The sequence below is a fragment of the Cucurbita maxima genome, unplaced genomic scaffold (assembly GCF_002738345.1).
Source record: "Cucurbita maxima cultivar Rimu unplaced genomic scaffold, Cmax_1.0 Cma_Scf00064, whole genome shotgun sequence".
Taxonomy (NCBI): Eukaryota; Viridiplantae; Streptophyta; class Magnoliopsida; order Cucurbitales; family Cucurbitaceae; genus Cucurbita; species Cucurbita maxima.
Window position 1 is genome coordinate 281,058 of NW_019272080.1, and position 60,948 is coordinate 342,005.

The window sequence follows — 60,948 nt, forward strand, 5'->3', positions numbered from 1 at the left end:
TAAAGGTTAATTCGAATATTTTAAATTAAATATTATTCTTCCTTTATATTTATTATATATTGGATAGTAATTTGAATATTTTAAATTAAATATATATTTTTTAATTATTTTAATATATTTAATATGTTAAATATTAATTTAAACGCTTCAAATTAAATCTTATGAGTTAGCAAGGACACACCTGATACAAAAATTTATTAATAAAAATTAATTAATCAATTTTCATGGTTAGGATACTATGTTATAGACTTAGAGTTACATTCTTATGTACTCTATGACAACGTGTGTCCATTATTATAATCATTACAAGCTAGTCATGAGTGGTTCATAATTACACCTGGATCTAAAGTTGATTCTATTCCATGCAATTACACTTTTTGCCTTAGTATCATGGATTTTGTAATGAATAATTTGTTTATAATTTAATTATAAACTAAGCCCCTCTTGGGACATTGAGAGGGTAGGATCCTAGTCTTCAAGTCTTGAAATCGGCACTTAAGGACATTATTCATCTAATTACCTTATATGGAAAACGTGAATTCCATTTCATGAAATTATGTTCCGAGCTACCTATTTGATCAAATCCTCAAAATGATAAACATATCGAATTGGATACAAAAGTCATTCTCATCCATACAAATCAGAGAACAACACATAACATGTAGGAATTCATAATTCAATGAAGATTAAGATCGAGTCACATATAATCATCATGCAAAATATTAATTTTCTCAATTAATTAATTTACAAAGAGAAATTAATTATTAGGAGTAAGTTTTTATGTACAAAATAAGTTTAAAATTATTTTATGCGCCTAGAGTAGTTCTAATTTATGATTTTGGACTATTTAAGCACAATTAAATTTTTGAGAGCTCCTTTAAGTAGCTCTAGCATCAAGCATCAAGCATCAAGGATTCATAGTAGCTTTGGCCTAGGCCAAATAAGTGGCTCCACTGTTGTTTGGTTATAATTGTGTGCTGATTGATGACACATGCCCATGGCTTCGCATGTCTAATGCTTGTATATGTAAATTGTTATGAAATGAGATGTTACGTGAATGTTATGCTATATGTGTTAAATTGATATGTTTATGATATGATATATTGTGATGCGATATGTTATGGTGTGATATGTTGAAGGCATGCTCGGGTTATATCTTAAACATTGGATGCGGAAGACTTCATTTAAATTTCATAAAACATATCATTTATCTTAAAACACCGTCATAGATACATGTTTCGAAAATATCTTTAAAACGACACAACAAAAGACCCGAAATAAAATAAATAAGCGTTTAAGTTAAAAACATCCTATTTAAGTCTAAGAAGATAAATACTATTATCCTATGCATGTGTCATGGTCTCGAGTTGCGATGCCATCGTCAGATTGTCTTGCCTTAACCTGAAAAATGTAGTAGCACATTACTTGAGTATTTAAAGAAATACTCAGTAAGTGACCCCACTATTAGGGGTTAAATGCAAGAACATGTAAATACAACAATGAGACCTATCCAATTAATCTATTTCCCTTCGGTACTGTCCTAATGGGTAACTTGGACGTGAATCATATACTCTACACACAGCCCATACATGCGAGTATGGGCTCACCAGTCAGCTCGCACACTGCTAGGCCACTTTCCTTGTCAGGCGACCATACTCTGGGAGCACTATGCAAGACATAACGATTGTTGTCCTACCATTTGATGTACGCGTCCGTACTCTCGGGATGGAATATGGGTATCCTCTAAATGCATGAGCACATATAATGCATGAGGTTCCCAACATTTCTACTTTTATCATTAATGAATATAACCCCGCTATCATCTATCATACTTAACATGTCATTTCTCATTTTTCAGACTACGTATCATACATAATCCTAGCGGGGTTATATTTCATTTCATTTATCATAATATCATGTCATTCATAACATGCTGTATACATACAATTTAGAAAACATAACATAACGCTCCATGCTTTTAACTTGTAGTTTCATAACGTGCAATTCATACAACAATTACCTCAATGATCACACAAAACAATCTAAAAATAACATATCACATCACAATATATCGTATCATAAACATGTCATATCATAAACACTTCGTGATCATATCGTTCCCTAACTTATCATAACCTTAACGTTCTTATACCTATCACAGACATATCGTTACGTGAACGTACCTTAGTCATATCATCACATAAATGTATCATAACGCTATCGTTCTATCAATCTATCACAAACTTATCCCTTGCTACCCATATCCTAACCATATTCTTTCATCAATCTCCCCTATCCATAGCACTCTGGTATGTAAACTAACCTTAATGTTTCATGAACGTATCTTACTCCTATCGTTACATTTCATTGGGTGCATCCTTCTCGTATCCTATCTCAAACATATCCTTGAGCACATCGTACCATAATTATTATCATCCAATCCACATATTATAACATAACATAAACATAATATAAGCATACCGATTCACAGATAATTCACACATATTAAAATATATGACACGTGCAGAACCACAAGCACGCGTCAACATCAAATATAACCATGCCTATAGTAAGGTCACTTACCTGGTTAGCTTAAGTCGTTATCACGAATATATTTTTAATGAAAGTTTGATTCCGTCCTTCGAAATCCAAGTCAACCTATGTGAGCCAATCACATCAGTTTCAAGTTTGAACTCTAAAACATTATCTCTAATCTACCTTAGTCCATAGTTAAAATAGTTACTCCGAGATGAAACCAAGTCAATTAAATTTATATTTAAAAATAAACTATTAAATATTTTCTATATGAACATTTTATTTAAAAAAAAAACAAAATTTTTGAATAAATTACTTGAACCACTCAGAATCAATTTAACTTAAATATTCTAGGATTAGATTAGGCTATATTATTTGACAAGACTTCATTCGATTGAAAAAGTTTACAATCCCATTTCTTTACTGATTTGATTTACATTTAATTAGATGAATTATTTTTCATTTATTGTAAAAATGTACAAGTATGCGTTCTATATATCTAGACGTATACATACATATACACATATTGTTTAAGACTATACGTATACATACATATAAACATATATACTATAGATTCTTTAATTTATCAAGATCGTTCCGTACGTCACCCACATATTGTTCAAGACTACAAGTTCTTAAATTTTTCATACAATGAATAATACCAAATTGTAAATAAAATAATCAAAATTATTATTAAAAACATGCATAGTTCTATCATAACATGTATATTTAAATTCTAAGCAAACCATGACGATACCCACCAGTAATGTTTAAAGAGAACTCAACATGACTACTTGTTTAAGCATACTTATAACCTCATCTAACATGATTTCATAGCTCCAATTTGCATCAAAACTCTCAAGGAGTTCTAGTCGTTGACTATATGACAACTTTTTTGCATGACACCTAATTTTCCTTTGAGACTTGCTCACATTTTGCAAGGTCATGTATCCAAAAGAAATGTCGAGACCTCATTCATTGCTTAAGAATCATTGGTGCCTTACTCAACACACTACTTATCGAAACTACACTACAACACCAAAATATTAGCACTCTGGCACATCTCTAAGCTTATTAATTTCTTGAATGGTGTTGCTGATTTGGTACCACGTAGGTTTCCATATGAAAAAATAAATAAAATAAAATAAAATAATAATAATAATAATAATAATAATAATAATTAATTAATTACTATTATTACATTATTGCTTAAAAATAGGAATTAAAAATAGGAAATGAATTTATATTTCACCGGAATTTACATAGAATATTAGTTTAATGATCGGTTTAGAATAATATAACATATAACATGTAAGAAAACATAAAGAGCGAGACCGTTTTATTTGTCATCTTATTTTTGTTTGTTTTGTAAAAATTATTTTATGAGTATTAGGGTGTTAAAATAGTTATTCGAATAACGAGATCCAATCAAGTCAACTAAATTCGTATTTAAAAACAAATTATAAAATGATTTCCATATTAACATTTTATTTTTATTAATTTTTTTTAATAAATTATTCGAATAATTCGAATCAACCTAACATAAATATTTTATGATTAGCTTAAGCCGAATTCATTATTTGATTGAAAAATTTTACCATCCAAATAATTAAATTAGGAACCTATTCAACCAAAAATATTTTATTTGTTTAATTTTGTGATATTTCTATATTGATTTAATTAAAATTTAATGGGTGGAATATGGGCTCGAGAAAATAACTCAAAATTAATTTCCATCTTTTGATATTTTTGTTAAAATTTTTCTTTTATATATTTTTCTTTTTTAAGAAATTTTCTTAAATTATGTTTAAATGGAAGTGGAGTATGACTTAGAATTTTATTTTTCAAAAATAGTAAAAAAAGTATATAGTTTGTTATCAAATAAACTTAAGTTATTATTTAATATATAAATCTTCCAAATTTTACCATTATTTGGAAAATATTTTTTTAATAAATGAATATAGAGGGAATATATGGTAATATTTTTCACATTTAAAATAAAAAAAAGATTAAAATTATAAAAAAAAAATGAAAATTATAAAAATGTATAACCTACATGCACATATATACATGTAATGCATGTAGATATGTATCTATTATATATGTGCGTGTGTGTTGTGTGATACATACATATAAATGCACAGGGTGTATCTATTATATATGCGCGTGTGCTGTATGATACATACATATATATGCATAGGGTGAGGCAAGAGCATATAGTGATCCATGCATGTCATGGTGATGCGTTTGAGTGGCACTAATGGCCTGTGGACATTATGATTTTGATGATATATGTGTGCATACATACTAAATAATAGATGACAACAACGAGAGGGATAAGGAGATCTACCGTGCACTTAAAAAGAGAAAGGAGTTACACATAGAGGGATAAGGAGAAGATAAACAGTTTTTTTCAGAACGCAATGTCGGCGACCTCAATCTCGTTTTCTTACAACAACGGAGAACGCACTCACGCCACAAAAAGGATAAGTAATGAACCTCCATATGTTAGTGGTAAGTTCATCGTATATTGGGGCTGCTATATCATTTAAAGTGTCGCCGACAAGGATGGGGTTAAGGAAAGTCGTAACGTAGAGATTCACGCATTTGTAGGTGCATAAAAACGTTACAAGACCGTCGGCGAAGAGGAAGCTACCAGAGGAGCAATACAACTCATATCCACAAGGGACGAAAATGAGAAAACGACCATCGAAGATGCCTGGGAGGAGAGAGAAAGTTAAAGAAAATTGTCAGAAGTCAGGCGAAGAAGAAAGGCTTCGTTGGGTCTGGAAGGTCATACGATGTTGTGGAGCGTTCGTCCGATGTTCGATCAACACTAAATTTGGCGAGCATTCATATTTCATATGGAGAAATTTAAATCCAAAACCTCATCCCCAAATTCTTTTTGGAACCCCAACTTTTAAGGTTAAGGTCGGGACCTTACCCAGCCCTTTAACGAGCCTATTTTTGCCACTCGTCTACTTACTGCCCTCATCTTGTTTATGCCTCAACTTTTCTTCAATGTCCAGTCTGTGTGGTGTGTTAGATGATTCACCATCCTCCTTGGCCGCAACATGACACTCGTCTAGGCCCTTGTGTGACCGAATGGGTGCCACTTGAGGGTTGCAACTTTTCTTGTCGCAACGTGAGGGTCACAATGTACTCACTTTATAGTTAGGTTGTGATATTCTTCTCCACTTAAGCTAGTCATCGTCCTTGATGACTTACTTGGGGCACAACCATTGTTAGGTTTTGACACCCAACATCCAAAAGCTCTTGTTTGCACTCATTTATCGAAATGAAGTTCTCATTCTCACCTCTCAAAATTTTCAATAGACCCAAAATTGGATTTTAGAATTTGGGTTGATTAAAAACTAAAAAATATGAAAAACATAAAAATCAAATTGAAAAGAACACCGAGGAAACATATATCATATCTTGAGCCTAAAACTATGATACCAAATGATAAGGAATCAACCCAAGGAAAGTTCTGATATCAAATAATAAGAAATCAATCCAAGTGAAAGCTTTGGTACCAAAGGATAAGGAATCAACCCAAGGGAAAGCTCTGATACTAAATGATAAGGAGTCACTACAAGAGAAGTAAGATTCAGATTATCATGTTGATCGAATATCTCAAGGCAAGAATCATTTGAGAAGCAAGATTCATCATATCTAGCTTGAATGATTCTAAACATGCGATCTAAACTAAGTAGAATTGCACAAAAAAGGTCGAAACAATTAGCCCTAATGATAAAGAATCACTCTAAGGGAAAGTAAAATTCAGATTAGCTTGTTAATCAAATATCTCAATGCAATAACATTTGTTTGAGATTTGAATCACTCCACAAGCTAGATTGATCCTGTTAAGCTTGAATGTGAAGGGAATGAACTCTTCATCCATGTAGCGGAAGCATTGGAAATCGTTTTTAATTTATTATGAATTAAAACAAAAGCAATAAATAGAAGAGTAAAAACTCTACCTTTGTAGAAACCCTAGCTTGCAAATCCTTGAAGTTTTCCAACCATGCAAAAACTCTTTAACATTCCACGGGATCTTCCTTGCTATGACTGGAACACAATGTCAAGGCTTGTGGGAGCCTCTTGAAAGAAAATCCCTAAAGGATTGGAGAATAATAGTTTCGAGAATTCTTTGGGGATGTAATTTCATTCTCTAGAGAAAGTGGGAGAGATTGATGTGTTTTGGCTCAACCCGAGGATCCTATTTACATGTACTCATGGAGAATGTTTGCCAAATAATATATTTGTATATTTAATATATTAGAATATAATACTTTATACAAATCATATTTAGATATTATAAAATATGATAATATATATTTAATTAATTTGAATCCCATTCAAATTTCAAATATATTTTTATTTAAGGTATCAAAATACACTAATTAATTTAATATTTAATGGTATGAAATATAATAAATATATTTTTCCTTTTTAATATATCTAATATATTAAATATTTTATTTAATATATCTAATATATTAAATATTAATTTGACATTTCAAATTAAATTTATTTTCTCTTTTATATTTAATATATCTAATATATTAAATATCAATTTAAACCCTTCAAATTTTCTTTCAAATGAATGGAACATTTTAGCACTACTATTAGTTAGCAAGAGATTTTATGGACCTATCGATTATAAGCTCAGATGATATAAAATTAATTAATTAAACTCTTTAATTAATCAATTTTCATTCGTAGATTATGTATATGTGAGCTTCATAACAACTTGCCTAAGTCTCTATAAGGATCCTAACATGTGTCTTGAGATAATTAGACAAACCATGGATCCTTACTAGGGGCCATAATTTAGTCACTTCCCTTAAGCATATTCTAATGTCCTTGGAAACTTACATAGCACGTCTCTTATAAGATTCATAAAACTTGTTTTGTTCCCCGTGAAAACAATATAGGTATTTTGGTCATTCATTTATCCATTTCTTGGTTTAAACTCTTAAAATATTTCAAACTCCCGGAACTCTTGGGTAGATCTTCATGTCTCTATATATATATGCTTTACTTAAATCCTTAGGTCATTTGGAGGGAGTTTGAACTTTGAAATTGTCATTGTCCCAGGAGTATTTTGGTCATTTTATCCTTGTTTTTGGTTTAGCCCCTATACATGCTCCAATTACTTTGAAAATTTTCATAGCCTCTTATATAATTGAAAATAGGCATATATAAAATCTTAGATCATTTGGAGTTATTTGGTCCATAAACCAAAGCTTAGGCAGGTAGGTCATTTTTGTCCTTGTGTACTTATTCTTGGTGTAACCCCTAAAAAAATACTAATTTTAAATCTTGCATAACACCTTATATCCTTGAAAATAGACTATATATAAAATATTAGGTCATTTAGAATTCATTTGGTCCATAAACCAATGCTAAGGCAAGTAGGGGCATTTGAGTCATTTTACACTTTATTCTTGGTTCAACCCCTAAACGAACTCCAATGGATACCAAACTTCTGGAATATCCTTAAAATTACACCTTATTCCATTCTATAAAAATCTCATATCATTTAGGTCATCAACCAATGATACGTTACTCTAGAGGCATTCTAGTCATTTAGCATCCTAAACTTGGTTCGAGCCTCAAACATAATCTAATAATTCAAAAACATAATCGGATCCTTATAAATAACGAAATAAGGCATCTGAAACAATTTTATGACGTTTGGAGGTCATTCAGAACATGAATCGAAGGTAGGTTACCTTAGGGGCATTACGATTATTTTAAACCATTACTTGGTTTAGCTACTTAATCTTTTCTAACGACAAAAAAGTTTCATATATAATCTTAATATGCCATCATATGCTTAGTATTAAAATTTCATGGGCACCAAAATTTATTTAGTGATTTTTTTAATGTTAATTGAATATCGAGCAAATCGCTTAGTTCGAATCTTAACTCATGGTTCCATTAATTCATACTTAACTTAAGTTTCCTAATGAAATCCAAATGATTTCTAAAGTATTTCTTAAGAAAAGTCTAAGATGACTACTTACCTCGACGTTGACGTTCGGGTCCTTTGTTCTTGAGCTTTTGCTATTCGATTGCTCCAAATTTTCTTTAATAGATCCATCTTGAAGTCTAGTTTCTAGAATCATAAAGAAAATTGTGAGAATCGGTGATAAGGCAACCATAATTCTCAGCGCCAACGATCGAAGCTTTTGTTGAAGCATGAAATCTTGAATCAAAGAGATTAACCCCTCCTTATACAAAATTTGGATCAACGAAGAGTTAAAACTAGAATTAGATTACCTCCTTATACAACTTATTTAAACTATTTTATTTTTCATTGATGTCGTGTTAACCTCGGATATTACACGTCTAAGATTCAAATTAGGATTCTGAATCCGAAATTTGAAATATGGATTTAGCACTTGATGGCCTCAACATTCTTCTGCAACATGGTCACATTAGTTGTTTCACTTCTAAAAAGTGACTCAAATTCTTTGAATATATGCTTTCTAAAAATATTACTCTAAGGTCATCCCAGATAAGATAAAAATATTCCAAGAAAAGCAAACTTAATTTTAAAATTTCTATGTTGAACCATAAAAAGGAAAGTGCACAATTTTAGTAAAGATGGTAACTTTTAAGTTTTTTAGTCACTATATCTTTAGAAGTACTCTCATTCGGACCCGTCTCACTTTATTCATGTACCTCTCTTTTACTCGGGTGTCACATGATCTTTTTGAGTGTCACCCCCAATTGTTTTTATGCTGCCATAGGTATGTTTGTCTTAATCCCCTTTGAGGATTTCATTTTCTCTCATCCTTTGCCTTTTAGGTTTACCCAGCCTTGAGTAAATGAAAATACAAATTTTAAAATTATAATAATCAAAATTGGAGGATCACCAGCAGCACAAAACCAATGACTGACGGACACAAAGTGGGTAAATTGAAAGGACTAAATTAGCAACATTTTGAACTCAAGTTTTGAGCTAAGGACTGCAAGGCAGACCAGTTAGGGGTAAAATCCGAAGGAAAAAGGGATGACATCAAAAGAATAAAGGAAAAAGGCAAACCCATTTTGGGTTATTAACTTTTAAACAAGATTGGTGAGGATCCAGCAAAATTCAAAGCTCAAAACCTTAGGGTTTTTTATACTGAATTGTGGCAGGGATTCTCTCTCAAGCAAATTTCTAGAAATAAATACTCGATTGTAGGATCCATGATATAAGACTCAAAGTAAGGTTAACACAATTCTCATTTATATGTCCTAACAAGAAATACAAGGATTTAGGCATTTCACATTATGATTGAAGACAATAGGATATGCCAAGAGAGGTCCAAAAAGCCACTAACTACGAGACCCCAAAAATAGAGGAGGTTCTTATGTAACTTCTCCTCCATTATTAAACTAAATTACCAAGTTTTATGATCACATAGAGATTCGAACCCCACAAGAAAGCCATATACTTAACAAGCAAATGCGTTGACAACCATGCAAAGCAGCTCTAAGCATCTCCCACAAGGAAACCATGTACTTAACAAACAAATGTCTTAACAACTCTTCCAATAGATTTTAAAAAATAAAAATAATAATAATACAAAAATCTAATTAATCCTGCATTTAAATAATTTTTCTCTAAAATTTTATTTCACCTAAGAGATTCCCGGGTAGGAAATCTAGCATGGCATGCCTTAACCACTTCGCTCACATGTCCTTAGAAGTAGAGGTCTAACCTATACACAAATTTGAAATTCATAATTTTATTTCACGTCGCCAGAGAGATTTGAACTCTTGAGAGGAAATCCCATGTACTTAGCAAGCACACGCTTTAACCACTTGGCCAAAGCAACACACATCCTTTATAGTAGAGGTCTAAGCTATACAAAAATTTGAAAGTCAAACTTTCTCTAATAGATTTTCAAAAACAATAAAAGAACAAAAACATACTTACTATGACTCAAACACAAGTAATATGTTTGTAATTGTTCTATAGGAAAGAAAATCTTAAAGTTCTTCACATTCCACAAATTCTTATTTGCTATGACTCGAACACAAGGCTTAACGCTATTGGGATCTTCTTGAAAGAAAATCATAAAGAGATTGGAGAAAGAGAATTTGATACCTTTGGAAAAGGATCCAAAATAAAATGTAAGCATAAACAGCAAAAATATCATATTTCTAGTTTTTAAGTAACTTTCCAAATTTTTATTTACTTATTGAGGAGAATTTTAAGGAGGTTATAAGAAGGAAAAAAAAAATGACCCAACATTTTTAGAATTTTTTTTATATTTTTGAAAAAATAAAAAATAATAAAATAATAAAAATGAGAAATTACAAAAATGCCACTGAAGTTTCTCTTCATTGCGAAAATGAAATTGAAAAAATTGTGCAAGCACATTTCGTTTCAGCACGATTGTGACATAATCAATCACGACGCAAACTTCATCTATAAATAAGAAATTCCCATGTTTTAAGACAAAAATATGGTGTGAGAATTCCTAGAACTTGAGTTTGAAGCTTTTAGATTATTAGATGTTCAGTAACTCCTACATGTTTTATATGAGATGTTCAGTAAGTTTGGTGAAGGAATCCCGACTTGATAATGTTTAAAACTTTCCAACCAAATAAAAGCTTTCTGGCTTTATTCCGCCAAAGAATATGTTTTTCGACAAATTTTGGAGGTTACAATTCGAGCTACCGACCACCAAATAATATGAAATTGGTCTCTATTCTTCGAAAGCTCATCTAAAGCGTATTGCGAAGAAATTGAGTCCATTCAAAGTCCATATAGAGCCTTACAAGGGAAAAATTAGAGGTAATATAATGAGAAAAATCATTATATTCCAGCAACTCAAGGAAAAAGATGAAGCCCCATAGTCAAAGGTAGTCATATGTTGACCTTTCTACACTTTTTTGATCAATTTGGATCCTTTCCCGACCGATTCTCATGAATTTCTTTATTGTTCCTAAAACCAGACTCAAAGATGGATTTAATAAAAAAAATGGGAGCAAGTTGGATATCGAAAGCTTGAGAATTGAAGACCCAAACCTCAACATCAGGAAAGTAACCATCTTTGACTTTTCGTAAGAAATACTTATCGAAATCATTTTGATTTGAGTAGGAATATTAAGGCAATTATGAACTAAGGGAACATGAAAAACACTAATAACCATAAGTTAAGACCCCAAACCGAGCGATTTACTCAGGATTCAAATAACATTAATGTAACCCACAAAATGAACTCTGCTACCCATAAAATTTTAATGCCAAGTATATTATAGAATTTAAGATTGTATATGAAACTTTGTTGTCATTAGACAAAGTTAAGTAGTTAAATAGTAGTGTAAAATGACCATAATGCCTATAAGGGAACTTACCTTCGGTTGATGACCCAAATGACCTCCAAATGTCATGCAACATTTAGAGATGCCTTATTCCATTATTTCTAAGGACCATATTAAGTTTTAGAATCACTAGATCATGTTTGGAGTTTGAACCAAGTTTAGGATGCTAAATGACTAAAATGCCCCTAGAGTAACGTACCATTTGTTCATGACCTAAATAATATGATATTTTAATAGGACTAAAGTGAAATTTTAAGAATGTTAAAAAAAATTGGTAGTCATTGGAGTTTGTCTAGGGCTAAACCAAGAATAAGAGTAAAATGATCCTAAGACCCTACTTGCCTAAGCATTAGTTTATGGATCAAATAAACTTGGAATGATCTAAGATTTTATAACATAACCTATTTTCAACGATATAAGGTGATATGCAAGATTTAAAATTAATTGGAGTTTGTTTAGGGAGAACCAAGAATAAGTACAAAACAACCCAAATGCCCTACCTACCTAAGCATTGGTGACCAAACGGACTCCAAAAAAACCTAAGATTTTATATATGTTATATTTCAATTATATAAGAGGTTAAGAAAGTCATCAAGGTCACGAGAGTCTGTATAGAGGCTAAACCAAGAATTATAGATAAAATGACCAAAATACTCTTATACAACTGCAAACTATTTCAAGTTACAAATGGCCTACAAATGACTTTAGGTTTTCAATAAGACCTATATATAAAGACATGAATAGTTATTCCAGAGTTCAAGGAGTTTGAAATAAGTTAAGAGCTTAAAACAAGAAAGGGATAAATAAATGACCAAAATACCCCTACAAGGATTCTAAGATGTTTTCAAGGCCCTAGGAAACACTGCACTCTTATAAGTGACGTATGCAAGTTTCCAAGTACATTAGAACATGTTTTCAAGGCCCACCGTAAGAATCCATGGTTTTGCCTAATTACCTCAAGAAACATGATCCTTATAAAGATTTAGGCAAGGGAAGAGAATGAACTCTTTAAGCGTTAGAAACCGTTTTAGTTTTATTAAAAATTAAAAAAATAATAATAACTATGAGAGTAAAAACTACTTTTCCACCTTGCAAAACTTGAAGTATTCCAATGTAGAAGTTCTTTCATACGAGCCCTATATGTCAAGCAACTTTTAGCAAAATCTAGCATAAGGATATGAGCAAGATGTAATGCCCTAAAGTTATCCTGACATTAAAGAATGTTAGGTAATAGAATCATATCTAAGGTGACTCATGACCTCCCACCAGTGCTTCCGAAGGCATGTCTTGCATCATATTTTTCTTCACAGGATGTTAGGTTCAAGCCTCATGTTTTCTCTCCTCTAGAGATGCCTTACACTATTTTAGGGAATCCCTAGCCAAGATTCTTGTAGGATGTTACGTCCATGTTTTGCACTGATCATGTGACCTTCTTGAATTTTCATGGTGAGTGATTAGGGGCACATTCAAAATAGCCACTAGTTTGACTTCTTGGCCTTGCTCATTATCCAAGAAACTAAGATAAGTCCTTGGCTAGCACAAAAAGAGTATGAACCCTGAACCCTAAAATTGAAGATATACTGATTCTGGAAGGCAAATTTATTTTTCCCTCTGATTTCTTCCCCATGGATTACGAAGCAAACAAAGATGTACCTATCATTTTTGAAAATGGTCAAAAATCTTAGTAGACGTACATAAAGTGTACAATTACATTATGAATGATTAACATGAATGCTTGCATGAAATATCCAAAAGTTAAGGAGGAATGTTTTGCCTTAAGCAAAGATAATAGAGAGCATTATCAAGTAGAGGACTAGACAAGTGACTCTAAAGAAGAGAATTCAATAGATGACACTCATAAGAACAACATTGACAAGGATGCAAGAAAAAAATGAAAATGTTACTTTTCGTTACTTTTCATAGATCAAATGTTGGATCGACTAGCACGGAAGGCACATGCACATTATTAATTTTTGAATGGATATTCCGGATATAATCAAATCACTATTTGTGTTTGGTGCATAAAAAAAACATTGTTCACATGCCCATATAGAATTTTTGCTTTTAGAAGGATGTCACTCAAGCTGTGTAATGCTTTAGCAGCCTTTCAAAAAATAAATGATGGCGATCTTGACCAAAATATAGAAATATTCATGTGTGACTTCTCGAGTTATAGGGAATCGTTTGAGCTTTTAGAATGACGTCATTTGGATGTCTAAAGCTTCAACAACTTCCTAAGATGGACTATCTTTACGGGCATGATACACAAAATTGTGGAAGTATTTATGGATGACTTCTCAATTTATGGACAATCATTATGTGTTTCATAAGTGGGTAGAGAAACATTTGATGCACAACTGGAAGAAATGTCATTTCATGGTAACAAAAGGTATGTTTTAGGATAGTAGATAAAGCCAAGACTGAAATAGTTGAAAAGTTAAAACCTCCTAATTCAACTTCCACTTCTTAGATGCTACTTCTCAACTTCCATTTCTCCCTCATACCTAAGCAAGTTTTCTCCTTGCCAAACCAATGGCACCTAAGTCATAATCAAAGAGGTCTCCTAGAAAGGCTGCTCATGCTAAAGAAGAAGAGACCCAACCCCATTCAAGTGTAAATGCCTCGAAACACCCTAGATCAAACCTCTTCGGAAGAATCACCTATGTAACATCCTAAATTTTCACATACTCAGAGTTGCTACTAGCATCTCATGCTCATCTCTAATACGGAAATATAACTCTTACATGAACAACATTTATAACTTAAACTTCAAAAAATGCTTAGAAGAACAAAATTATTTAAAACAATGAAATGCAAAACAACCCATTGTAAATTAACATTAGGAATTTAAATATGAGTCTACCCTATGCACGTCCCATAGTCTCTGCTCGCGATGTCGTCGTCCTCCGTACAAGTGCGCTTTGTTTTTACCTGAAAAATAATGTGGCACACGACCAGAGTATTTCAAACAATACTCACTAATTGGCCCACCGTAGGGGCCATGCAAATGCAAACACATGCAATCATGATTTAGAGACCTATCTCTAAATATCATAAGGGTGGCCTCGAGTCTTGGATAAATTGGATGTGTAGTACTTCCCTACACACGACTCACACGTGCGAGTGTGAATCCCTAGGGCGCTCGCACACCCCCTGGACCCTCTGGTCAAGCTAATCTGTAGCGATGTCCAGAGGTCAGCGGAACCCCATAGCATCATGCGCCCCATGAACACCCTCATCTATGCGCATCCGCGCTCATCATATGGTGCGCGTCTGCACTCATCATCTCTAGGGGAAGTAGCCTATGCTTATGAACATACAATATGCATGAGGTCCCTCTAAATCCAATTATACGTCTCTTCTAACACAACCCTCTAATCTCATCTCTTTGTTACACTGTGTAACACGTGCTCATGGATATTTACATTAATATCATTTTCTTATTCTTAGGGTTGTGTCCTATGTCGATCTATTACATTACATGATGCAATATGACATACAACATCATAAGGCATGTTCAACATGGAAAACACCATCACGTTAATAACATCGTCATGCATACATCATACTCATCATAGAAGCCATTAAGTGCATCACATATAACATGTACGTCATGCATCGAAAACATAAATAACGTACATTTAACATACATCATCATAATTCAAACAATCTTTAGCCTATCCTATAGTAAGGCCACTTACCTGATTTTCTTATACTGGTGTCACCGATTTATCCTTAATGAAAGTTCGATTTTGCCCTTTGTATCCAAGCCAATCTATATGAATCCATGACATTAATTTCACGTTCAATTCTCTAACTCTTACAATTGTTCGTGTGCTAGACTTCATGTGAGCTTTAAAAACTTTGCATGGATAACGATAGAATATACATCTAAATATATAGACATTATATATATTCTATTTATATTAAGATTTCATTTTCTATTTTTATTTGGACGGACTACTTTTTTTTGACTTCTCGTATTCTTTCTATTTTATTTTATTTTATTTTTTTTCAATTCTTACTTGTATTTTTTTTTCTTTTGATTTATATTTTGGCTCTGTATTTCCTCTTTTAAGTTTTTTTCCCTCTATTTCTTTCTTTCCTTTTTATTTCTTTTCTTTTTTATTTTGTTAACCGTATTAGGAACTCTCTCTCTATCTTTCATTTGTATTTTTTATTACAGGCTACTTATTCTAATTAATTCTCTTTCCAAATCTTTTTTTGTTAAGGATATTTAGAAATAAATTATAATTTACGCTATATATATCATATTTTATATTTTATTAGATTTTTTTTTTCTTTTAATTCGGATGGTTAAGGATATTTAGTAATAAATTATAGTTTACCTTATATATCATATTTGATATTTTATTAGAAGACAAATATCATCTAGTTATTTCTATTTATAACTCTTTCCATATCCTTTAATTTATTTGATTAGAAATAAAATAACTTTCACACTATTTAGGTGTGGTGGATTAATCAAACATTCTCATGGTATCAGAGCCCAATTTAGCACCCCAATCCCTTGTTGTCAATGACTTCTGAATTCCCTACTCATATTCTTCTCCACCACCACCACTGCTGGCTTTAACGCTGCAGAGGTAGTCTCCATGACTGCCACATGCAAAGTCGATTGATTACTCTTCGGCTCCACCCTTTTGACCTCCAAATCACCTTTGCCATACTTTGTACATACAACCTCACATTTTCCAACACAATCGATTTTCCCTAAACCAACATAGTCTCTTTCATTTTCTTTCCAATCTTCCCTTCATCCTTCACAGAAACCCTAACCTAAACCTATCAACTTTCTGCAAAGATTTATCTTTGGAATTTAGGCGCTGCATTGGCCTCTTCGCCAACTAAGTCGCCGCCACCCTTCTAGCCAAAATTGACTTCTTTGCCTACTGTGGCGACTCTTCCGACTTCAACATTGTCTTTGTCCCTTGCTCTAGGCTTTCCCTTCTACTTCTTGGGTTGACATATTATCACTAGAGCCAAGGCAGCATCGTCGTAAGCGACGATCCCTCTTCATGGGTTAGACATATTCTCGCCGAAACCAAGGCAACATCGCCGCTGAGCGACGATTGCTCTTCAGTTTTCGATGGCCAAGAAAGTGTTTCTCTATGCCTCCTCCGAACCAGGTTGTTGACATCTTCACTAAAAGTGTTTCTCAACCTCTATTTGAATTTTTCATATCGAAGCTTCATGTTCCTTCAAATCCGACGCTCAGCTTGCGGTGGGGTGTTAAGGATATTTAGTAATAAATTATAGTTCACCATATATATCATATTTAATATTTTAGTATAACCTTCTTACCTTAGGTATCTTTTACATCTAATGTTATTTTCGTTTTTACCTCTTTCTATATCCTTATAATTTATTTGATTATAAATAAAATAACTTTCACATCATTGAGGTGCAGTGAATTAATCAAATCTTTTCAAATTATCTGTTAATATTTAATTCGGTTAACATTCTCACATTTATTTCTTCCTTTAATTCTATTAATTTAATAAATTTTCTTTTCAAATCTTTCTTCTCCTTTAATTCTGTTAATATTTAAATGAATAGATATCACAGATAAATTTTCTTTTCAAATCTTTCCTCTCTATTATCTATATTTGCCTTCCTTTTTGTTTTCATTTGGATTTCCAAATTTTCCTCTCTTTCTTATCTATCAGTACATTTAAAGGAGAGGTGGTCTGGTATTTTATTTATTTTTTTCTTCATTATTTTATTATTTTTGTTATATATATATATATATAAACCAGACTGGGCATTATATTATCTACCCCTTAAAAGAATTTCGTCCTTGAAAGTCTGCAACTCGTACGCTACTGGATTTAGGACTTAACTTGCCCTTACGTCCAAACCTCAGGACACCTTTCATAGCTTCCACCTTGAGGAATACTGGGTCCCCTATCTCAAACTCGAAGCTTCTACGCCTTACATTGGAGTAGTTTTTCTGTCTACTTTAGGGGTATGCATCCTCCCTCAAATTTTTCTGGACAGTCCCATTTTAGTCATTTTGTACTTATTCTTAGTATAACCTCTAAAAAAAATACTAATTTAAAATCTTGCATAACACCTTATATCTTGAAAATAGGCTATATATAAAATATTAGGTCATTTGAAGTTTATTGGGTCTATAAACCAATTCTTAGGCATGTAGGGGCATTTAGTCATTTTACACTTTATTCTTGGTTCAACCCCTAACCGAACTCCAATGACTACCAAACTTCTTGAATATCCTTAAAATTACACCTTATTCCATTCTATAAAAATCTCATATCATTTAGGTCATCAACCAATGATACGTTACTCTAGAGGCATTCTAGTCATTTAGCATCCTAAACTTGGTTCGAGCCTCAAACATAATCTAATAATTCAAAAACATAATCGAATCCTTATAAATAACGAAATAAGGCATCTGAAACAATTTTATGACGTTTGGAGGTCATTCAGAACATGAATCGAAGGTAGGTTACCTTAGGGGCATTACGATTATTTTAAACCATTACTTGGTTTAGCTACTTAATTTTTTTCTAATGACAAAAAAGTTTCATATATAATCTTAATATGCCATCATATGCTTAGCATTAAAATTTCATGGACACCAGAGTTTATTTAGTTGATTATTTTAATGTTACTTGAATCTCGAGCAAATCACTCGGTTTGGGATCTTAACTCACAATTTTTAGTGTTTTTCTTTGATTCTCCATTAATTCATACTTAGATTAAGGTTCATAATGAAATCCAAATGATTTCTAAAGTATTTCTTAAGAAAAGTCTAAGATGACTACTTATCTCGACGTTGACATTCGGGTCCTTAGTTCTTGAGCTTTTGGTATTCGATTGCTCCAAATTTTCTTTAGTAAATCCATCTTGAAGTCTAATTTCTAGAACCATAAAGAAAATTGGGAAACCCGGTGATAAGGCAACCATAATTCTCAGCCAACGACCCAAGCTTTTGTTGAAGCAGGAACCCTTGAATCAAAGAGATTAACACCTCCTTATACAAAATTTGGATCAACCAAGAGATAAGACTAGAATTAGATTACCTCCTTATACAACTTATTTTAACTATTTTATTTTTCATTGATGTCGTGTTAACCTCGGATATTACACTCTAAGATTCAAATTAGGATTCTGAATCCAAAATTTGAAATCTGGATTTAGCACTTGATGACCCCAACATTCTACTGCAACATGGTCACATTATTTGTTTCTCACTTCTAAGAGTGAAGATTATCCCCACACAGTGACGGTGACACAAATTCTTTGAGCATATGCTTTCTAAAAATATTTCTCTAAGGTCATCCAACCTAAAAAAAATTAATTTTAGAATTTCTTTGTTGAACCATGAAAAGGAAAGTGCATAATTTTGGTAAAGATCGTAACTTTTAAGTTTCTTAGTCATTATATCTTTAAAAGTACTCTCATTCAGATTCGTCTCACGTCATTCATGTACCCCTCCTTTACTCGGGTGTCACATGATCTTTTCCTCGAGTGTCACCCATAATTGTTTTCATGATGCCATAGGTAAGTTTGTCTTAATCCCTTTGAGGATTTCATTTTCTCTCATCCTTTGGCTTTTAGGTTTACCCACCCTTGAGCAAGAAATATAAGGACTTAGACTTTTTCAGGGCAAAAATGTCATTTTTCTCATTTTTAAAAAACTTTTCAGGTTTTTAATTATTTATGGGAAAAGAATTTCAAAATAGTAAAAAGAAAGGATAGAAGGACCAAAAAGGGATAAGAAATTTTAGAAAAAATTAAATTTTTAGTGAATTTCACATTATGATGATTGGAGACAATGGGATATGTGGCCGGGTCCCATATGAATCTCTCGATATGAATCAACAATAGAGAACGTTCTTATGTAAGTTCTCCTCCATTATTAAATGGAATTACCAAGTTTTATGATCACATAGACAATCAAACTCTCCACTTTCTAATAGATTTTAAAAAGAATAAAAGAAAAAAAATACAAATATCTAATTAATTCGACATTAAAATTTTATTCAACATCGCCTGAGAGATTCAAACTCTCGCGGGGAAACCCCATGTACTTAGCAAGCACACGCCTTAACCACTCGGCCAAAGCGACACATGTCCTTTTTAGTAGAGGTGTAAGCTATACAAAACTTTGAAAGTACAAAAATTTGCTCAAACTTTTTCTAATAGATTTAAAAAAAATAAAATAAAAGAACAAAAAATACTAATATCTTATTAATTCGACATTAAAATTTTATTTCACATCGCCTCTCAACTCTTGCAAGGAAAACCTATGCACTTAGCAAGCACACGCCTTACCCACTCAGCCAAAGCAACACATGTTCTTTGGAGTAGAGGAGTAAGCTAAACAAAACTGTGAAAGTACAAAAATTTGAAATAATAGATTTTAAAAAATATAAAAGAAAAAAAATACAAATATCTTATTAATTCGACATTAAAATTAATTTCACATCACCTGAGAGTTCAAACTCTCACAGGAAAATCTTACGTACTTAGCAAGTAATTCAACATTAAAATTTTATTTTACGTTGCATGAACCCCATGTACTTAACAGGCACACGCCTTAACCACTCGGCCAAAGCAACACATGCCTTTTGTAGTAGAGGTCTAAGTTATACAGAAATTTGAAAGTCAAACTTTCTCTAATAGAACAAAAACTTGCTTGCTATGACTCAAATACAAGTAATATGTTTATAATTGTTCCATAGGAAAAAAAATCCCAAAGTTCTTCACATTCCACAAATTCTTACTTGCTATAACCCGAACACAAGGCTAACGTTGTTCTTGAAAGAAAATCAGAAAGAAATTGGAGAAAGAGAGTTTGAACCAAATTCTCTTAGTTTCAATCTCTAAAGAAAGTGGGAGATATTCGTGTGTTCTTGAGCTAACTCGAGACGGTAATATATTTAAATAACTAATATATTAGAAAATAATATTTTATATCAATCATATTTAAATATTATAAAATATCATAATATATATATATTTAACTGATTTAATTCTAATATAAATTTTAAATATATTTTTATTTTAATATATTAATATATATTAATTGATTTAAAATTTAATGATACACCATAAATAAATAAATAAATATATATATATTAATATATCTAATATTAAATATTAATTTAAACTATTCAAATTAATATATATTTTCTTCATTTATATTTAACATTCGTTGGACTTAAATATATTTTATCTATTTATTTATATTTAATATATATAATATATTAAATATTAATTTAAACTTTTTAAATTTTTCATGGGTCCTTCTAAGCTAGCAAGGAGGGATCTTATGCACCTATAGATTATAAATTCCAATGTTTTTAATTAATTAATTTCCACTCATTACCTATAGGTCACACCACTACAGACTTATTGTTGCACTCTTATGTACTGTGCCCATTGATATAATCATTATTGGCAAGTCAATCTTTATTGAGTTTTTCATAATTACAACAGGGTCAAAGTCCGTTTTACCTCTGTAATTACATTTTTCAACTAAGTTCCATTGATTTCTTAATCAACCATTTGTTTATGATCCAATCATAGGATGGGCCCCATTGTTTAAGTCCTAAAATGACTACTTAAGATCATAATTCATTTACTTCACGAGTGAATTTCATCCGATGATATTATGTTCTCAAACTTCCTATTTGGTTATGATCCAATCATAACTCAAGTCTCTATCTGATTAATGAGAGGGTGGGGCCCATTGTTCATGAATTTCATCTAATGATATTATGTTCACAACTCCCTATTTGGTTAATTATCAAAATGCAAGCTTATTGAATCGACTAAAAAAAGTCATTCTCACCCGTGTAAATTAAAGGACAAACCCTCACAAGTAGGAATTCATAACTCACTCCGGATTAAGATCGAGTTGTATATGATCATCATGTGAAATATTAATTAACGAATTTATAAAAAGAGATTAAATATTTTTTTGGTCCATTCTTATACAAAATCATTGTATTGGATACCTCCACTTACATGTCTCCACATCAATGATTTGGATCCAATCATTTGTAACGATCATAAAGTGGGTTGTATCAATAGTGTTACCAGGACAAGACACTCAGCCCAATCCATATACTATCCTTCTTATGTCAACCACATATTATTTAAAATTACATTAATAACCTTGATTTTCATACCATGAATAATATTAAATTGTAATAAAATAATAAAAATTACAATTAAAAATTAAATAATTAATTATGTGGCTTTAGAGCATAAATCCTAACGGATTCATGATCATTTTACCTAATGACTCTCTAGCCAAGATTCATGATGTTTTTAGAATGTTCAAGGAATGTGTTATGACTTCAGGATACTTTGAATGACTTATGCATATTACTATGCAATGTTCATGGCTTATGTGGGATTGGAATAGGGCTTAAGAAAGTAAGTCCGTGAGGTCTAAGGATTCAAGAAAAGAAATTGAGAGATTCAAGCTAGGGCAAGAGCTCTAAAGAAGTAATTCCAATGCCATAACAAATAATTACAAGGATTTAAGGCATTTGGAAAAGGATCATACTTCTAGTTTTTAAGAAACTTTTCGAATTTTTAATTACTTATTGAGAAGGAATTTTAAGGTGGTTAAGAGGAAAAAAAATGACCAATATTTTTTAAAAAATTTAGATTTTTGAAAAAATAAAAAGTAAATAAAATAATAAAAAATAATTGAATTGAGTTGAAATTTGAATATTTTAAAGAAGACTCAACGTCTTTAGATCCAATGATTTAAATTTAAAAAAAAAAATGTCTGCAGCATTCGTGATATTCAAGCAACTCAAGGAAAAAGATGAAGCCCCAAAGTCAAAGTAGTCATATGTTGACTTTTCTATACTTTTTGATCAATTGGGATTTTTTTATTGTTCCTAAAATCGAACTCAAAGATGGATCTAATAAAAATAAATGGGAGCAAGTTGGATACCGAAAGTTTGAGAATTGAGGATCCAAACCTCAACATCGAGGAAAGTAACTATTTTTGACTTTTCGTAAGAAATATTTATCGAAATCATTTTGATTTGAGTATGAATATTAAGGCAATTATGAACTAAGGGAACATGAAAGACACTAAGAACCATAAGTTAAGACTCCAAACCGAGCGATTTACTCAGGATTCAAATAACATTAATATAACCCACGAAATGAACTCTGCTACCCATAAAATTTTAATGCCAAGTATATTATAGAATTTAAAGATTATATATGAAACTTTGTGGTCATTAGACAAGGTTAAGTAGCTAAACCAAGTAACAGTGTAAAATGACCATAATGCCCCTAAGGAAACTTACCTTCGGTTAATGACCCAAATGACCTTCAAATGTCATGCAATAGTAAAAGATGCCTTATTCCATTATTTCTAAGGACCATATTAAGTTTTAGAATCATTGAATCATGTTTGGGGCTAGAACCAAGCTTAGGATGCTAAATGACTAAAATGTCCCTAGAATAACGTAACATTTGTTCATGACCTGTGACTAAACCAAGAACAAGGTTAAATGATCATAAGACCCCAACATGTCTAAGCATTAATTTATGGATCAAATGAACTTGGAATGATCTAAGATTTTATAATATAACCTATTTTCAACGATATAAGGTGTGACCAAATGGACTCCAAAAGACTTGAGATTTTATATATGTTATAGTTCAATTATATAAGAGGTTATGAAAGTCATCAAGGCCATGGGAGCGTGTATAGGGGCTAAACCAAAAATTATAGATAAAATGACCAATATACACTTAGGACACTTGTAAACTATTTCAAGTTACAAACGGCTTCCAAATGACCTTAGGTTTTAAATAAGACCTATATATAAGAATATGAAAAGCTATTCAAGAGTTCAAAGAGTTTGGAATACGTTAGGAGTTTAAAACAAGAAATGGAGAATTAAATTACCAAAATATCCTTATAAGGATTCTAAGATGTTTTCAAGGGCCTTAAGAAATGCGCACTTAAGTGACTTACGCAAGTTTCCAAGTACATTAGAACATGGTTGGGCTATAAGCCTAGACTTGAGAGAAACTATTAACTACCCCTAAAGTCCCACCATAAGAATCGATGGTCTGATGGTTTTGCCTCATTACCTCAAGAAACATGATCCTTATAAAGATTTAGGGCAGGGAAGAGAATGAACTCTTCATCCACGTAGCGAAAGCATTAGAAACCGTTTTGATTTTATTAAAAATTAAAAGAAAACAATAACTACGAGAATAAAAACTTTACTTTTGCACAAACCTTAGCTCGCAAAACTTTTTGAAGTATTCCAACATAGAAATTCTTTCCTGAAGTATTCCAACATAGAAGTTCTTTCATACTAGCCTATATGTCTAGCAAATTTTGCAAAATCTAGCACAAGGATATGAACAAGATAGGAACATTACACTTCATGCCCTAAAGTTATCATGACATTAAAGAATGATAAGGATATGAACAAGATAGGAACATTACACTTCATGCCTTGAAATTATCATGACATTAAAGAATGCTAGGTAATAGAATGATGTCTAAGGTGACCCATGATCTCCCACCACGCGGTGCTTCCTGAGGCATGTCCTACATCATATTTTTCTTCACAAGATGTTAGGTTCAAGCCTCATGTTTTCCCTCACCTAGATGAGATGCCTTACACTATTTTAGGGGATCCCTAGCCATGATTCTTGTAGGATGTCATGTCCATGTTTTGCAGTGATCATGTGACCTTCTCGAACTTTCATGGGGTGTGATCTAGGGGCACATTCAAAATAGCTACTAGTTTGACTCCATGGTCTCGCTCATTATCCAAGAAACTAAGATAAGTCCTTGATTAGCACAAAAAGATTATAAACCCTAAACCCTAAAATGGAAGATATATTGATTCTTGTAGGCAAATTTATTTTTCCCTCCGATTTCTTACTCGTGATCAAAACCTTAGTAGATGTATATAAGGGGCACAATTACATTATGAATGATTAACATGAATGCTTGCCTCAAATATCCAAAAGATAGGAGAAATTTTTTTGCCTTAGAAAAGAAAATAGAAAGTATTATCAAGTAGAGGACTAGACAACTTACTCTAAAGAAGAGAATTTGATAGATGACTCATAAGAACATCATTGACATAAAAAAAATGAAAATGTTACTTGCATTACCTTTCATGGATCAAATGTTGGATTGAGTAGCATGGAAGGCACATGTACATTATTAATTTTTGAATGGATATTCAGGATATAATCAAATCACTATATGTTTGGTGCATTAAAAAAAAAACAACGTTCACATGCCTATATAGAACTTTTGCTTTTAGAAGGATGTCATTCAGGCTGTGTAACGCTTTAGCAACCTTTAAAAAAAAGCATGAGGGGGGATCTTGACCAAAATATAGAAATATTCATGTATGAATTCTTGAGTTATAGGGAATCTTTTGAGCTTTTAGAAGGATGTCATTGGAATGTGTCAAGCTTCAACAACTTGCTAAAATGGGCGATCTTTAGAGGCATGATGGAGAAAATTGTGGAAGTATTCCTGGATGACTTCTCAATTTATGGAGAATCATTTTAACTTATTTAGGAATAGTGTCACAGATGATGTGCATAGAGAAACATTTGGTGCACACCTGAAAGAAATGTCATTTCATGGTAACAAAAGGTATGTTTTAGGGCACAAGCTTCAAGATGAGGGATAGAGTTGGATAAAGCAAAGATTGAAATAATTGAAAAGTTAAAACCTCCTGATTTAAGAGGTTAAATATAAAGTTATGAACATTTTGCTCAAAAGGTACAATGTTAAACATAAAGTCGCCATACCATATCATCCGTAAACAAACAGACTAGCACAAATGTCCAATCATGAAATAGAAAATATTCTAGAAAAAGAGAGGATTAGGGGTGATACAACGACACTCCAAAACTTTCAAAATTTCTTAGATTTCTACTTCTCAACTCCCATTTCTCCGCCGTACCTAAGTAAGTTCTCATTGGTAAGTCAAAATCAAAGAGGTCCCCTAGAAAGGCTGCTCATGCTAAAGCAGAAGAGACTCAATCCCCATTCAGGTGCAAATGCCTCGAGACACCCAAGATCATGCCTCGAGACACCCAAGATTAAACCTCTCGTGATGAATCATCTATGACCTAATAAACTTGAGCTAGTTGAACAAGTTACTAACTTATATATTAACTCAGGAGAATTGTTAGTAGACTTAGTACAACAAGTTACTAACTTATGGAGTAATTTAGGAGAATGATTAATAGACTTGGTAGAACTATAGGAGAATTGGTAGTAGTTACCAAATTTTGGATAAAATTTTGTGGGTGTGGACCAAGTTTTTTGCTTTAATTAGGAAGAATTGTTCATAGTTCTTAATTTAAACAGCAAGTTAGTATTTTCTCCACTATAAATACTCATGAGAAAATGTTTTTTTTTTTCACAATAACAAAAGAGAATTGAAAAGTTAAGATCCCTTTGTTCCAAGTATCAAAGTTAGAACATCGAAACAAATATTGTCACCAACAAAGTCACCGAAAAAGTGACAACGATAAAAAGTGGAAAGGAGGGGAGTGTAGCGCTCTAGTACCCGTTACTCACGTTGTGTCTGTAAGTTGATACGCATCTTGATCGACCATGTGCACAAAGCTGAAGAGCACGAAGTGTACAAGTTGTCAAAGGCCCTTTGCGGTTTACGACAAGCATCAAGGGTATCAAACCTACGGCTGGACAAGAGCTTAAAGAGTCGAAACTTCATGAAATGCTCGCAAGAACAAGCAGTGTATACAAGAAACAATGAAACTAAAACACTCATACTTGGCGTGTACATTGATGACCTGATCGTCACTGGTATAAGTGTGGAAGGCGTCAAAGAATTCAAGCAGCAAAGATGAAAGAATTTGAGATGAATGATCTCGGGTTATTCACGTACTACCTCGATATTGAAGTGGACCAAAGAAAATATTACTAGAATTGAACTGTGGTACTATCTTCCTACGAGGCCGAGTTCATGGCAGCAACTGCAAAATCGTGCAAGAATTGTGGTTGAGAAATTTGTTGAGCGAAGTGACTAGAATTGAACTAAAGTTGGCAACTCTTTACGTTGACAACAAATATGCAATTGCACTCATGAAGAATCCGGTATTTCACAGACGCAGCAAACACATACACTCGCTTCCACTTCATCCGTGAGTGTTTTGAGAAGATAAATTATTTTGGAGTTCATATGCACTAGAGAGCAACATGCATATATTTTAACCAAGACCCTAGCAAGGGTTCAGTTTGCAGAAATGCGGGGGAGTGAAGAATCTCGAACAAAATCAAATTTACGAAGGAGATTGTTAGCTAATAAACTTGAGCTAGTTGAACAAGTTAAAACTTATATATAATAAACTTGAGCTAGTTGAACAAGTTAATAACTTATATATAATAAACTTGAGCTAGTTGAACAAGTTAATAACTTATATATAATAAACTTGAGCTAGTTGAACAAGTTAATAACTTATATATAATAAACTTGAGCTAGTTGAACAAGTTAATAACTTATATATAATAAACTTGAGCTAGTTGAACAAGTTAATAACTTATATATAATAAACTTGAGCTAGTTGAACAAGTTAATAACTTATATATAATAAACTTGAGCTAGTTGAACAAGTTAATAACTTATATAGTAACTTTAGGAGAATTGTAACTTAGTACAACCGGTTACTAACTTAGTAACCTTTGGAGAATTGGAGAATTGTTAGTAGACTTTCTACATTATAGCCGGCAACTGATTCAGCTTCCGCTTCTGCGAGATCAAATGGAGCTCGATTAGTAAGCCGTTGTTATCTCTCTCTTGCTTGCTTATAGAACGTCTCTTTCAAAAATCTCTCTCTACCCTCTTTTCTAAAACCTTTCTAAAACCTTCTTTTAAAATCGAGACTAGAGGCTCGATCATACGTCACTTGGCGGTGGACCAAACTTTGTACTTCAAATAGGGAGAATTGTTAATATTGTTTTTAACCTTGAGGAGAAAGTTTAGGAAGCTCTCCGATTATTTTTTTTTTTCCTTCCGACATATCTGAATTGTGGGATAGCCAGAAGAAAGCACGAGAACCCTCAAGGGATCATGACTCGTCAGAACCTTCTGAGTCCGAGTCACCACCAGCTGACCTTAGTGGCAGCAAAGAAGCAGAGAGGAGCGAGCGTTTCTACTGAATAAGGGTTGCTGGTTGCTGGGGAGACATAATCAACATACCAAGCCACAACATGCCAACGGTAATGGGGATGAGCTGGAAATATTTTTCCTGGAAAGAGAATCTGTGCTAGCTGATTGTGTACTAGAGTGTTATACCAATTTGGGAAATAGTGACCATAGTGTAGTAGTAATAGTAGTTCGAGGCGTCAGTTTTGATGCAGAGGTAATTAACAATGTATTTGCTCTACCTAACTACACCAATGCTGTAGGTAACAACACCCTCGAATATTCAGTTGAATGTAGAGGGATTCACTGCCTCATGATTGGATCAACTGTAGGTTAAGCCATATGAGCTACGACCTTCTCAACCATTATTGTTACCTCGGCTTAAATCAAATTAACTTTATTTATGATTATTTAGTGATCAACACAAATGAGTGGGTCATCTTCCTACATAGGGTACTACATTCACCTTATCCATGTGGTTCATAGTCCTTTACTAGTTGTAACGAACCTTGTTGCCTCGTGTTTAGCTTTAAGTGAGGAAATACTTTAGGCTCTTGCGATCCTATGAAGATTTATGTCTTCTCATTACAACTAATAAAAATCATAGGAAAGGTAGTTCTGCTCATAATATTTCAGAAGTATACACAACAACCTTTCCATGGTACATTAGCACATACCCACTCCTTTTTTAGAGGCATCATTGTAGTCCACAAAACCTTCCCCAATTGACTCGGTGAGTATTGGGGTTGTCACTAGCATGTGTTTAAGATCCTAAAAGCTTGTCTTGCACAAAGAAACTACTCTTCTGAGTCAACTAGGTTAGTGGTGAGAATATCTTGAATAAATCTCGTCAAATCACTTGTAATAACCTATCAAGCCCAAGAAACTTTGGTAGGACATGTCTTTCACATTAGTTGGGTTCATAGAGATTCCATCCTTTGACACCATTTGTAGTAGGTAAAACTCGCATTTTGAAAACTTAGCATACCAACTATTCTCCTTCGTGATGATCAAAATTATGTGGAGATATATCTCGTGATCCTTGTTGATCTTAGAGTAGACTAGGGTGTCATTTATGAACACAATCACTTCTTGAATACTCAATTCATCAATTCCATTAATACTATCAATACCTTTATTAGTTCAAATGACATTACTAGAAATTCTCAATACTAGGGAGAAGATACTTGTTCTTCAGTTAATTCTTTACAAATAAGATTCCCATTTACAAATAAGATTCCATTATAGTTGATTGAAATCCCTCAATCAACGTAATCATCTGGGAGTTTAGTTTTTATTTGGTGAATAGATTTCAAAATTTTAATGGATTTATTTATTTATTTATTATTAGCATTTTGTTTTGATATAAATTATTCTAAAAATTAACCTTCGTAGGGAAAAAGAAAGGATGAGAATGGGGAGAGAGAGGGGAGAAGAAGAAGGCAGGATTGAAATTTTGGAATCAGCAAAGTGAAGAATGGACGAGATACTCCCTGGGATCATGAACTTTCCATCAATTTCTAAACCCACGAACCAGCAGCAGAAGATTCTCCTTCTCAATCAAGACGCCCCCAATTCATAACCCTTCTAATTTCATTCAATCAAATCCTCACCGGCGACCAATGTCTTCTCCTTCCATGGAGGCGCCTGCCCAACAGATCCCTCTCTTACCCTCCCGTCCTCCCTCTAACTCTGACGCCTCCACTTCCCCCATCGGCCCCCTCGCTGTTCTCTTCGCTCACGCCACTGGCCGCCGTGGAACTTCTATGGTGGTCCGGGAGACAGCGGCGCGTGAACTTGAAGAGCGCCGCATCGATTGGGGGTATTCCAAGCCGGTGGTGGCTCTTGACATTATGTGGAATTTGGCTTTCGTTTTCGTTTCTCTGGGTGTGCTTATTCACTCGGCCGATGAAAAACCTAACACGCCAATTCGGCTTTGGATTGTCGTTTATGCGGCTCAATGCTTGGTGCACGCTGTGCTTGTGTGGTTTGAATTCAGAAGGAGGAATGCGAGGAGGGCTAGGGATATGGAGATGCAGCATAATGCATATGTAGCTAATGAAAGCGATGAAGAAGATGGTACCCCCTGGAATCTCTCCGGGTGAGTAAAACTTCAATTCTCTCTGCTATATAAAGTTGTGACCGTCGTCAACTCAAACATTGCTTAGTTTTACTGAAATTTGATATGGGTCTGAACTTGGTTTTGATTGAATTACAAGGCAGTGGATAGCTTTTCTGATTTTAAATGTTGTATTGATTGAATGAATGAGTGAGTAAAATTGGTCAGGATCAGTTATAGATTCCTGATTTGATGATTTATAAGTCATTACCATGTAATTGACTTGGTGGTGGATGAGCAGTGTTGCCAAAAGATGCGAGTCAGTGAACACCCTGATATCGTTAATTTGGTGGTTGTTTGGCTTTTACTGGGTCGTGGCTGGGGGTAACATCCTAATGCAGAATGCTCCATCTTTATACTGGTATGATTTTGAACCATCGTGATTCTGGTTGGTGGGGGGGACATGCATCATTTATCTGTTTCTAATTCTGAGTTTATGCAGGTTGGCTGTGGTATTTCTGGCATTTGATGTGTTCTTTGCCATCTTTTGTGTTGTTTTGGCATGTTTGATTGGAATTGCTCTCTGTTGCTGCTTGCCTTGCATTATAGCTATTCTTTATGCTGTTGCAGGCCAGGTAAGAGGAAATCCCTGTTTCATGGCTGCCACACAGAGATGTTAGCCAAATTCAGGCCCCATGAAACCTGCTAACTTCTTTCTTTCCTTCCTTCCTTTCCCCCTCACATCTCAACAGGAAGGTGCAACCGATGCTGATTTAAGTATGCTTCCTAAGTATAGATATCAAGTGTCCAATGAGCCTTCTTCCGGGGATGGTTTGATGGTTCCCGTCGAATCTAGCAGCAGAAACTTAACGACTGAGCGTGTTCTATTACGCGAGGATGCGGTAAAGTGAACTCGTTTATTGTTATTCAGAAATGATCTTTCTCCTCTTGGTTGAATCAGTTTTCTTTCTAAATCCTTAATCATCTTTATGATCTTTGTTGTAGGAGTGCTGTATATGCCTTAGTCCTTACGAGGACGGAGCCGAGCTTCATGCTCTTCCATGCAATCACCATTTTCATTATGCGTGTATCACAAAATGGCTGAAGATGAATGCAACATGTCCTCTGTGCAAGTACAACATTCTAAAAAATTGTGAACCCGTTTAATGCTGAAGATGAAACGATGCTGTGAATTCCTGGTATGTATATTATAGATCACGTCGTGATCCTGCTTCATTCTGGTTTAAACTTGTTAGCCTTTTCTTGTTTCCCCTTCTTTGTGTTCATACTGCCTGATCTCTGCTGTGCTTATTCTGTCTGAGACTACTTTGATCTGTAGCAGCAATTATGAATATCTTTGTGGTCAATGTGTTCAGTTTATATTTCATTAATCTATTTCAACTATTCTCTTCCTATTTATTATGGCTTATATATGAAGGTTGAACATTTTTAAATGTGCGAGTTCTTCTAATAAGTGCCAATCATGCTGGATTTTTGCAAAGCTAGAGGTTGTTTTAGGATCTTTGCAAAATTTCACCAATAAAGCTAACTTACAAATGATTCCAATCAAGAGCTAATTAGAAGGATGAATAACTCGGAGATCGAACTTAGAGTCTATGATGGTCACTCTTAGATCCTAAGACGACTTACTCCAGAATTAGCTTGATCTTGACTAATTCAATAAATCGATTTTTACTTCAGACCTAAAGCAAGGTTTGAAAATAATACCCATAGGGTTTCAAGAAAACACACCATTTTTGTATTCAATAATATTTTTAAACTTGAATATTATGTCTTTAAATAGGCCAACAAGATAATCAAAACATAAATGTAGTTCAACTACCAACTACAAACTACCCATAACAGCTATTATATAAAAATGGAAAAAAGTCTTCTAATCAATTTCCAATATCAGGTGGTATTTATTGTCACTTCATTATTTTCTTGATTTGATACTTAAACTTCTTGTAATTGCTTCTTCGGGTACTAGTGGTTGGATTCATATCATCTTTACCTAAAAAATTATCTGAATCAAGATTAATGTTTTAGATTCAGATTCAAAGGTGTAAGCGAAGAGGGATAATGCAAAGATAAGAGACTTTATTGAACAAAGTGTTCAAACTTCTGCAGCTTTCCTAATAAATATACAATCAAACGTACTCTTCGAACTCGAAACCGTGGAAAATACCAACCTCTATTGCATTACGCAAACATATATACTTGTAGACAATCGAGCCTACCCTACCAAACATGAGGAGGTAGCCTTCTAGATCTACATTACAATATATCTATATAACTATGTGCAGGAAACCATCCTTTCAAGCTTCTGAGAAATGACGTCTATAAGGCATATATCTTCTCGAGGTCAGAGTTGTAATCACCATCATCAGATATGTTTACAGAGTGAGGCCATGAGAATGACTTGCTTCCACTTGCTCGTCTGATTCGTCTTTGAGAATCACTGCGAAAGATACCAAAATGTTGTCGAAAAACCAAGTAGCACATGGTTGCAAGAGTTGCAACAAGAATTGGAACTCCGACAAGGGTAATGGCGAGAGCCATCCATGTCTCGTGCCCTACGACAACATAAGCTATTGATATGAAAGCACCAGAGGTGCAAGCACAGGCAGCCCACATTAGCTTGTTCACGACCGATACGACCTGCTTTTGAGCTGTTGTGTCCCATGCTACTAAAGTAATTTGAACCACCACAACAGCTAAAGATATAAACAGAGATATAGTGTTTAGAAGGCAGAATACTTGGAAACCCATGTTATCAGCTATATTTGCCTTCCCCACGTCTTTACCGTTTTGTAGATACTGACCAGGCAAATTGAAGATAGCCAGGAATGCAATGGATGCAAAAAGAACAGCCACAACGGTGATGGAATTTGTGGTATTCTGAACAGCCTCCCTGTGGAGCTTCTTCAGCTCTTTCACAATCCCAGAAACTCTGTGACGCGTTTTTTCGTTTTGGATAAGCTGCGAGTGAACCTCGTGTTTGATATCGCTTACTGTCCGCTTGAGCTCCATTGCTTCATCAACTTGGCCAACATGCCTTGCATATTTGGCCCCAGCTTCCTCCAATGCTTCTTTAATCTCCAGTGAAGATTCGCTGTATTGCAGTTTATCAGCCAAGTCCATAGCGGTTTCCCCTTGACTATTGATTGCATTGACATCAAGCGATGTAAAACTCAGCAAAAGGCTTACAATCTGAGAAACAACCAACAGGTCATGAATCATATGTTATGTGCTACCCATTTCTAATATAAACTTAGCAATTTAAATGTATCACACCTCAGAGCGACACTTTCTAGTAGCTATATGCAACGCGGTGTTTCCCATCTTGTCACGTTCGTTGAGTACCAACGCATCGACATGCAATAGCTCCTTGACCGCTTCAGTGCTCTGACCTTTCACAGCCATATGAAGTGCAGTCTGGGACTTCTTGTCTTTAATGGCTACTATTCCAGGATCACGATCGATAAGCGTTTTAACGATTCGAAGTAGGCCATACCTAGCTACATTATGCAGAGCTGTCTTTCCATTCTTTCTTACTATTCTCATTGTACTCACATCCGCATCTAAGATAGCATCAACTACTTCCAAATGGTCCTGTACAGCAGCTGAATACAGGGGGCTCGTGTTTGAGGAGTCACATGACCGGCAAAGCTCCGGCCATATCCCCAAAACCTCCCTTACAATCCCTGAAACAAGGTGAAAGTTCAACTCTCAAGATCTTTTGAGAAAAAACCCTCCAATTGATACTAATTTAAAGCAAGATTCATCAGTAGAAGCTAAAGTTGAGAGCGGTACCTAGGTGACCACGCTTAGCAGCAACATGGAAAGGGTTCATATCAGATTTGGACCTAATTTTCAGGATTTGGAGAGTGGAAAATTGAAGCAAATAGGTAAAAACCTCGTGGAGATTATTATGAGCAGCCACGTACAAAGGCGTCTCTCCAGCATCGTTCTGCATCGCCATCAGATCGGTAATCGAAGAAGCCTCGGCCTGTTCATCTCCGGCGAGCTTATCCAAGGCCTGTTTGACAGCCTCAAGGTCCCCAGATCGGACGACAGAGAAGAACGACTGATGGGTGATGAATCGCAGAGCCTTCGACTCCATCGCACAACCCACAAATTCACCCCCGCTTTCTCGAATTAATTTCAATCCTTTAAAACCCACCAAGAACGAGCTTATTTTGGGGTCCCCTTGGATTGAATTGGGAGAGAGGAGAGCCGAATGTGAAGAGAGAGCGAGGGGAAGTGGATAATTTAATGGAGCTTTCGCTTTCTTTGTGAAAAGTACAGCGACCCATTATGCACAGTAGAGAAGTGGTAAATATGAAAGTAAATGGGGAGATTGTTTCTTGGTTTGTTTGCCGCGAATTCAGTGTTCATCACAGGCGAAATTAGAGTGAATTTTCGGGGAAATTTAAGATCATAATATAATGGATTTGTGTTGAAAGAGGGAAAGAAGTCCATGTTCATGTGAGCAGCTGCTGGTTCCTTGAAATAACTAAACCGTGTCGCTCTGTCCTCACATCATTATGCCGTCGCCCTTTTTTCTTTTTTAATTATCTTTTTCTTTTTTGAAAACATTTAATTTAGTCTCTAAATTTTAAAAATTAATGAATAGTTGACTTTTATTTTTTCAAAAAAATATCACCAAACTAATAATTGAGATTGCAAAAAAAAAAAAACAATGGTAGTTTTTTTTCAACGTGTTTTCTTTTTGTTGGTTCGTTAATCTATTATTTTCTCCTTTTTTTTCTTTTTAATTTCAACTCATTTAAAATCTTCCAGCTTTAATGGAGGTTAACTGATTTTTATTTTAACGAACACTATAATCACATATTTGTTTTCAAAATTAAAATTTCTCCATATCAAATTAAAATAAATATTCATCATCTAAATGAAAACAAATGATCTAAGTAGAACTCAAGAAATTAAAATATATGTTGAGATACCGAGATGGAAAGCTCCACAACAATTAGGAGTTTATATTATTAATGAACTTTAGGAGTTACAAATAAAATAGTTCATTTGCTTACGATTTTATCTTATAAAATATTTGTTCGTATTACTTAAAGTTTTGTTTTTAACTTTTAGGTATAAACTTAATCCATAAATGAAAATAAGGCTCCACAACATACACCTTGTAAGGACTGGGTTGACTCGATAACTCTAAAAGACGGATAAATTTTTCACGAAATAAAGAAAATTGAAATTTAAAACTTAATTTATATTATAACAAAATTATGTGGGTACATTAGTAATTTAAAGTACAACATAATGGTTAAAATACGGAAAAAAAATGGACACATAACATTTTAAAACAAAAGAGTCGAGAATGATGGGGGATGGCACCTGCTCCAAAGTCCACTGCCAACTTCGACCAGCTCCTTATCGCCTGAAAAAAAAATGGAGAATAAGGAATGAGTACACGACTTCATAAGTAGCCTACTTGTAGGCTCTTAATCCTGTCTTTAATATGCTAGTGTACCACATTCTTTGTTCTTGTCTTCTTCTTGTTGCAAAGGCCCTCTAATTCTTGTTCTTAACTTGGGGTTCTTATCTTGATCTTTTTTGAGGTCCTTGGATTTTAAAACTTTGGTTTCCTTTAAGGGCCTTAGTACTATGGTTCTTAGTTCTTGGTCCTATGTTCTTGGTTCTTGTCCTTAGAACTAGAATCTTGATCCATGTTCTAGTCCTTGATCTTTCTCTTATTCTTGGTACTTTCTAGGTTCTTGTTCTATTCTTGACTCTTTCTCCAAGACACTCCCCTAGGATTTACGGCACTACCCATGCACCTGACAATCTGTGTCCAAGGCTTCATGCGTTCCAAGCGACACAGCCTTAACCTACATCCAAGGCTTCATGCATTCCAAGCGACGTAGTCTTAACCCGTATCTTAAGGCTTGCCCTTTGATACCATCAACTTAACATATGCTCAAGGCTTCATGCGTTCCAAGCGACATAGTCTAAAAACCTACATCCAAGGCTTCTTACGTTCCAAACGATGTAGTCTAATCCTGCATCAAGGGCTTGCCTTATGATACAGTCTGAATACCTATGCTCAAGGCTTCACGCATTCCAGGCAATGCAGTCAAAGTGTCACTACCCAAAAGAAAAAATAATCTCAAGTCGTGACTAACAATGACTATGATGTGTAGTGTGTATGCAAGAAATTCAAAGGAAAACATTATTTCAAAAAAAAAAAAAAAAAAGAATCATTTATTTCCTAAGGAAAGCATTTCAATACAAAGAGGACATATGTGACTAGCTATAAACAAGGAAAGAAACATGAAAGAAAAGTGTACTAATCAGTAATACCAGACTGACGCCCCGAGACACGCTCCCTCTGTGACAGTCCACATCGTTCAACGCGCCCTCTCTTGACCCATTGCCTCACGTACCTGAAAAAGAAAGGTATAGCAAGAATGAGTATAAAATTATACTCAGTAAGCCACCTACTTGTAGGCTCTTATCACATCCCAATTTTGACAAACTTCCATGATCTTATTCTTTGACTCTAGAAAATCTAATCCAGGTCTTAGCTCCTTGGGGCTTCTTTGGTACTTCAACCTATCATTTAAACCTTAAGAGTTCCATTACGCCAACCTATGTTTGACTGGTACTCAACGAGTAGCTACCTCGGCATGGCAATGAGACTACCTGGTGTCATATCGAGGAAGTGAGCTGCAACCCCCTAGTCCCATGATAATCCCAGGGCTACCTCCCCCATTCTCATCCAGCTAAATGGTCCGTTTCAACATGGGTATTCGTTTCCCATGCTAAAATAGCTTTAGAGCAGACGAGTCCTGATCAGGAACCCCCTGGTCTCCCACGAAGCATTAACACCAATCGCACACAATTAACCTAAGGGTTCTCTAGAGGTAGTTTGTTTACCGTGGTAGTTTCTTATGCTCCTAGGGGAAAGGTTGGGTCTATACTTAGTGTCTTGTTACTCTAACCATGAATCCCTAGACTTAATCATAAATGTGGGTCATGAAAATTAACTGAGTATGCACAATACTATCATCCAACATCATCATACATATTTCATGCAAAGTAAACATACAAGCTCAACAAGGCGATCACATCCATCAACTCCCGGAGCGCAGAGTTCACAAGTTCCTATCCTTCTTTCAGCATGAAATAAACATATACATAATAAACGGAAACTTGAAGCATAACAGCAATACTCAGGTAATTCTCATAATATTTCACACAATACATCTTACTTTTAATAATCAAATACCTACCTTCAATCACGGAAGGCTACCACCTAAGATAATCATACTAGCATGCATGCATTCCAAGCGACTTCTACAAGTATTTCTTTCTAAAGTTCTATGTGGTGACTTACTTGGATGATGTGTGCCCTTACGCAGCGTTTCCACACAATTGGCGTATCGAAAGGTAGTGATTTTTCCTCAATTAGGTCCTATTTCATATAAAATAGAGTTAGGATTGGAATCGGGAGGAAAATAGGAAAAATAGCAGTCGAACAGGATGAAAACGAGCTTACACGCGCTTCCATGCATCGGGACGAAATCACTCTCAAGTTCCACGTGCGAGTGTCACGCGCCCAAGATTTTCTGCAGCCGCGGGTCATCGGTTCGATTCGAGTGCAGTGGTTTGAGTGGACCACGGGTTGTGGCGGTTCATTTTGCCGCGTGGGTACCAAGTCAGCCGAGGGACGCGAGTCGGGTTGCGTGTCGCTGGAAGGCTAGAGCCGCGTCTTCCCAAGCAGCATTCGACACGTGTCCAGTGGTCGTCGGAGCACGTGGTCCTCTTGCCAGTTGACACGTGGCACGTCATCGGCTTATCTCTCTTCCTAGTAGAAAAATAAGGTTTTCGATTAGTTTTCCAACATTCTTCTCATTTTTTTATCTCTCGATTCTTAATCCAAACCGTAATGCCTTCTTCAAAAAAGTTTTAGATCATACTTCAACATACGTGCCAATATTTTTTTCTTGATTTGTACTTAATCATACGACAAGTTATGAGCGTCGAAAAGAAGTTCGATAACATCCTTACCATTCTTGGAAAGGTTCTCGGATCTCGACGTTTCGTCTGATTTCCTCACAAAATCAGTGGCGGACCTTCCCTAGATAAAGATAGTAAACTTTAACACTCTATTCCCAAACGAAGATCTTAGATCTGAAGAGTAACGTTCGAGATCTTACCTTGTGGATTTCTCTCGGATATTGACGAAAGAAGGAATCTCAACAACACGAGTTTTTCTTCTCTCCAAGAAAAACTCCAAAGTGTAAGTCTCAGTAGAGGATGAATTTCGTTGGTGATTCTACGGCAAGGACTCCAGCTATTTACTTTTCACTCTCAAGTTTTCTCTCAACCTTTTTTCTCACACTTTTCTCTTTTGCAGGTTCTCTGTGGATAATTCTCAAGACCCCTATAATGGGCTGAGGGGTAAAATGTCCATTTTGCCCCTTTGACTTTGACCGACTTTTTTTTTTTTTTTTTTTTGAGCATTACAAACTCTCCCATCCTTAGAAAATTTCGTCCCCGAAAGTTGGTATCTCTTGGAAGAGTTCGGGATAGGCTCTCCTTATATGATCTTCTTGTTCCCAGGTTGCCTCCTCGTTTCGATGGTTACCCCATGCGACTTTCACCAAGGGGATAACTTTATTGCGTAGTCACCTAGTTCTCAAGCTAGAATTCTACTAGGTCTTTCCTCATAGGACAGATCTTCAAGAAGAGGAAGGGTTTCGTGTTCAATCACATGAGTAGGGTTTGGGGTTTACTTTTAAAGCATAGACTGTGGAACACGTTATGAACTGCGACAAGGTTTGGTGGTAGAGCAATCATATAAGCCACGGCCTCAACTCTCTAAAATCTCGAAAGGGCCTATAAACCTTGGGCTTAACTTTCCCTTCTTTGCAAACCTCATCACCCCCTTTATAGAGGCTACCTTCAAGAACACATGGTCACCCACCTCGAACTCGAAGTCCCTTCTTCACAAATCTGCATAGATCTTCTATCGGCTCTGTGCAGTGAGGATTCTTTGCTTAATTTTCTGCACTGCTGCGTTGGTGACCTTAACAACTCTGGTCCTAGTAGTTGTTGCGTGCCTACTTCCCAAAATACCGGTGTTCGACACCTACGCCCATACAGTGCCTCAAAAGGGGTCATCTAGATGGTTGCTTGATAACTATTATTGTAAGCAAACTCTATCAGAGGTAGATGGTCGTCCCAGCACCCAGCGAAATGCATGACATAGGCTCGCAACATATCTTCTAAGATTTGGTTCAGTCTTTCAGTCTGTTCGTTTGTCTGAGGATGAAATGTTGTACTAAACCTTAGTTGAGTCCCCAATGCTTTTTGGAGGCTTTTCTAAAATTGAGAGGTGAACCTAGAGTCCTTATTAGATACTATAGACACCGGTACGCCATGCAGACGTACTATCTCTTTGATATACAGCTGAGCCCACTGATCCACACGATAAGAGGTTTTTCCTGGGATGAAGTGAGGCATTTTGGTAAGTCTATCAACAACTATCCAGATTACGTTGAAGCTCTGCTTGGTCTTGGGCAAACCCAAGATAAAATCCATGCAAACTGCTTCCATTTCCACTAATAGACCTTTAAGGATTGGAGCAGTCCTGCTGGGTGTCACGGTCCTATATTTTTTACCGTGCGGCGTCATGATCTTGACACGTTCACGACTAGCCTTAAGGGAAATTAAGCTCCATATATATTTTTCGCCCCGGCTTTGTGGATTCGTCGAACCTTAGGCGAGGTTTGTCTTCAACAATCGAACATCGCATGTGCGGAATCCAAGCTTGTTCAACCACACACGCCGCCTATGCGTGCATGTTCAATCGTCTGTGATACGTTCAACTTGCCTCTACACTAGGCCAAGTCATTCGGCTTGACCTTGGCTCACCTTGGCTCTGCTCGGGCCAAGGTCTCTCAATGCAACGTCGCTTCTCATCTTGCCATCTCAATCCCCATCGACAGGGTCCATATGTCTTGACGCTATCTTGAGTCTTGGGATGTCGTCGGCCATCATAACTCACTCGATCATGCCATCAAGAATGGGCCCGCGTGTCTTTCATCTCATCGGGACTTCCCGAACATCCATTCATCCATCCGGGTTCTATCGAGGCATTGACCTTCCCGTGCCTATGCCGAGTCATTTATAGTTACCGTACCGGATAGCGGGTGTATGTAGCAACCTCCAACACGCAGGCAAGGGCATAATACCGGCACACCCGTGTTGTTCGGTACTGTCCTTCAAAAACCCATTTCAAAGGAAGTCGCCCGAGACACTCGTCTCGACACGCTCGCCCACACTGTGACACACGTATGTGCCACAAAGTAGCTCACTTAGGCCACAGGGCTCAGGGGTGGTGGAGAGCTAACACCTGTTGGGTTTTATGTCCAACTCATAGTTTGTAAACAAAAAAAATATTCTATTTTCAATAAAGTTATTATTGTTGTTTATTCAGTAAAGATTGTTATTGAATAAAGTGAACTTTACGATCATTAATCTAAATTCAATAAACTAAGAATACTCTGGCTATAGTATGATTACTTGAACTATATGTAGAGGCATAAGAGTTGATCAAGTTCAAGTATATAGTCAAAATGATCTATAGATAAGGCTGAGTACCTTATTCTGGGGACACTATGGATGCGGCCCACTTTTGTATATGATATAAACAATGCGATCACTAAATTGTACATATGGAGACATATGAGTGGGGGCGTCCTATGCAATAAGTATTGCATAAGATCGGACCATGAAGAAAATCACTCTCACTTTATAATGTCGTTTACGGTTGAGACTGATTTTCTTTTCATTCGATGACCTAGGTAACTCGATCTTAATCCTGAGCTAACCATGAACTCCTCTTTATTTGGAATTATCCTTAGATTTGTATGGGTGAGAGTGGCTCAAGTTCTCCAATTCAATAGGCCTCCCATTTCAGGGATAAGACTGGGTAAATTGCTGGAGTCGTGGGGTGTAAGATGGAATTCACTGCTACCCACTTTTAAGAATAGAAGAGAGGTAGTTCTCTTAAGTACTGACTCTAGGTCTTGAACAAAGGGCCCCACCCTCTCATTGGCCTGAGAAGAATTCGGTTTACTGGTTGGACCACAAACCAATTGTTCATTAGAGGATCAGTGAGACATAAGAAACAAGAAGTAACTTCAGGGGTAAAATGGTAAATTGACCTAGCTCTAGTTACGAACAACCTGTGAAGGATCGACTTACTAATCATGATTATATCAAATGGACATAAATATATCTATAGTGAGGAGAGTGCAACTACTAGGCTATAGTGGAATGTCCTAGTAGTTAATGAATGTTGGTTAACAAGGTTAATGAGTTTAACCGGTTAATCTTGGATCGTTGGAGCCCATGATCTATAGGTCCATTAGGTCCCTCTGCTAGCTCATATCGGACTAAACCATAAAACAGTGTGACGAGTGAGTTCGAAGTGTTCAAATTCAAATTAGGGAGAATGCGCTACATATATACGATATATTTAACTGCACTTGTTTCATTTACGAATTAAACAAAAAGAGAGAATCTGAGATATTTAAATAAGATTTAAATATCTTAATCAAATATGTGTCGGAATTAATTGGGATAGGCACATGAATTAATATTAAATATTAATTAAATAGTTTAATTAATCATTTAATATTACTTTAATTTGAAATTAATAATTCAAATTGATTGTTGAATCAAAATGAAGAAAGTCAAAATGTTGACTTCGGAAAAATTCATGTTAGTGGAATTTTGAGGTGTCAAAATTTGGTTTAACCCAACTTGCATGCTTGCCAAATAAACCCCACAAATTTGAGTGGAGTTTTGAGTGTCAAAATTTGGTAATCATGCATGGCTCTATAAATAGAGTGATCATGGTACATGAAAGGTTGGCTTTTGTAAAAAAAACCTTGAGAAAAGCCTCTCACAAACTCTCTCTTCATATATACTAAATCCCTCCCAAGTTTAGTTACTCACTGGTTCCAATCCCGTTCTAAGGCCGGAGAATAGTGGAGAAGACACTGGTGGTGGTTCGAAACCGATTCGTGAAGAAAAAGAAACTTGAGCGACAAAAGGTTAGTATTGAAACTCATTGAGTTTTAATGCTATTGAACATGCTAGCTAATTCACTATAATTGATGTACTTAGAGTGCCTAAGATCCAAATTGCTTCCGCATGTGTTATATTAACACCATCAACACCTTGGTACCCCTATTGCACATTTTGAGCCATTTTCATTCTTCCAGGCGTAGACATGTTTTGGTGAGCGATCATACGGTGTCGTGCATTGTCCGTCCAGTGTTCGATTGACACCAAACTTGGCGAGCATTCATATTTCATATGGACGGAGTTAAATCTCGAACGCATGCTCAAATTCCTTCCGAAACCTCGACTTTTGAGGTTAAGGCCCGGGGCCCTACCTAGCCCTTCAACAAGCCTATTTTTGTCCTTCATGTCTATTATGATGTCTCTGTCTTATTTATGTCTCAACTTATCTTTAATGCCCACTTTGCGTGGTGGTGTGTTGAATGATGCATCGTCCTCCTCGATTGCATCGTGGCACTCTTCTATATTGGCTCGCATGTGACTGGATGGGCGTCTCTTGAGGGACGCCACTTTGCTTGTCATGGTGTGAGGGTCACTATCTACTCTCTTAATAGTATGGTTGTACACTAGGCACTGTCTCGGGGCCTTCACCTGCTGACAAGTCAAGCATCAACTTACGAAATTTGTTATATCTTTCTTCATCCCTGACCACCAATAACATTCCTTAAGATCTTGATACATCTTTGTACTTCCAGGGTGGAATGTGTAAGAAGTATCGTGAGCTTCCGTCATAATATCCTTTAGCATTTTCTTGTCACGGGGATCACATAGGTGGTTTTTCCATAGCATGCCCCCGTCTGAAGAGATAGAGTACTCTACTAGTCTTTCTGTCTCTGTCTAATTCCACACTTTTCCAAGGTGTTCATCAGACCTCTGAGCATCAATAATTCGTTTTCGCAAGGTGTGCTGCATGGTCATCTATGTTATTTGAGTAGTACCACCTCTAATTACAACATCGATTTCAGCCCTCTTCATCTCATCCTATATTCTTTCCTGCTTGGTGATCATCGCAGAAGTATGAATAGCCTTTTTGCTCAATGCGTCCGCCATGACATTGGCCTTACCTGGATGGTACAGGATCTTGATGTCATAATCCTTTAGTAGTTCTAACCATCCCCTATCTCATGTAAGCTCCTTTTGTGTAGATAGGTACTTGAGGCTCTTGTGATTAGTGAATACTTGGATTTTCTCTCCATACAGATAATGTCGCCATGTTTAAAGTGCAAACACAACTGCTGCTAACTCGAGGTCATGAGTGGGATAATTTTGTTCATAATCCTTCAGTTGTCTAGAAGCGTAAGCTATCGCCTTACCCTTCTGCATGAGCACGCACCCTATACCTTTTCCTGATGCGTCACTGTACACCACTAGATTCCCAGATCCATCTAGAACTATGAGGATTGATGTTGTCACCAACCTCCCCTTGAGTACCTAGAAGCTCTGTTCGTAAGCTGATGTCCACACAAATGGCTTGCCCTTCTTGGTTAACTGAGTTAGCGCTGAAGATATTTTGGAGAAATCCTGGACAAAAATTCTATAATATCCAGCTTGTTCTAGAAAACTCCGAACTTCAGTGATTGTGGTCGGTCTTGGCCACTTCATCACTACATCTATCTTAGCTGGGTCCACTGTGATTCCTTTCCTTGACACCACATGACCCGAAGACGCTACCTCAAATAGCCAAAACTCAAACTTGAAAAACTTTGCGTACAATCGCTGCGTTCTCAGTACGGTCAGAACTATCCTCAAATGCTCTTCATGCTCTGCTTCTGACTTAGAGTACACCAGGATGTCATCAATAAACACTATAACAAAAGTGTCTAAGAATTCCTTAAACACCCTGTTCATTAGTTTCATGAAGACGGCTGGTGCATTGGTAAGGCCAAAGGACATGACGAGAAATTCATAATGTCCATAGCGACTTCTAAAAGCTGTTTGGAATATATCTTCTTCTCTTACTCTCAATTGATGATATCCTGACCTCAAGTTAATTTTGGAGAATATCGTTGCTCCCTGCAATTGATCAAATAAGTCGTCGATTCTCGGGAGGGGGTACTTATTCTTTATGGTGACCTTATTCAATTCTCTATAGTTAATACATAGACGCAGGGATCCATCCTTCTTGACAAACAGAACAGGGGTTCCTAGGGCGATACACTGGGTCGTATTAAACCCTTATCCAATAGCTCCTATAACTGTTCCTTCAATTCCCTGAGTTCTGCAGGTGCCATTCTGTAGCGTGCCTTGGAGATCGACGCAATTCCTAGTTCTCGGTCGATCCCGAAGTCAACTTCCCTAACTGGGGGAAAACATGGCAAATCCTCAGGGAAACATCAATGAATTCCTTGACAATGTGTACTGACGAGACTGTCTGTTCATTTCCGCTATTTAGGATCACACTGGCTAAAAATCCGCTTGCACCACTGCGAATCATCTTTCTAGCCTTTAGTGTAGTTATGACACTTGGGGTTCTTTTGGAAGTGGCTCCCTTATATGTAAAACTATCCCCTGACGGGAGTCTGAGAGTAACTATTCGAGTTTCACAATCTATTAGAACGCCATTCACGCCTAGCCAATCCATACCCAAAATGACATCAAAGTCCTGCATACTTAATACTATTAAAGTAGCTTCTATAACACATCCCGACACTGTCACACTACCCCCCTTAGCTCTATGAGTGGCCATTAACAGCTCATGAGCAGGGGTGGACACCGATAGAATGATCTCTAAGGGTTCTTTTTCTAGGTGCGCAGAGTCAACGAATTCCTCAGACACAAACGAGTGTGTAGAACCCGAATCAAATAGTACAAAAGCCAAATGACCAAAAACGGGTAGTGTACCTGTAACAACTACGTCAGGTGTGTCGGCTTGCCTGCCTGTGGTTGAATGGGCTACAGCTCGCCCCTACTACTGTTGGGCACCCCGACTTGTTTGATTCTTTATTGCAGGTCGGTTAGTACTATGATCTCTCTTATGAGGACAGTTTGCTACAAAGTGTCCTATTTGGCCACAACTGTAGCATACATCAATTCCTTGTCGACATTCCCCTAAGTGAGGGCGTTGACACTTAGGGCATGGGTCCTTGTTCTGTGTTGGGGCTCTTTCGCAGTTGGCATTGCCACCATGGGGTGGTCTGCCAGTCTTGGGATTGTTCCGGTTTATCTGTTTTTCCTGAATTGCGATATGGGATTTTTGGGCTAACCCTGACTATAATTTATCAGTACGAGGTGCATCAATGAGGGCCATTTTTTTAGGGCTGTTGTGCAATCTGTGGATGCTTGAGAGGCCACGTAACCTCTAATGTTCTCCCTTAGGCTCGCGATAAAACGTTCAGACTTAAGCTCTTCAGTACTGACATATATAAGAGAGAACCTTGCCAATCTATTGAATTCCAGATCATAATCCTCCACAGATTGGTCACCCTGCTTGAGTTCATGGAACGCTGCCTGCAGCTTCATTCTAGTAGTGACCGGATAGTATTTGTGGAGGTAGGCCTCTTTAAACTGACACCAAGAAATAGACTCTCCAAGTGGTGCAATCATTTTTTTTAGCACCCTTCCACGAGAAATGAGCCTCTCCTTTCAACATATAAGTTCCGCAATGAACCTGATATTCCAGCGGACAGTTCATGTAAAAGAAGGCTGTTTCCATAGCCTCGAGCCAGTTTTCCGCTGCAACGGGATCTATTTTTCCACCTTCAAAGGAAGGTTGGTTTTGCCTTTAGAAGTCTTTCCGATAATGAGACTCCACAGTCATAGTCCCAGAGTCTCTAGTCCCTTGCAATGTTGTTTGTTGCATTGCTGCCTATTGCATTGTTGTTTGTTGCATTGTTGCATTGTTGCCTGTTATATTGCGTGTTGCATTATAGCCTAGTTAGTGACCAGTGTCTACATCATCTGAGTCATCTTAGCCTGATTTTCCATAGAAGTTAACATGAATGTCTGTAGTACGTCTGTAGTGAGGTTAGTTGTTGGCTAGTTAGGTGGAACCTCTACATTATTGATGGGCATCGATGGGACCGCCTCAGGAGAAGGAGCAGTAGAGTCAGCGTGGATAAGTCTTGAGTCATTGCTCTCTTATAACTCATTTCTGATCTTGGTGCTCGTGGTATAGGACACTCGAACCATTGGGGCATTTCATCAACCTCCTCTTGAGGTTCAGGTACGGGTTGCTCCGCCTCAGGTGATTGAACATTAGTATCTTGAGCGACTCTACTTCTTCCCCTTCTAGGTCTAGGCCCGAGATAGGTTTTACATCTCTTTGGTGCCATTTAGTTACCACATTAGAAAATTTGTGGTTACAATTCATTCAAGGCTCAACCTCTAGGAAATGTGTAGTATAACACAAGAAAACAGTCATGAAAAATTCTCTACTGAACAACTTAGCTCTTAATTTTGCAATTCAAATTCGTGAAATGTCTGGTCGTGAGCGGCACGTGATTGATGGGCACGTCATAAAGGATACGACTCTCTAACCTGAGTGTCTACAGAACCTTTGTCCTAGTGCTCTGATACCAAATTTGTCATGACCCAAAAAAAATAATCTCAAGTAGTGACTAACAATGACTATGACGTGTAGTGTGTATGCAAGAAATTCAAAGGAAAACATTATTTTAAAAAAAATGAATTGTTTATTTCGTAAGGAAAGTGTTTCAATACAAAGAGGACATATGTGACTAGGTATAGACAAGGAAAGAAACATGAAAGGCAAAGTGTACTAATCAGTAAGACCAGACTGACGCCCCGGGACACGCTCCCTCTGTGACAGTCCACATCGTTCAGCGCACCCTCTCTTGACCCATTGTCTCACATACCTGAAAAAGAAAGGTATAGCAAGAACGAGTATAAAATTATACTCAGTAAGCCACCTACTTGTAGGCTCTTATCGCATCCCAATTTGACAAACTTCCACGGACTTATTCTTTGACTCTTGAACATCTAATTCAGGTCTTAGCTCTTTGGGGCTTCTTTGGTACTTCAACCTATCCTTTAAACCTTAAGAGTTCCATTATGTCAACCTGTGTTTGACTGGTACTCTGCGAGTAGCTACCTCGGCATTGCTATGAGACTACTTGGTGTCATATCTAGGAAGTGAGCTGCAACCCCCCAGTCCCATGATAATCCCCCATTATTCGGGGAGGGCTACCTCCCCTATTCCCATCCAGCTAAATGGTCCGTTTCAACGTGGGTCTCCCATTTTCCATGCTAAAATGACTTTAGAGCATACGAGTCTTGATCAGGAACACCCTGGTCTCCCACGAAGCATTAACACCAATCGCACACAGTTAACCTAAGGGTTCTCTAGAGGTAGTTCGTTTATCATGGTAGTTTCTTATGCTCCTCGGGGAAAGGTTAAGTCTATACTTAGTGTTTGGTTACTCTAACCATGAATCCCTAGAATTAATCATAAATGTGGGTCATGAAAATTAACTGAGTATGCACATAACGATCATCCAACATCATCATACATATTTCATGCAAAGTAAAGATACAAGCTCAATGAGGCGATCACATCCATCAACTCCCAGAGCGCACAATTCACAAGTTCCCATCCTCCTTTCAGCATGAAATAAACATATATTACACACAAAACATAATAAGCGGAAACTTAGCATAACAACAATACTCAGGTAATTCTCATAATATTTCACACAATACATCTTACTTTTAATAACCAAATACCTACATTTAATCACAGAAGGCTACCATCTAAGGTAATCATACTAGCATGCATGCATTCCAAGTGACTCCTACAAGTATTTCTTCATAAAGTTCCGTGTGGTGGCTTACTTGGATGATGCGTGCTCTTATGCAGCGTTTCCACGCAATTGGCGTATCGAAAGGTAGTGATTTTTCCTCAATTAGGTCCTATTCATATAAAATAGAGTTAGGATTGGAGTCGGGTGGAAAATAGGGAAAACAGAAGTCAAATGGGACGAAAACGGGCTTACACGCGCTAGCCTCGGTCGGGACAGAATCATTCGCAGGTTCCACACACGACTGCCACGCGCCCAAGATTTTCTGCAGCCGTGGGTTGTCGGTTTGGTTCGGGTGGACCGCAGGTCGTGGTGGTTCGTTTTTTCGCGCGGGTATCGGTTCAGCCGAGGGACGCGGGTCAGGTTGCGTGGCTGGGTACACGTGTCGCTGGAAGGCTGGAGTTGCGTCTTTCCAGGTGGTGTTCGACGTGTATCTGGTGGTCGTTGGTGCACGCGGTCCTCTTGCCGGTTGACACATGGCGCGCCGTCGACTTCTCTCTCCTCCTAGCAGAAAAATAAGGTTTTCGATTAGTTTTCCGATGTTCTTCTCATTTTTCTATCTCTCGATTCTTAATCCAAAATGTAATGACTTCTTCAACAAAGTTTTAGATCATACTTTAACCTACGTGCCAATATTTTTTTCTTGATTTGTACTTAATCATACGACAAGTTATGATCATCGGAAAGAGGTTCGATAACATCCTCACCGTTCTTGGAAAGGTTCTCAGATCTCGACGTTTCATTCAATTTCCTCACAAAATCAGTGGCGGATCTTCCCTAGATGAAAATAGTAAACTTTAACACTCTATTCCCAAACGAAGATCTCAAATCTGAAGAGTAACGATCGAAATCTTACCTTGCAGATTTCTCTCGAATCTAGACGAAAGAAGGAATCTCAACAACACGAGTCTTTCTTCTCTCCAAGAAGAATTTCAGAGTGGAAGTCACAGTAGAGGATGAATTTCATTGGTGATTCTCCGACGAGGACTCCGGCGATTTACTTTTCTCTCTCAAGTTTTCTCTCAACCTTCTTTTTCACACTTTTCTCTTTTGCAGGTACTCCGTGGAGAATCCTCAAGACCCCTATAATGGGCTGAGGGGTAAAATGTCCATTTTTCCCCTTTGACTTTGACCGTTTTTTTTTTTTTTTTAGCATTACACTAAGTCATGAGTATGTTGTACCGTGAGAGTCTTAGGCGGTTCTTGATTCGTGGCTAAGATAACTTGCTCTCTACTTGTTTCATCGTGGCCCTAGACTACTCCCTGTGATAGGCCATAAAGGTCACGTGCTCAGTGCATTCATGAACATGAGATCCTGCAAATATTTTGGGTACTCATAACTTGGTGCAGGGCATTTCTTATAGGTGGGAAAAACTTGAGGCCAAACATGACATTCTGCAAAGGAAACATGGTGTAGGGCATCCCACCTCAAAGAGGAATTCTTGGGCCTCAGAAAGCACCATTTGGTGGGAGGTCACAGGTCCCTTTGGACATGATTAGAGTATTACCTAGCATTCTTGAGTTTCTAAGTTTGGGGACATTGGTCCCTCGTCTTTGAGTGGTACCTAGCATTCTTCTTACTTGGGTAGTTGTAAAGCTTATGTAGTGTTGTTCTTGGTTCTCAATCTTTTAAGTTTCTAAGGTCCATAATTCCTTAAGGCATAAGTTTTAACTTGCATTTGTAACCATATGAACCCATCTTAGCGTGAGTTGTTCTAAAAGGTGATAGATTCCTAATGAGTTCTTTAGAAGGTTCTAGAAGAGTCTTGATTCTTGTGGTGTTTCTTGGATCCTAACTTGGTTTAGGTTTCAAATTTGCTCCAATAAACTTGAAACCTCAAAAATATATTCATGTCATTCATAATAGACCTTATAAGAAGTAGCAAATTATTTTGAGCACGTATAGACCTTGAATGTTCATAAGTAGTTCTAAGGGCATTTTGGTCATTTTACTCTTAATTCTTGGTTTTGCTACTTAATGTCTTCCAATGACTTTCAAACTTAACCACATCATCAAAAATCATAAAATAAGATCTACTACAAAGTTTCATAACATTTGGAGGTCATCTAAGTCATGAACCATAGGTAGATATCCTTAGGGGCATTATGGTCATTTTGCACTGTTTCTTGGTTTACCTACTTATCCTTATCTAATGACCATCAAATTTCATATATAATCTCCATATGAATCTGCTCAGCATTAAAATTTCATGGGCAGCGGAGTTCATCTAGTGGGTTATTTTAACGTTATCTAAATCCCGAGCAACTTGATCGGTATAGGGCCTTAACTCACGCTTGATGATGTGTTTGCACATCTAATAGCATTTGAAGCTCGCCAACTACAATACCAGGCTGAATTTTAGTTAAATCCAAGATCTTCGACCAATTATGCTGGTCGTTGTGGTCAACCGAAGAACCGTGGGCATGGGGATCTTGGTCGTGGCTGTTATCGGGGTGGTGCACCCTCTCGTCCTGCTGGTGATCGTCGTTACCCTTCTATCCGTCCTTCCTGCCATATCTGCGGTAAAGTGGGGCATACTGCCATTCGCTGGTGGTATAGGATGGATGAGTCCTATCAAGATGAACCTTCTTCTACGGTACTGGCGGCTACTTCCTCCTACAAAATTAATCCAAATTGGTACAGTGATACAAGCACCACTAATCATATCACCAGTGACCTAGATCGTCTCGCTGTGCATGAACACTATCATGGAGGTGAACAAGTTCAAGTCGAAAATGGAGCAGGTTTGTGGATTTTGCATACTAGTCCTCTTGCTTTGTGTAATATTTTGCATGTGCCTGAAATTTCCGAACATCTTCTTCCCGTTCATAAATTTTTCCATGATAATGACGTATTCTTTGAATACCATCCTTGGCATTTTTATCTTAAGGATCGACGGTCGAGGAAAATTCTTCAAGATGGGAGGTGTGAGTCTGGTCTTTATCCTATCAAGCCATCTGATGTCGATGATCTCAAACACGCCTTAGTGAGCATATCTACTACTCACGCCAAATGGCATGCACGTCTTGGACATCCTTCATCTCAAGTAGTGAAGTCAATTTTCCGTCTCAATAATATTTTGTGTGCTAGTGAGTCACCTTTGTCAGTTTGTAATGCATGTCAGTTAGCATAAAGTCATCAATTACCATATACGAGTTCTTTTCATCGGTCATCGTCACCTTTGGAACTAATTTTTTCAGATGTTTGGGTTCCTGAACCTCTATCTGTTGGGGGCTTTAAATATTATATCAGCTTAATTGATGATTTTAGTAAATTTGATGCATGATCGTACAAAAGCTCCTCGTATACTTTTGCAATTACAAGCTCATGTTGAGCGCCTCCTAGATACTAAAATCAAGTGTGTCAGATTGGGGTGGGGAATATCAAAAAATTCATAACACATTCTTTCATTCCCTTGGAATTGCTCATCGTGTTTTGTGCCCTCACATGCATTAACAAAATGGATCTATTGAATGCAAGCACCGTCATATTGCTGAAACAGACCTAGCCCTTCTAGCTCATGTTGATGTGTCTATTAAATTTTGTAATGACGCATTTCTTACCGCCACATATCTCATCAATCGTCTTCCTACTCGTGTCATCGATAACAAATGCCCCTTAAAGCATCTTTTTCATACCCGCTAAATTACTCCTTATTAAAAGTTTTTAGGTGTGCTTGTTAACCTCATCTTCACCCTTATAACAAACCAAAGCTCTCTTTTTGATCCAAGGAATGTGTCTTTCTAGGCAACAGTTCTTTACATAAAGGGTATAAGTGTCTTGACACCAATTCTGGTCATATCTATATTTCTAGAGATGTCATATTTGATGAAAATATTTTTCCGTTCAAGAGGTAGCCCCACCTAGTTCTTCCCCAACCTTGCAACTAATGCACAATGGCCCTGATTTGCATACCTTGGATTTGGGTAACATAAGTACTAATTTGGAGAATGATTATATGCATATATTTGTGCTTACTAACTCTTTGGATGCAGAAAATCTGGTGCCCACATCAGGTTCGAGATTGTTCCGCCAATGATTGGGGCCTCGGATCCTCCACCAACAAATGATATTCCCGCATCACCTGGGCCTTGCTCGGATTCTCTAGGCTCCCCTCGCAACGGTCGGTACGATTGTCCCCTCAGCTGTGGATCCTGCACCTACTGTTCATCTGTATGGTACTCGATTGAAGCACAATATCAAGCAACCCAAGGTGCGTACAAATGGTACAGTAACATATTTTGTGGTTCGCTTCTGCCTGTGAACCTACTTCACATATTACTGCTATGGAGCATCCCCTCTAACGTCAGGCAATGAATGATGAATTTCAGGCACTTTTAAAAAATAAGACATGACACTTAGTTCCTCCTCATGCTGGTCTTAACGTTATTGATTGCAAATGGGTTTTCAAACTCAAGAAAAATTCAAATGTCTCTTTTGATCCCTACAAAACATGCCTGGTTGCTAAAGGGTTTAAACAACAATATGGCGTTGATTATGATGATACCTTCAGTCCAGTTGTTAAGCTCACTACCATTCGGCTCTTATTATCTCTTGTTGTTTCTCATGGTTGGGTTATTCGGTTGATTGGTATTCAGAATGCTTTTCTTCATAGCCTTCTTAATGAAGATGTTTATATTAAGCACCCACCTAGATTTGTAAATTCTCAACATCCTAGTTATCTCTACAAGTTGGATAAGTCGCTTTATGGCTTCAAACAAGCTTCGCGTGCCTGGTTTTCTTGTCTTAGCTCTAAACTATTAGAGATGGATTTTACACCTTCGAAGGTCGATGCCTCTCTTTTCATTTTTAACATGAAGAGCATTCAGATGTATATCCTCATCTATGTTGATGACATTATTATCATCAGCTCATCTTCTATGGCTACTGAGAAACTTCTTACACAGCTTCGGGATGATTTTGCCATCAATGATCTTGGCACTTTGAGTTATTTTCTTGGGATTGAGATCTACCATACTTCCAATAAACTTGTTCTAACACAGCATAAATACATTCAAGATTTATTGTCAGAACCAATATGCTCACCTCCAAAGGTATGCCCGCCTATGCTTCTTAGTGAGAAATTGATATTTGATGGTGGTGAAAAGCTCTCGCCTAAGGATACTACTAGTTATCGGAGTATCGTTGATGCTCTCCAATATTTGTCTCTGACACGTCTTGATATCTTCTTCTTTGTCAACAGAGTGTGCTAGTTCATGTTCTCTCTGACTTCTGTACATTAGGCGACGGTCAAATGAATTCTCCATTATCTACATGACACTATTGATATGAGCTTGTGTTTTAGAAATTCCAGCACTAATTTGCTTAGTGTCTTCTCGGATGCTGATTGGGTCGAGAATCACGATGACCGTTGAAGCACTGGAGGCTATGCGATCTTCTTTGGTGGCAATCTTATCTCCTCGAGTTCAAGGAAATAATTGAAAGTTTCTCGTTCTAGTATGGAGGCCGAACACAAGGTGGTTGCTGATGCCACTGTCGAATTAATCTGGATCCAAGTCCACTTGTGTGATCTCGGGATTTCGCAAGCGCGAGCGCCTGGCCTGTGGTGTGACAACATTAGTGGCACCTATATGTCCGCCAATCCAATCTTTCATGACGAACAAAGCAAGTTGAGTTAGATTATCACTTCTTTCGTGAACGAGTATCGACTCGTCAGCTTGATGTGCGGCTCATATCTTCTAAGGATCACCTCGTCAATGCTCATATCCATGATAAAGTCACTACCAGCTCCTTTGTTTAGTAGTTCGGGGCAATCTAAACTTAGTAGTAAATCCTCTAGATTCAGGGAGGTGTTAAAAGTAGAAGGTTATATCTATACATAGTAGTAGAATCTTTTATTTTTGGAGCTGCTTCTTCTTATTTCTTGGTCTTCTATTCTTGATCTACATCTCCTGATTTCCTAGTTTGTTACCGTGGATGAAGGCCTACACATGTAATCTTCATTGTTACACATTTCCTATATATATGTGAGGCCGCGACTCATAGAAGTCACAGCGTCATTCAACCTACACTTATGACCAAAGTGATCTCTAAATGGCATGAAATTTGATGAGGAGCCTTATGTTATAGTTTAAATGAATTATACAAACTTACAATGCTATTGAAATACGTTGAGGATTTAAACCAAGATTTGGGGTGGTAAATGACCAACCCTCTAAGAATTCTAAAATGTTTTCAAGATTCTAAAGAACCCCAAATGTTAAGAAACTTTTTATGGTACTCATTTATGACCTTAGAGTAAGTATGTTTGGAGTATGTGACTTAAAGGATAAAGTAATACATAAAGACTAATCAAGTCATAGTCTAGTTAAGGAAGAAAAAAAGTCACCTTGAAGAAAGTAGGAAAGTTTGAATTAAGGTTGCATGTTATATCTAAGGTATTCCAACATTAATATCAACACGAGTTGTTGATTTCAATAAAGAGTTTGAGACTCGAATCTGCTTGCAATTCTTTAAGTTATGGACAGGATAATTTAGCAGAGTTAAGGTAGATCGAGCTATAGACACATGAGCTACTAAGCCAAGACTTCACACTCCTTAGAATTTTGTTTTCCAGAGAGCACAGTAGCTCTAGTCATTAAGAGGAAAGAACTGACATATGTGGCAATATATTGAACATCAAGAGTTGATCTAGATAATGATTAAAAAGAAGAATAAAAACGTGCATTCATATTGAAACAAGGGTCTCCCTCAAGCATATGAACCAAGAAAGACAAGGTTAAAACCTTTTTCTTTGAGTTCGACATAGTTGTGTGAGTTAGGGTCATGTCCTTGGGCACTCTAATTCTCCTTAACATGATTTATAATAGTGTTCATATCAATTATAGGAGGTTAATCAAAGATAAAAAGCATAACAAGATGAGCCATTAAGCTAACTTGATATCTCTACATAGTGAGAGTTATACTAGTCTCTCCCATTATGAGAGTTATACCCGTCTCTCCCATTATGAGTCTTGGTTAAACAAAATTCCCATAGACAGGAAATGTTATAGAATTTGGTCTAGTGAACCATTTTAAACAAAGACTTATTCTAGTTGGTTTAGACTTGTTCTAAGATATAAAATTGTAAGTCCGACAATGTATACAGTTTGTTCAAATTTTTCGAGTTTGACTCAGTCAATTCATCCAAGCACAAATTGCACTTACAATGAGTCTTTGAAAATAGTTTCCAAAGTGAAGAAATTTTTTGGTCTCAGTCATAGTATAAAGATGTATTGGATAATATATGAAGGTTAGTAGAGTTTAATGATCTTATGAAGTGATAACTAGTTAAAGTAATAAGGCAACTCAAAATTTAGCATCCTACCTCATATTACCAAAGTACATGATATTGTTGTCTTGTCTTTAATTTATATTTTACATTAAATTATTGATGCACAATGAGTGAATCCCACATTGCTTAAGTTCTTCAAGGTGGTAGGTCAAGTGAAGAGTTGTAAAAGGATATGTCCAAACCACTAGTCAAGTGGAGAGTTGTAAAAGGATATGTCCAAACCACTAGTTAGCTGAGGAGTACCAAAAGGTTCAAAAGCTTGAGAGGTGATGTCATGGAATTCTTTCTAGATTTACCTAAGATAAAAAAAAGTGACATCACCATTTGAGTAGTGGTGGGTTGTTGCATTCAAAAGCTTACACATGTTACTTCAAATAAATTCTTAACCCTATGCGGAATAGACAGATTATGTGATGTCAATATTAGTGGTAGCAATACCACAATTTTATAAGCAGTTGGGACTTTAAGTTAGATCTTATGAAAACTGTTTATAACCACATATATTAGACAATTATTGGTGTGATACTGTTTGAAACTTGATATTGAAACAATGAATGCCCCAGTGTGCTGGGACGAGGTAGGAAAATATGAATTATTGGGACGAGAGTTACTACAAGTCACCTACAAGGCCCAAAATATCAAGACATAAATGTGTACAACTTAGAGTAGATAGAAAATTTACGGTAATGTGAGAGGTAGAAACTTGGAGTTTGAGGTAGGCAATAAGATATTCTTGAAGGTGTTCTTGATAAAAGACATCTTAAGGGTCAGACAAAAGGGGAAGTATCGTTCATGCTTCATCAGACCCTTCGACATTTTAGATCAGATCGCATCAGTAACATACAAATTAGTTCTACCACCATCCCTTTTCGTGGTTCATATTGTATTCCACGTATCCATGCTTTGCAAATACTTGAATGGTCCAACTCACGTCATAGATTATGAGTCCTTACAGATAGAAAATGACATGAGTTACGAGAAAAGACTAATAAGAATTTTAGCTTAAGAAGTGAAGGTCTTGTGTAATAAAAAAATGATCTCTGCAAAACTATCCATGTGAGAGAAAAAGAAAGAGATAGTGGGAGAAATACCCCCGAGGAATTCCAAGAATAATACACTTTTGAAAATGAAAGTTTTTTTTAGATGTGTATGATGTAATAACGAAAATTAAAAGTTAAAAAATTAAAATTATCCTACCGCGCTTAAATGGAGAAAGTGAAGAGTTTGACTCCATTATTAAAGGGAGGTCCATTTGTTTTCTAAGTAACAACAATTGGCTTACTTTCATCCCAAGACTGACATTTCGGCTCATCTGGCTTCAGTCTGATATGTTTGGACTCTTTCTTATTAGTTTCAACTCTTCACAAGCATTTTAGGCTAGTATGACTACTTTTTACTAGTTTAAATTATTTGGAGTCAAGTTTAAATCATACGTGGTTATGTTATGCTATATGATATACCAAATAATATGGTATAAACGAAATGTCATATTATGTTACACTAAGATATGTTATGTTATGAGATGTCATGATGTACTATAATATGTTATGTTAAGTCTTGATATACTATGATATGCCATGATGTATTATGATATTTTATGTTTGGCCATGATATGCAATGACATGTCATGATATATTTTGAAATAAGAAAATCTATGATGCACAACCTCCTTTTGCCATGACTTGGAAGCTATGTTACGTATGGAATGATGTATAAGAGTTATGTATGCATAATTATGTTATGAAGAACGGAAGTTGTCTTTTATTATTCCATGATGGAAAGATGTTGACCTCATGTATAATTGTATGTTCACTTGTATCGGGATACTTCTTCATTATGATGAATACATACGCTTACACTTTGAGATTGAAATGACCATCATGTTTATCATGATACTACAACGGTCATTATTCCCCTCCGGTGTCCGGCAACAGCCCATTAGTGAGTGCTACTCCAGCCAGCAAGCCTAGGGGGTGTGCAAACTCACCTGGTGGGCTCATATTTGCACGTGTGGGTCGTGTGTAGAGAAGTACTACACATCTAAATTAGTCCGAATTGAAAAAACTGCCTAAGAGAATGAAATGATGTTTTAAATGTTAGGTCCCCCATGTTGCATGTAATTGCATTCTGAACCCCAACAATGGTATTTCTTAAAATACTCAAATCTTGTGTTATTCTTACATTTCAGGTAAAGGTAAGGTATCCACGTAGGGTGATAGAGGAGTTGCATTGATAACCCTAGAACTTGTTTAGGGCAGTTGTACTTCATTTATCTCCTCGCCCTTAAGTTAGATCATGACATTATTTTACTGTTTTCTCTATTTTGTTTTCTAGTTTTCTTTATACATGATTTATTCTCATTTTCATATGTTTTGGATCTATTTAAGGATTTAATTTTAACATGTAAGTCCATGACATCATTCATGAACTATTTAAAATGAATGTTTTTCACATACAAAAAAAAGTCACATCCTGCATATGGTATACAACTCCATTTCAGTAGAAAAAGAAAGTCATTACAAACTAGGTAGTATATAAATAAGTTTGTTAAATTATCACGTGTACTAATAATTGGGTACGTCAATAATAGAATTTCTATTAAAAAAAAAAAATCATTGATGTATAGCTTACCTATTAAGAAAGTTGTGGAATATATATCTAAGATACTTGGGTATATCAATCGTATATAGATGAAGTGTATGAATGATGTAAATATATATCCTATCTAGTTATATCAATAATAGATGAAATGATATGAATAGTAGATTAAATGAATATCCAATAATACATTTAACTTGTTATTTATTATTATGTTATTTGGTTATTATTGGTAGATTTGTAATGCGAGGGTTCCATTATTATTCACGAACATGCTTAGGATGACCAGATTCAATTTTTCACGTGCTGAATTTGAAGCCCAATCCCTTTCCCCCCTCTAAATTTGGAACATCAAATTCCATGGAATTTCAATCTCCAATTCTGTTTCTTCCAAATCCCGCTCCCAATTCTTCTCTAATTCCTCCCCCAATTCCTCTCCGATTCTAGTTCAGGCACAGCACAGAAGGCCAATCGAATAGAATCGAATCGAATCGAATCAAATCTCTGTGATCTGCAATCATGGGATTCAAATCTCTCTTCTCCCTAAAGATCAAGAAATCCGATGCTTCCACCGACTCACCGCTTCGATCTACGGCGGTCCCCGTTCTCGGATCTCGAACGCCGTCTTTCAATTCGAATTCTCGAGAGCAACTCGCGGAGCTCCAGCAAGTATTCAAGAAATTCGATGTCAACGGCGACGGCAAGATCTGCTCCTCTGAACTCGGATCCATTATGCGGAGCCTCGGCCAGCCGGCCACCGAGGAGGAGCTTCAGAGCATGATCGAGGAGGTGGATGCTGACGGCGACGGCTACATCGACCTCCACGAGTTCATCGAGCTCAACATCAAGGACGTCGATTCCGACGAGGTGCTCGCGAATCTGAAGGACGCGTTCTCTGTTTACGACATCGACGGAAACGGATCCATTACGGCGGAGGAATTGCACGAGGTTTTGAAGAGCTTGGGCGACGAATGCTCCTTGGCGGATTGCCGGAAGATGATCACCGGCGTCGACAAAAACGGCGACGGAATGATTAGTTTCGATGAATTCAAAGTGATGATGATGATGAGCGGTTCTCGATCCGGCTTCAGTGTTTAATTAATTACCATTCATAATTATTCGAGTAAATTAGGTATGTTGCTAACATTTTCCGTTGCTTTATTATATAATTAGGAATTATTTGCTTCTAATTGATTCTTCTTAATAGCATTAATTATGAATTAATAGAAAATTTTCAATGCCATTAATGGGGTTGTTTGTTAGGAAGGAACACCTATCATCTCCATTTAGAGTTCTCAAATTAGGTTTTTATTTTGGAAAAATTGTATCAAAATCATCCCAATTAAGTTAATTTCTAATCAATTTCTCATATTTATTGAAACAACCTCTAAACCAAACTATAAATTTTCTTCCATGTCATTTTTATCCTTACTTTTTTTCAAAAAAATTTAATATCACAAATACATTTAAAGAACCATTATGCAAATTGAGAGAGAATCTATATGTAATCGGTTTTATGACATAAATCTCTACACACAACCAATCACATGTAATGTATAGTTCCGAGATCTATAACTAAATCTCCATACACAATCATTAACATGCAATGTGCATCAGTGAGATCTGACAGTGATTAGTTCCTTATTAACCAAATGTGTTTGCCATTAGATTATGCCAAGTGATTAGATCATAACATAAGACATGAATGTACAATCATCACATAAATCACATTCCACACAAACCATCCTAACTTATGGATACACACCTAACCTAGTTCTAAAATCATTCAAACTATATGTTTTCCATTGATTTTTTTGGTCTTTTTTTTGTATTTATTGTTACAAATCTTCGAGAGCTTTTGTCCTCTAAAACTCGAGGGTAGTTGGTCCTCATGGTTTCCTCTTGTTTTTATGTTACTTGGTTTCTCACCACTCCTTAAATAGGGTCACCTAAGGACCACATAAGATTTTTACTTCTCCTAGCGGTTTTCATCCAAGATAAAATCAATTATGCAAAATGGAGATGAAATATGTATGTCCATGTCATAGTCCTTCAGTAAGTGATATTGTATGTTCACGTCCTGATCTACTAAGATACTAAGATGAGGCCACTTGATTTAAATTTTAGGTAGGTGGGCCAACTGCAACCCGACCTTTTGAAACTATATGATTAAAAAATATCTATTGTTCAAATCAAGTATAGTTTACTTGCCTATAGCATTGTCAAGACTTTCTTGAGGTGCATCTCATTCTCTTCATCTGTCCTGGAGTAAGCCAACATATCATATATGAATACGATCATGAACGGTGTCAAAAAAACTCTTTAATTTCATAGTTAATAACCCTATGAAGATTGCGGGTACATTTTTCAAACCAAAAGACATTATTGAAACTTGTAATGTACATATTGAGACCTAAAATTCAGTTTGGAAATATTTTGTTCTCTAATTCTTAATTGAGGTATTCCATCCTCAAATCAATCTTGAAGAACATGTTGACTCTTTACCATTGGTAAAACAAGTGCATGGACCTATCTTTCTTCTTCACAAATAAGATTAATGTAGCCTAAAGTGAGATATCGAGAGGTATAAAATCTTCCAGTGGTCTTGTAATTCCAATTTTATCTCCCTCAATTCTACTTATTCCTACTTTTTGCTCAATACTAAAATCTACTTTTCATATGAGATACTTTTGGTAGGTCCTTGAAAAACACATCTAGGAACTCAATTAGCATGGAAGGAACAGAAATCTCAATCCCTTTTGGCATCAGCTACACTAGTCAGAAAGCCTCATGCTTCCTAACTGATTAACTTTCGAACTTTTAGTGGGACACCAGATGTGATAGAAGCTAACTCGTGATAGAAGTTTGAAGACCACCTCCGTATGAAAACAATCAATACTGACAAAATTCTACCAACGTATCCATGTCGCAAATGATATCAAATCATTCATGACTACGATAATTAGTGTAACGATCTGACTTCTAAAGTTAATCTACATGTAAAGAAGTGAAAAACAAATATATCATTTTTCCTGACAAATGAG

At 36.2% G+C, this 60,948-nt stretch overlaps 3 protein-coding genes, 1 long non-coding RNA gene and 1 other non-coding gene across 5 annotated transcripts; 2 read left to right on the forward strand and 3 right to left on the reverse strand.

Annotated features, from left to right (window-relative positions):
* Positions 1–19,905: 19,905 nt before the first annotated feature.
* Positions 19,906–19,987, reverse strand: TRNAS-GCU. Its single transcript has one exon. It is a non-coding gene; the product is annotated as a tRNA-Ser (tRNA).
* A 9,454-nt stretch (positions 19,988–29,441) lies between these two features.
* On the forward strand, positions 29,442–31,521 carry LOC111472083 (E3 ubiquitin protein ligase RIE1-like). Its single transcript, XM_023117781.1, has 5 exons — positions 29,442–30,162; positions 30,422–30,541; positions 30,623–30,755; positions 30,873–31,022; positions 31,126–31,521. The coding sequence occupies exons 1-5, from the start codon at positions 29,684–29,686 to the stop codon at positions 31,285–31,287; spliced, it is 1,044 nt and encodes a 347-aa protein (XP_022973549.1). The 5' UTR covers positions 29,442–29,683; the 3' UTR covers positions 31,288–31,521.
* Positions 31,522–32,189: 668 nt separating this feature from the next.
* LOC111472081 (ankyrin repeat-containing protein At2g01680-like) lies at positions 32,190–34,599 on the reverse strand. Its single transcript, XM_023117779.1, has 3 exons — positions 33,937–34,599; positions 33,418–33,827; positions 32,190–33,333 (listed from the first exon to the last, which is right to left on the reverse strand). The coding sequence occupies exons 1-3, from the start codon at positions 34,244–34,246 to the stop codon at positions 32,461–32,463; spliced, it is 1,593 nt and encodes a 530-aa protein (XP_022973547.1). The 5' UTR covers positions 34,247–34,599; the 3' UTR covers positions 32,190–32,460.
* Positions 34,600–37,032: 2,433 nt separating this feature from the next.
* Positions 37,033–59,847, reverse strand: LOC111472090. Its single transcript, XR_002715331.1, has 3 exons — positions 59,837–59,847; positions 54,966–54,971; positions 37,033–37,260 (listed from the first exon to the last, which is right to left on the reverse strand). It is a non-coding gene; the product is annotated as an uncharacterized LOC111472090 (long non-coding RNA).
* Positions 58,151–59,090, forward strand: LOC111472087 (probable calcium-binding protein CML25). The gene has a single exon (XM_023117785.1). The coding sequence runs from the start codon at positions 58,424–58,426 to the stop codon at positions 59,000–59,002; it is 579 nt and encodes a 192-aa protein (XP_022973553.1). The 5' UTR covers positions 58,151–58,423; the 3' UTR covers positions 59,003–59,090.
* Positions 59,848–60,948: the final 1,101 nt, after the last annotated feature.

Excerpts from the sequence above, each read along its gene's own strand:
- LOC111472081 (XM_023117779.1), bottom strand. The coding sequence starts at position 34,246 with ATGGAGTCGAAGGCTCTGCGATTCATCACCCATCAGTCGTTCTTCTCT. Across the intron at positions 33,828-33,936 it reads TGCTAAGCGTGGTCACCTAG|GGATTGTAAGGGAGGTTTTG; the intron begins GTACCGCTCTCA and ends ACCTTGTTTCAG. Across the intron at positions 33,334-33,417 it reads CTAGAAAGTGTCGCTCTGAG|ATTGTAAGCCTTTTGCTGAG; the intron begins GTGTGATACATT and ends GTTGTTTCTCAG.
- LOC111472083 (XM_023117781.1), top strand. The coding sequence starts at position 29,684 with ATGTCTTCTCCTTCCATGGAGGCGCCTGCCCAACAGATCCCTCTCTTA. Across the intron at positions 30,542-30,622 it reads AATGCTCCATCTTTATACTG|GTTGGCTGTGGTATTTCTGG; the intron begins GTATGATTTTGA and ends GAGTTTATGCAG. Across the intron at positions 30,756-30,872 it reads TTTATGCTGTTGCAGGCCAG|GAAGGTGCAACCGATGCTGA; the intron begins GTAAGAGGAAAT and ends ACATCTCAACAG.
- LOC111472087 (XM_023117785.1), top strand. The coding sequence starts at position 58,424 with ATGGGATTCAAATCTCTCTTCTCCCTAAAGATCAAGAAATCCGATGCT.